This window comes from Zingiber officinale, chromosome 11A (assembly GCF_018446385.1).
Source record: "Zingiber officinale cultivar Zhangliang chromosome 11A, Zo_v1.1, whole genome shotgun sequence".
Lineage (NCBI taxonomy): Eukaryota > Viridiplantae > Streptophyta > Magnoliopsida > Zingiberales > Zingiberaceae > Zingiber > Zingiber officinale.
Genome location: NC_056006.1, coordinates 33,718,951 through 33,791,039, shown reverse-complemented (window position 1 = coordinate 33,791,039; position 72,089 = coordinate 33,718,951). Strand labels below are relative to the sequence as shown.

The window sequence follows — 72,089 nt, the reverse complement described above, 5'->3', positions numbered from 1 at the left end:
ACATGCTGGCGGCGAGAAGGTGGAGGCGAATTTGCGACGGCTGGGGCTGTTCTCTTGCCCTTGCGCGTAAGGCGCAGCTTCATAGTTGGTGGGAGAGAAGACACCGGCTCTGCGGAAGATGGCTCGACCGCAGGTTGATCAGCGATGCGGGGTAGGGCTGAGCCTGCGAGACAGAGAACTGGTGGCTCAATAAGCAGCGGGACGTCCTCCGCATCAGAAGTCCGGGGTTCCAAAAGCGGCGAACCGGAAGCGACGGCTGGATTAGAAGGTAGACCTTGCATCAGCTCCTGGTTCAGAGCTTGCAGAACGGCCACCGCGGGCATCTCTTTGCTAGCAAAGGAACGGAGGACGGCAGCCACTGCAAAAATAAGGAGAAAAAGCACCTCAGTTAGCGAAGAGCGGTATATAAGAAGATAACAACTTAACAAAAGGAGCTCCAATTTCTGTGGAGACAGGACTAAGACCAAAAACGTGCATAATGCCTTCCAGCATCAGCACGGACAGGCGAACAACAACACCTCTTAGCTTGTCCGCAGCCGCGGAGCAGGCAGGTTGGTGGACATGCGAAGGGAAGTCCGAAGCGAGGAAAGAACGCCATTGGGAAGGTCCAGCTAAGGGGGCAGGGGGCTTAAGGAAGAAAAAGCGAGACCTCCAGCCTTTGTTGGAAGAAGGAAGGTCATCAAAGAACTTAAGGCCCGGCTTGGCCTGGACGTTGAATACCCCCGCCTCAGCTCGCCGGAAGGAATAGAAGTGATGGAACAGTCTAGCAGTCAAGGGGATTCGATAAATGCGACACAAGATGATGGTTCCGCAGACTGCGCGGAATACATTGGGGGCAAACTGAGAGATACCAATCCTGCAATACTGACTCAACTCGGAGAGAAAAGGATGTAGTGGGAAGCGAAGACCGCCTAAGACTTGATCCTTAAAAACGGTGATAAACCCTTCGGGGGGAGAAGAAGGATGTTCGTCTGTCGAAGGAAGGCGAAACTCATATGCCGGGCCTACCCCCAGGTTGGATTGCAGTGCAAACAGGTCGTGGTGGTCTAAATCAGAAATGTAATGCGAATACCAGAGGGGGTCCTTACCATCCATGGCTGTGAGGAGCAAGCAGGTAAGGGGGATGAGGACAAGAAGGGTCACAGGTCAGGCGTAAGCAGGAAGACGAGGAGCTGCACTGCTAGAAACGGCCGCGAACGAAGGGAGGAGGAGGATGGTGAAGCGTCGGGGTAAAGAAGGCGGACTACCTTTAGGGTTTATAAAGCCCATTCATTCCTAGGAAACATCGAAAGTTGAGCCGCATATCCTTTTGGGGCAATGCGCCTCAACACCGTCGGATGAGAAATAAGCGCCGAAGGGTGCAAGAGGGGGTCAGCTGCTGGCGTCAGGAGGCGTGCGCAGTAAAGGCGCCAGACAGGTGTCATCACTAGAAGGAACGCATTAAATGTCGACAAGGCAAGGTAATCATGATGGGGCGTGGCCTCAAAGAAAGAAGCATTCTTCGTGAAAGGCTCGAAGTTAGGCGGGAAGTTTCATGAAGCTGCAGAAGCTAAGCAATTTAAAAGGGCCGTAGGTAAGACGGGGCAGCGGAAGCGACTGTCAGACCAGAGAAGTAGCAAGCAGGCCTGCGGGGGTGTTCCCCGTGCGGATGGGCTGAGCGAGTAGCTCTGTGTGGATAGCCCCGATCTGAGCAGCTAACCCGGCGCGTCACGAGGACTGCGGGGTCACTATAAGATGCAAGGGCACCGTGGCCCAGGGGTTGAGTAAGGGTTTTTTCGCTCCCTCTTCCATTCTTAACTCTATACTATGCGTAATGCAATTGCAGGAAGAAGCGCGACACAAATGAGTACGCCCAAAGCTAGTAATGGCGACCAGATTAACTAAAGTAATGAGGCCGGCGTGGCCGGCACGGATGGAGGCGAAAGAGAGTGATGCATCTAGGCCTTTGCCGTTTGGGGGTTATTACTGGTCTCGGACTAGCGTCATCGCCACCGGTCTCGGACCGGAGTATCATTACTGGTCTCGGACCAGCGTCATCGCCACCGGTCTCGGACCGGAGTATCATTACTGGTCTCGGACCAGCGCCATCGCCACCGGTCTCGGACCGGAGTATCATTACTGGTCTCGGACCAGCGCCATCGCCACCGGTCTCGGACCAGAGTATCATTACTGGTCTCGGACCAGCGCCATCGCCACCGGTCTCGGACCGGAGTATCCCAGACTCTCGCCTCAGTGCGAGTTATAAGTGAGCTCTGCTCTCACGCCCAACGACCTTTCAGGTCGGCTCCCATGCGAGAATTAAAAGTGAGCCCTGTGCTCACGCCCAACGACCTTTTAGGTCGGTAGTCCCAGACTCTCGCCTCAGTGCGAGTTATAAGTGAGCTCTGCTCTCACGCCCAACGACCTTTCAGGTCGGCTCCCATGCGAGAATTAAAAGTGAGCCCTGTGCTCACGCCCAACGACCTTTTAGGTCGGTAGTCCCAGACTCTCGCCTCAGTGCGAGTTATAAGTGAGCTCTGTTCTCACGCCCAACGACCTTTCAGGTCGGCTCCCATGCGAGAATTAAAAGTGAGCTCTGTGCTCACGCCCAACGACCTTTTAGGTCGGTAGTCCCGCACTCGCCTCGCTAGTTATAAGTGAGCTCGCTCACGCCCAACCACCTCTCGTGTCGGCTCCCATCAGAATTAAAAGTGAGCCCCTGCTCACGCCCAACGACCTTTAGGTCGGTAGTCCCAGACTCTCGCCCCAGTGCGAATAAGTGAGCTGAGCTCTCACGCCCAACGACCTTTCACGTCGGCTCCCATGCGAGAATTAAAAGTGAGCCCTGTGCTCACGCCCAATGACCTTTTAGGTCGGTAGTCCCAGACTCTCGCCCCAGTGCTAGTTATAAGTGAGCTCTGTTCTCACGCCCAACGACCTTTCAGGTCGGCTCCCATGCGAGAATTAAAAGTGAGCCTTGTGCTCACGCCCAACGACCTTTCAGGTCGGTAGCCCCAGACTCTCGCCTCAGTGTGAGTTATAAGTGAGTTCTGTTCTCACGCCCAACGACCTTTCAGGTCGGCTCCCATGCGAGAATCAAAAGTGAGCCATGTGCTCACGCCCAACGACCTTTCAGGTCGGTAGTCCTGCACTCTCGCCTCGGTCAAGGAGTTATAAGTGAGCTCGCCTCACGCCCAACGACCTTAAGGTTGGCTCCATGCGAGAATTAAAAGTGAGCCCTATGCTCACGCCCAACACCTTTAGGTCGGTAGTCCCAGCACTCGCCTCGGTCGAGTTATAATTGAGCTCGCCTCACGCCCAACGACCTTCGGTCGGCTCCATGAATTAAAGTGAGCCCTGCTCACGCCCAACGACCTTTAGGTCGGTAGTCCCAGACTCGCGCCAGTGCGAGTTATAAGTGAGCTCGCTCTCACACCAACGACCTTTTAGGTCGGCTCCCATGCGAGAATTAAAAGTGAGCCCTGTGCTCACGCCCAACGACCTTTTAGGTCGGTAGTCCCAGACTCTCGCCTCAGTGCGAGTTATAAGTGAGCTCTGCTCTCACGCCCAACGACCTTTTAGGTCGGCTCCCATGCGAGAATTAAAAGTGAGCCCTGTGCTCACGCCCAACGACCTTTTAGGTCGGTAGCCCCAGACTCTCGCCCCAGTGCGAGTTATAAGTGAGCTCTGCTCTCACGCCCAACGACCTTTCAGGTCGGCTCCCATGCGAGAATTAAAAGTGAGCCCTGTGCTCACGCCCAACGACCTTTTAGGTCGGTAGCCCCAAGCTCTCGCCCCAATGCAAGTCATAAGTCGGCCCCCCACGCCGGGATAAAAAAGCAACTCCTCTGCGAAAATCATAAGCGAGCTCGGTGCCTATACCTGACGACTTTTCTGAGGAATGTGTCTCACTTGGAGCGGAGCATTTTCTATAATCAGGTTAGCTACGTCTGGTTTTATGTTATGCAAATTGCAAATATGCAGCAAATACGCAGGGCAAAGGATGCGGAGTGTCGTCTACCCTACTCCTAGGATGGCAGTATTAACTACATAATCAGGTTCTGCATAATCATTACAATTTTAAGTCTTAAGCTCTATGTCGGTTTTGTTATCTCAAATTCACACGTGAAAAAGAATCATGAAGCAATTCTTAACTTTTACATATGAAACAGTTTCTAAAAATACTTGCTAGATGAAAATTGAGCAGGAGAAACTGGGCCAAAAGGGGACGGATGTACAAGCATTGCAGCACAATCCAATAAGAAGGTGATACAGCCAAGGCCACAAGCAGGAACGCCGTATGGCAAAGGAGCCACTGAGACAACTATTCCCCAGGCCAGCTTTGACTCGTGGAAGGAATTGGCCCTGGGGAGTGAACGCTTCCGCGTGAAGATCTGTCGGGAGATTCAGGGGCGTTCACAGCTCGAGCCAGCTCCGCGCGTAAAGAGCTGATGACCGCTTGCTGCTGAGTGATGGTGCGTTGCTTATCCTCAAGGCCCGAGCGAAGGAGGGATAGCTCCCGTTCATGCTCTCGACGCATCTATTCCTGGAGACCAAGTTGATGATGCAGGCTAGCCTGGCACTGCTCCTTCCTCATCTTCTCCACATCCACGCAGTACTTTGCAAGGCGATACTGGTCTTCCATGGAACGCAGAGCGGCTATCTGGCGATCTCGATCCTGAGACACCCTATTTAGCTCGCGCTCTCTCGAGACAAGTAGCGTGGTGAGTTCGTTCACCAGCGTTCGGGAGGGTGGTTGGTCAACTTCCTGAGAAGAGGGAGGGGAATGCATCATGTGGGGAAGCGGTTGGCGGAACGCGGGTAAGACAGCGTAAAGAAGAGGGGATAACATGGAGAAGCGACCTTAAGGCTCCTTATAAAGAGGAGTAGCAGCTAAGTCAAGGCAACTGCGTGGGCGCGGCGCCCCAAGCGGCTGGCGACGCAATAAAGGAGGCATGGTATCCCAGGCGACACGACACAAAGGTTGATGTGAAAGCTCAGGCGACGCGACACAAAAGTTGGTGCGTGACGCAGGAAGCAATAGCGCGCAGAGATATGCTGAGGTCATAGAGATGTGCTGAGGCAGGAGCACAGAGATATGCTGAGGTCTCAGAGATAGGCTGGTGTCATAGAGAGATACGAAGGTCTAGTCAGTCAGACTGTCGTCCTCCTTCGACTAGACTTGTGAGGGAGGCTTGTGATACGGTTGGTAATGGAGGGGCCCATGAGGAAAGGGTTGGAAAAGTCAAGGCTATGTGGCGGTCAAAAGTCAGGATGACGTGGTGGTCAATAGTCAAGGTGATGTGGCAGTCAATGGTTAGGCTGACGAGGCGGTTAAAGACGAGCAGGTGCGCTAGTCAGAAGTCAGGCAGGCTGATCGATCAAGGGGGCAAAAGCAGTCGGAAGGCGAGGCTGACGGGGCGGTTAAAGACGAGCAGGTGCAGTAGTCAGAAGTAAGGCAGGCTGATCAATCAAGGGGGCAAAGTAGTCGGAAGGCGAGGGAAGACGTCAGGCGGCACACAGGCCGACGGGTCGGGATCGGAAGAGCTAAGCAGAGGCAACTCGAGCTACAGGCCTACGGTGGAGGGCTAGGAAATACAAAGCGCAGGATGCAGGTCGGGATCGACAGAGCTAAGCAGAGGCAACTCGAGCTACAGGCCTGCGGTGGAGGGCCAGGAAATACAAAGCGCAGGATGCGGGTTGAAGATCAGCATAGCTGTGTCTAGACAGTTGGGGCTGCAGGTCTGCGAGTTGGAGGCCCGGAAATGCAAACCACGGGTGCAGGCCGGGGCAGGTCACAGTGGATCGGAGGAACTGCATAGCACGGGTGCGGAGAACCTCAACGGTCCGTCAAGGAGAATCATTACATATCAACGACGCGTGCAAAGGTGGAGGTTCTTAAGACGAAAAGATGCCCTCATAACCAGTAGAAGCCTGCCAGTTGTCCCCCACTACAGGACAAAATCATGTACGAAGGCGGAGGTTCCTAAACGGAAAGATGCTTGCGCGACAAATAGCAGCACGACAGGTGTCCAGAACTAGGCGACAAAGCCCAGCGGCTAACGTTTTTTCTGAGAGGATGGCAGGCTCCAGAAGGGGGGGCATAAAAGGCGAGAAATTCCTCGTATGCAGGTACGCGCACACACTCTCTCGTCACTTTTTTCCACAACTGTCTTTCCTTCTGCTTCTCTCTGTTCTTTTCTGGGGAAAAAGGACCTGACTTGAGCGTCGGAGGGCCTGATCCGGGGACTTTTTCCCTGGGTTTCGGTCTCTAACGTGAAGGGGGGAGATCGTCTGAGTGTGCGCAGGGTCCTGCAGCAGCGTCAGCCACCCCTGGGAGCCGAATCATCTTCTACGACCTTCCGTCAACCATCGGGACACCTCGACCGACCTCCGTCCAACTCAGCCTCCGGACGGGATCAATCCCCTTCCTAGCCGGCCGCAACGGTCCTACAAGTGGTATCAGAGCCGAGACGCATCAGAAGGACTAACCGCCGTCTGAAGCAACAAAACGATGGCCGGAGCTAGCGACTACCCACCAGCATTCGAGGGGGAGTTTGCCGTTTGGAAACAAAAATTGGAGGTATATTTAAATTTAGATTTAGGTATTTCTTTAATAATGAAATTTGGTTATGAAGAACCGAAGAACACTTACGGAGAAGAAATCGATAAACGTCTCTGGACCCACAAGCAACGTGAGGAGTTTATGGCAAAGGCGCGAGCTAAATTTCACATTCTAACTGTAATACCAAATGAAGATATCAATAGAGTCGGAGAATACAAAAGCGCAAAAGAACTTTGGGAGAAGTTCTTAAAGCTTTACGAAGAACCTTTAGAAGCCGACAACTCAATGGACATCAAGCCGCCGATAGAACAGTCCTAGAATGAAGAAACTGCCGAGACAGCCGAACTCCATACCGAAGCTACATAAAGCTCATCCCAGATGAGCACCGATAAAGGGGGAGAGACTTCAGAAGAAAGCAACTAGAAAGGGGGAGAATCAACTGCTGACAAGGTAAGTCAGGTATGGTCTCCACCTTTTGAACAAGTAATTAACTCATCAAAAGAATTCTTCGAATCGCAAAATGCTTTGATAAAAGATTCTTACGAATCATAAATTATTTTGTCAAAAGAATTTTACAAATCAGAAATATTGTCGAAAACTGTCTTCGAATATTTTTTCGAATTACAAATTACTTTCTCGAAAAAGTTTTGCGAATTAGAAATTGAGTCATCAAAAAAGTTTTTCGGATTAAGAAATCTGTTATTAATAGATTCCTGTAAATTAGAATTTTTATTAAAAAATTCTTGCAAATTACAAAATATTTCTTCAAACGAATTTTGCACATTGCCGAAAGAATTTTTACAAATTATATTGTCGAAAAATTTTATCAAGTTAGAATTTAAGTTATTGAAATATTTTTGTGAAGTATAAAATCAAAAAATAACAGAAAATGACATGTTACAAGATCAAATAAAATTTTTAGTATGTTTAATATTTGTTGCCTTAAATCTGAAAGATTGTGATTTAAGAAGTTATGATAAATTAAAATGGAAATTTAAAACTTTCTGATAAAATAATGAGAATTAAAAATTAAATAAATGCATAGAATTTTATTAAATTTTTATAATTATTCTCAAAAATTGTTTTAAATTTTTCTTGTATAAAGTTTTCAACTTAGAAAGTTTTTTCTTGAAAACGAATGCTTAGAAATTTTTCAAAAGTTATTTTTTTTTTACTTAGAAAATTTTCTTGACTTAGATATTTCCCAGAAAATCATTGAAATAAATTCTTATAAAATTTCTAAGTGTCAACCCTTAGATTTTTCTTGCAACCCCAATTTTTTATGTGATCAAAGGGGGAGAAAAAAGTATAAGTCTAGGGGGAGGTAGAAAATTGAAAATTATAAATTTTTGAAATTTAATGTTTCTATCTTTTGCACTAAATTGCAATTTAAGTTAGTTTTATTTTACGTCTATTTTGACCCTAGCTTAACTTGGGTTGATCACATCAAAAAGGGGGAGATTGTTGGTGTGATCAACAAGTTAAGTTAGGTCTTGTGTGTTTCTAACCTTGTGTCTAAGTGTGCAGGAGCTTAGGAATACAGGTGGTCGAGCGGAAGACGCAGCTAGCGAGAAGGACGACAATCCGAGGGACGAGGTGCTGCGAAAGAGTACCCCAGTGGACGAGAAGGAAGCGTGCGGTGGTTCCGAGGGACGAAAGCCGGAGCGGAAGATTGCTCGAGGAGCAAGAGACGCAGCTAGCGAGAAGGACGGCGCGCGGTGCGTCTGAGGGACGAAGACTGCGGATGAGTACGCAAGCGGATGAGAAGGAAACACGCAGTGATTCCGAGGGACGAGAAGCCGGAGGGAAGCCGACTTGAGAAGACCGGAAGTTGGGTTCGAGTGAGCCCTATTCCGAATGGCAGAGATCACCCAAGCAAGCGGATCTGGAGTAGAAGACCCGGACCAAGTCGAACCAAACTAGAGCAGTGGTCCCGGATGAAAAAGTCAACATGGGTTGACTTTACTGGTCCGGGGTGCCTGGACCAGCCCGAGGCGCCCGGAACAGTCCGCGGCGCTCAGAACTCTTCTGGGTGCCCAGACTAGCCTTTTGACCAGGATCGAGTTTTGACTCAATCTGATCGTTGGGGGATAAAGTTTATCCCCCCAGGGTGCCTGGAACCCCTCCAAGCGCCTCGACCAAGGCTATAAATATAGCCTTGGTCCATAAGCTTTTCAACGAACTCTAAGTAATCATTTCCAACGCTTGTATGCTTTAAAGTTGTAGTTAAGCTTCTGTTTCTGCGCTTCAACGTTGTAAAAGGCTTCTCCGCCTGAAGGAGATTAATATTGGGCTTAATCTTCCTTGGATTAACAACCACATCGGTTGTAACCATGTAAACCGCTTGTCTCTTACTTTATGTTTTTAATTTACTATTCTGCTTTATTTATGCAAGTGTTAACTTAAAGAGTTCGAGAAGGGTTGTTTGTTTTATTTTCTACAAAACTATCCAACAACCCCTTCCTAGCCGGCTGCAACGGTCCTACAATTTAATCACATTCCTAACCCTCATCACAGATGGATTTATATATTTTAAGACATCAACAACAATCAAATTGATTATATTGAACATATTATCACTTCAAAATAGTAGAATCCCAATTAATCATCTTTTTTCAAAAATTATTGATGGAAATATCATTTGAACTTGCATTATCAACTGTAATAGTGAAAATTTTATTAATTCCCCAGCCCTTTAAACAATTTTCAATGGCTAAGCTAATTGTCTCACCTTTATGACTTGTAATTGGATAAAAATTGAGAATTACTTTTTGTAAGTTCCAATTTGTATCGATAAAATGAGCTATTAAGCACATATAGTTGGTTATTTTAATCGACGTCCATTTTGTTGGGTTTTTCGGGCCGCAAAAACCACTTTTTGCATTGCAGAAACCCCGAATCCCATGCCACCGTATCCATACGAAGTTATAAAACAAAATTTTCTGCGTGTACGAGTTTCTCTAACCTAGATCTACACTAGATATACAAAGAAAAGGAGTTTACCCTTGATGCGATGCCCTTCGCAAATCCCGCTTGTCCAAGGTTCGCCGGATCTCAAGGTTGTCAAGTGTACAACCCTCTATGTGTATCCACACGAACAAATCAATGGAGAGAACCTCTAAAGATGTGCTAGCAACCTTAGAGGATCAGCAATGGTGGAGGAGAGGGAGAGAAGAAAGGTAGAGAGGAAGAAGAAGGAGGTTAGCAAAACCAAATGAAACTCACACTTGTGAATTAAGTGGTCGGCCACCTTTTGAGGCTTATAAACCTCCATGGGATTTCAAGAGTCACAACTCTTGATCTCCCTCATGAGGTGGCACACACATGTGCTAGCCTTGATGATGTGGCACATCATCATTAGTCCACTTAATGCCAACTCACAAATGAGGTGGCAATGGTAAGTCAAACTTGACCTTTCATCTTCCTCTCAAGTCAAGTCAAACTTGACCACTTCTCTCCCATGGTTGATCAAATCTAACCATTGGTTCAAGTCAATTTTTTAATTTAATGAATCTCTATTTATTGAATTAAATTGGCTCAATGAGTCTAAGTCCAAATTAGACTCATTTAACACATGAACTAAATTGAGTCCAACTCAATTAGTTTACTTTGGATTACTCTTAATCCAATTTGGTTCATCACATAAACCTAATCCTCTTGGTTCATCAAATGAACCTAATCTCCATCTAATTGCCCTTTGTGTGTGACCCTATAGGTTCTTGTAATGTTGGCAATGCTCCTAAACCCATTTAGAAGCATAAGTAATGAGCGGTGTCTAGCAACACATCATTACTACCCAAGTTACAAGAATGTTGAGATCCAACATCACCTTGTGACTACTAATTGTGACTATTCACAATATGTGACAATGTCCTTCTATCCTAGACATCTAGATTGATCAATGTGAGGCAAAGACCATGTCATCCTCTAATCAATCTAAATCTTGAACTCCAAGTAGACTCACTCAATCAAATGAGCTCAATATCTCAAATTGACACATTTGGGCATGGCCATGCACATAGTGGTCTCACTCTATCAAGAATAATGATGTCACTCCCATCATATAGGAGGGATAGATCCCATCTACATCACTCACATCCCTCCACATAATTTGTTACATACCCAGTAATCGCCTTTATAGTCCACCCAGTTATGGGTGACGTTTGACGAAGCCAAAGTATGTAACTCATTATATAGGGAACCATGGTAACTTCAGGTCCAAGGACTAATAGTCATACTAATAGCCACATGAGAAAGTATATGACACTCATATAATGATACATGATACTTTCTTATGGCGGATCATTCAGTATACATTCTCCAATGCATACCCATGTGCCAACTTCATATCTCTATATCCATGACATGTGAGATCAAGTCATCGAGTTGACCTACATGCTAGTCTTGTCGCATTAACATTGTCCCTGAATGTTAATACTTGACTAGGAATGATTAAGAGTAGTGTTCCCTATATCATCTCACTATCGATTCAACTAATCAATTGATATAGGTAAGAACATTCTACTCAAGGACGCTATTATACTTAGTTATTTGACACCAATATAATTAAGTATAATAATCATAAACAAATGCCTTTATATACATAAGAAATACGATACAATGAGTCCATACAACAATCATCAAATGATTGGCTCTAGGGCTCTAACTAACAATCTCCCACTAGCACTAGTGCCAATCAATGTAAGCTCTAAGGCCTAATGACCTAGTGTGACCATCATGCTTTCTCTGTGGCAAAGCTTTGGTCAAGGGATCTGCGATGTTAGCCTCTGTGGGTACTCTGCAAATCTTCACATCTCCTCTATCGATAATCTCTCAAATGAGATGGAAGCGTCATAGTATGTGTTTGGTCCGTTGGTGTGAGCGAGGTTCCTTAGCCTGTGCAATTGCTCCATTGTTGTCACAATAGAGCTCAATCGGATCAGCTATGCTAGGAACCACCCCAAGCTCAGTAATGAACTTGCGGATCCAAACTGCCTCCTTTGTTGCTTCTGATGCAGCAATATACTCGGCTTCTTTTGTAGAATCAGCAATAGTGTCCTGCTTCGAACTCTTCCAGCTCACGGCACCACCATTTATGCAAAACACGAACCCAGACTGCGATCGATAATCATCCTGATCAGTTTGGAAGCTAGCATCACTGTAACCCTTTACAGATAGCTCGTCATCGCCTCCATATATCAAGAAATATTCTTTAGTCCTTCTCAAGTACTTAAGAATATTCTTGACTGCTATCCAGTAACTTTCACCTGGATCTGACTGGTATCTGCTCATCATGCTCAAAGCATACGAGACATCAGGATGAGTACATAGCATGGCGTACATGATAGATCCTATGGCTGAAGCATAAGGGATCTGATCCATACAGTCTCTCTCCTCTCTAGAAAAAGCACTTTGAGTTTTCGAAAGACTCACACCATGTGACATCGGTAGAAATCCCTTCTTGGAGTTCTACATGGCAAACCGAAGTAATACCTTGTCAATGTATGTACTCTGACTTAGGCCAAGCAATCTCATAGATCTATCTCTATAGATCTGTATGCCTAGAATGCAGGATGCTTCACCTAAGTCCTTCATTGAGAAACAAGTCCCTAGCCAAGTCTTGACAGACTGCAACAAAGAGATGTCTTTCCCAATGAGTAGTATGTCATCCACATACAATATAAGAAAGATAACTGTGTTCCCTACAACCTTCTTGTAGACACAAGGTTCATCTTCATTCTTGATGAAACTAAACTATTTGATCGCATCATCAAATCGAAGATTCCAGCTCCAAGAAGCTTGGTTTAGTCCATAAATCGACCTATGCAGCTTGCATACTCTGCCAGTATGCTGTGGATCTACAAAACCCTCAGGTTGTGTCATGTACACATCCTCAAGCAGGTTTCCATTCAGAAACGCAGTTTTGATATCCATCTGCCAGATCTCATAATCGTGATACGTTGCAATAGCAAGCATGATCCAAATGGACTTAAACATCGCTACTGGAGAAAAGGTTTCATCATAGTCAATACCATGAATTTACTTGAATCCTTTAGCTACCAAGCGACCCTTATAAATAAGTCCATCCATGTCAATCTTTCTCTTAAAGACCCACTTACACCCAATGGGTTTGACCCCTTCAGGTGGATCAACCAAAGTCCATACTTGGTTAGTGTACATGGATTCCATCTCGGATCTCATGGCCTCTAGCCATTTCTCAGAATCTGGTCTCATCACAGCTTCCTGATAAGAGGTAGGCTCATCCTCAATGAGCACAACGTTATCATGGTCAGACAAGAGAAATGAGTATCTCTCAGGCTGACGACGTACCCTATCAAATCTACGAAGAGGTAGGTCTACTCGAACTGGTTGTGGTTCCTCAACTCCTTGTGGAACAACATCATCCACAACACTTTGTGGTTCCAGTTCAACTTCCATCGAGGCTTCAGTGTTATGGTCCACATCTTGAACTTCTTCAAGATCGAACGTACTCCCACTAGTCTTTCTAGAAACAAAATCTCTTTCTAGAAATATCCAGTCTTAGCCACAACTATCTTGTGTTGACTGGGAATGTAGAAGTAATATCCCTTCGTTTCCTTGGGATATCCAATAAAATAGCACTTATCGGATTTGGGTCCCAATTTGTCCGAGACTTGACGTCGAACGTAAGCCTCACAACCCCAAATCCTCATAAAAGACACCTGGGCATCTCTCCCCGACCATATCATATATGATGTATTTATCACAGCCTTGGATGGAACTCAGTTGAGTATGAAGGCTGCTGTGTCCAGAGCATAGCCCCAAAGAGATATAGGAAAATCTGTGTGACTCATCATACACCGTACTATATCTAATAAGATACGATTCCTCCTTTCGGATACACCATTCCACTATGGTGTTCCAGAAGGAGTGAGTTGAGATAGAATCCCACACTCATCTAGATAGTCACGAAACTCATGGCTAAGGTATTCACTACCTTGATCTGATCGAAGTATCTTAATACTCTTGCCAAGTTGGTTTTGTACTTTATTCTTGAATTCTTTGAACTTTTCAAAGGATTCTGACTTATGTGTCATCAGATACACATAACCATATCTACTGAAGTCATCAGTAAATGTAATGAAGTACCTATAACCACCTCTGGCAGCGACATTGAAAGGGTCACATACATCACTATGTATAAGTCCTAACAAGTCAGTCGCTCTCTCGCTGTGTCCACTAAAGGGAGTCTTGGTCATCTTGCCCAGTAGGCATGACTCGTATGTCTCATAAGATTCAAAATCAAATGAGTCCAGCAAACCATCTTTATGGAGCTGGGATAAGCGTTTGTCATTTATATGACCTAAGCGACAGTGCCAGATATAGGTTTGGTTCATATCATTTGACTTGAACCTCTTGGTACTTATGTTATAGATAGGGTTTTCAAGGTCTAGAATGTAGAGTCCGTTCATCAGAGGTACACTACAATAGAACATATCATTTAAATAAACTGAACAACATTTGTTCTTTATTATAAATGAAAAGCCTTTATTGTCTAAACAAGAAACTGATATAATGTTCTTAGTCAAAGCAGTCATATAACAACACTCATCCAATTCTAGTACAAGCCTAGAGAGCAAAGATAGAGAATAAGTTCCTACAGCAACAGCAGCAACCCATACTTCATTGCCTACTCGTAGGTCCACCTCGCCCTTCGTCAATGCCCTGCTATTTCTCAGCGCCTGCACATTAGTACAAATATGAGAAGCACATCCGGTATCTAATACCCATGATGAAAAAACAAAAAGGAAATAGAACCAAAAAGAGGCATAACCAAGGTTTGAACCTTGAACCTCTTGGTAAGTGATTTCAAGTGATAACCAGTAGCCCCAGCAGGGGTGTGCTGTTAGGAAAAGAAGGGAGATTGTAGTTAAGGTGAAGTCCCCTTCACTTAGAAGAAGAATTTTGAGTTTCCTTCTTCCTTCCCAATGAGAAGATGGTTTTGCCTTCTTCCTTCATTTTGGCATAAATAAGAGAAAGGAAGGGAAATTTTCATTTTGTCTTCTCTCTATTTCCTCCTCTCTTCTTCCACCGAAATTCCCAACCCTTTTCCTTCATTTGCCGAAACCAAGCTAAAGGGGATCTTCTTCTTAGGCAAACTTCTCAACCAAGGGTATTTTTCTTAGCGAAAGGATGTAAGTATTCCCTCACCTACAGTACAAGTAGCTCTCGTATGCTTTACGTTTAAAGGTTGTTTGAAAAACCTAGGAATTTGCCTTGCAAGTTTCGGCCAAGATAAGGATTTATGGTTACCTATGGTTGTTAAGTTTTCCATGCTACATGTTGTATTAAAAAGTTTAGAATCTTACCTTTAGGTTTTGGCCAAGATTGAATATAAGGCTTAGAGCAAAGTTTTGAAATCTAACCATGCTTGTTTATGCTTCTTCATGATGTATGATCTCTTATAGGTTGTTAGTTAAGTTTTCATGCTACATGTTGTATTAAAAAGTTTAGAACCTTACCTTTAGGTTTCGACCAAGATTGAATATAAGGCTTACAGCAAAGTTTTGAAATCTGTCCATGCTTGTTTATGCTTCTTCATGATGTATGATCTCTTATATGTTGTTAGTTTAAGTTTTCATGCTTCATGTTGTATTAAAAAGTTTAGAACCTTACCTTTAGGATTCGGCCAAGATTGAATATAAGGCTTAGAGCAAAGTTTTGAAATCTAACCATGCTTGTTTATGCTTCTTCATGAAGTATGATCTCTTATATGTTGTTAGTTTAAATTTTCATGCTTCATGTTGTATTAAAAAGTTTAGAACCTTAGCTTTAGGTTTCGGCCAAGATTGAATATAAGGCTTAGAGCAAAGTTTTGAAATCTAACCATGCTTGTTTATGCTTCTTCATGATGTATGATCTCTTATAGGTTGTTAGTTAAGTTTTCATGCTACATGTTGTATTAAAAAGTTTAGAACCTTACCTTTAGGTTTTGGCCAAGATTGAATATAAGGCTTAGAGCAAACTTTTGAAATCTAACCATGCTTGTTTATGCTTCTTCATGATGTATGATCTCTTATAGGTTGTTAGTTAAGTTTTCATGCTACATGTTGTATTAAAAAGTTTAGAACCTTAGCTTTAGGTTTCGGCCAAGATTGAATATAAGGCTTAGAGCAAAGTTTTGAAATCTAACCATGCTTGTTTATGCTTCTTCATGATGTATGATCTCTTAGATGTTGTTAGATTATGTTTTCATGCTACATGTTGTATTAAAAAGTTTACAACCCTACCCTTTAGGTTTCGGCCAAGAATCGATGAAAGGCTTAGGGAAAAGTTTTGAAACCTAACTATGCTTGTTTATGCTTTCTCATGATGTATGATCTTTGATATATGGTTAGTTTAAGTTTTCATGCTTCATGTTGTGTAAAAAAAACCTAGAACCCTACCCTTTAGGTTTCGGCCAAGAATGGATGAAAGGCTTAGGGAAAAGTTTTGAAACCTAACTATACTTGTTTATGCTTCCCCATGATGTATGATCTTTGATATATGGTTAGTTTAAGTTTTCATGCCTTATGTTGCATTTAAAATTTAGAATCATGCTTCTAGAGGTTTCGGCCAAGGGTTGAACATTAGGGTTAGAACCTCATTTATGCCTATTAGGAGTCTCTCTTGCTATACTAAGTATGGTATGAAAGTTTCATGCTTTAAGTTGATAGAAGAAAACTAGAATCATGCTTACAAGTTTCGGCCAAGTTATGATTTAGGGATTGTAGGAAGATCAAAACCCCCAACCATGCATGATAATGACTCCTTATAATGTGATATGGACTTTATGTCACCATGTTGTATGTTATGTGCACTTGTACCATCATGTTACATTTTCTCTATGATATGCTAAATGTTATGTGCAATTATGCCATCATGTATGTTTTCTCTATGATATGCTAAATGTTATGTGCACTTATGCCATCATGTATGTTTTCTCTATGATATGATATATGTTATATGTACTTTATGTCATTATGTTATGCAAGGCTTATGTATGATGAAAAGCCTAAGAGATGCTTCCCTTAAGTTGGGATTAAGAGCACTCTTCATGATATGACAAGAACATGATATAACATGATATGACAAGAACATGATATGCTATAATATGATAAGAAACATGATATGTTATTTTACTTTGTATGGCTTGTACCGGGGATGGACTCCTAAGTTGCCCCTAGGTCGATGGTCAAAGAAACGGGCCTAGTAAGGGATGGGCTTCTAAGTGCCCCTAGGTCGATGGTCAAGGAAATAGGCCTAGTTCCTAATAGGTTCAAGATTAGCTACCTCGGATCTATTTAGGATGCACGTAAATTTATGTATGTGGTACAAAGCCGGACCCTCATGATGAGATTATGTTTAAGTATTTATATGATATATATGTTTTCAAAGGACATCTTGCATATGCTCATTTCATGATACATATTTTCTAAAGGACATCTTGCATATACCTATTCATGCTAAATGTTTTCTTTATGTTTTAGTAAGATCTTTTTTTTTTGAAAAATATGTCTATGATGCCTAGATGATCATGCTACTATTTTATGTATGAGCTCTCCCATGCTATGTTATGATTTACTTACATGAGTATGACTCTACTTTAGGCTAGCATGCAGAAAAAAAATTTATATTTGAATATTGGTTAAATGAACATGTCATCACTTTATATTTAGATGCATGATTTATGTTTTGTGAGTAGGAAAGAAGCTTACTAAGCCTATGCGCTTATAGTTTAATTTCCCTTGTACTGCAGATAAAGGAAAAGAATGGTTGAACTAAAAGGGAGCAGCAGGAAGGGCAAGAATGTGTGTGGCAGTGGCATGGTGGAATAGATCTGCTTATTTTTTATATATTCTAAACTTTACGTATGATCTTATTTTGCTACATAATGTTGATGGTTGATACTTATTGGCGATTACCCACTATGAACTTATGTTTTCATGTTCCATGTTAGTATGCTTTATTCAAGTAACATCGTGCATCACGTAGTAAGTAGTAGATGTTAGATCAAGTTATGAATGCTAATACATGGTTCACATGATATGTTTGGATATATGCTCTATGATAATGGACATGCTTCTATGATAACATGATTATATGCTTTAGTTAGTCTAGTTTGTTTCCAAAAAAAAAGTACAAAAAGGTTTATATACTTCCACTGCCATATATTCATGTATGTATGTTTCAAGTAACCCTGTCCCCCCCCCCCCCCCCCCCCCCCACCCCCCCCTTTTCTAAGTGGTGGGGAGAGCGGGCGTTATACTTGGCAACCCCTCCTTTGGGTTTCAGTATCTTACCTTTACCCTTGGCTTGGGACTTTCTCTTACCTTTGGGCTTGCCCTTGCCCTTGTGTTTCTGAACCATCATAATAGAGTTGGGCTTAACCTTCTTAAGGTTGAGCTCAGTAGTTCTTAACATGCTAAGCAGCACAGGCAGTGGCTTATCAATTTCGTTCATGTTGTAATTTAGAACAAATTGACTATAGCTATCTGGCAAGGATTGCAAGATCAGGTCAGTGGCCAGCTCTTGGCCAAGTGGGAATCCCAACCTCTGTAGGCTTTCTATGTACCCAATCATCTTGAGTACATATGGGCCTACGGGAGTCCCGTCTTGCATCTTGCACTGAAACAGTGCCTTAGAGATCTCGAATCTCTCGTGCCTCGCTTGTCCTTGATATAGTTGATGAAGATGTTCAACCATATCATAAGCACCCATCAACTCATGTTGCTTCTGAAGCTCAGAGTTCATGGTCGCGAGCATTAGACATGACACATCTAATGCGTCATCTTGATGCTTCTTGTAAGCATCTCGATCAGCTCGCGTGGCAGTGGCAGGAGGTGCCTCGGGAATGGGCTGCTCCAGGACGTACAGTTTTCTTTCCTGAGTGAGAACTATTCTCAGGTTCCTGTACCAGTCCAGGAAGTTAGCTCCATTGAGCTTGTCCTTATCGAGGACAGAACGCAGGGAGAAGGAGTTCGTGTTTGACGACATGGTAATCTACAACAGAAAAATGTAGAAAATAAATATCATATTCCAATTAATCATCTAATTAGGCCTTTAATTAAATGATGCTCCCACTGAATTATAGAACTTTTGTAGAATCAAGTCATGGACGTGGTCAAACCACACCTACTAGATTCTAACCAACTATAATTCGTGTGGGACAAGATCCACATCATACTACGCCCTGAGTTAGCTTTGGCTAAATCTCCCAAGACTTAATATGATCGGTAGGTAACTAATTACCAAATACATCTCTATGAAACTCTTGTTTATAAGATCAAGATCCGCATATATATTAAAACTTGAGTTAGCTTTGGCTAAATCGCCCAAGAATTAATATAAATGTGATTTTGACATATCTACCAACCATTGGAAAATGCCTATAGTTAAACTCGATCCAATTGAGTTAACTAGTTACTCAATCTAATTGAGTTGTACTCACCCATGCGTTGATAGGCAGGACCAAGATTGTCCCTCCGCACCCTACCAAGATAATATGTGTTGCTCTGCTTTGGCAGATTCAACAGCAACATGTGATCGAGGTAGTGATGGGTATCACGGCATGGTAGGCATTTCGAGTTGACGCAATTGAGATCTAATCTAATCGATGATGTGTATCATATACGTGATTTAGATCTAATCTAATCGTGGAGGTGCATCATGTACGCGATTTAGATCTAATATAATCGTTAAGGCACTAATTAATTACTATTCTAGCATGCATCACATACACACACACAAGCAATTAATTAAATTTTGTGAATAGTCATAGCCCTACTACGATCTTCTCAAGCCAATGAGAAGATCGGATGGTCAACCTAGGGTCAACAGCTTCCTCAAGCTCCTCCCTTTGACTGTCATGTGTTGCTCGCACCCTCCTCGTAACTCCGTCTCGAGTGAACCTTCCACCGCTCTAATTTTGTACATTACAAAAGGTCAAACTCGAGTTACATTCGAGTCTAAAAACTATTTTACAACAGGAATATAAATAGAAGGGCATGACGCGCAGGTCACGAATCAAGTACAACACGCACAAACACACAAAATGGCGTGCAGGCCATATTATGAATTACAACACATATTTCCAATCAAATTGGGTTCTTTGGGCCATGACCATCACAAAATGATACATAATTCTAAATTATGTGATTTCCATAAATTTCTGTAATTTTCTAATAATTTTACGATTTTATGAGTCGCAACTTCCCGGCGGTCCCGATTAGCGATTTTCGGGCACGATCGCGGAACAAAGCCCCTTGTGGGGTTAGGGGCAGTACCCCTACTTGCGATATAACCATCATGAGAGTTCCTAAGCGATCCTACAGTACCTTAACCCACTGTCCCAAATCATTTTGGGCGAGTCCTTACCGATTCGGAAGGTATTTCTCGGTAGTCGAAGCCTACAAGTGTTCAAATACTTGTTGCTTCGCTTCTACGAGAAAAATACCCATAAAATACATATAAATCATAAATTTACAGAAAGTTACAGAACTGATATTTTTCATAAAAATACAAACGAAAATCATACGCGCTTCGCATGTGGCTCTGATACCATTGTTGGGTTTTTCGGACCACAAAAACCGCTTTTTGTGTTACGGAAACCCCGAATCCCATGCCACCGGATCCGTGCGAAGTTATAAAACAAAAATTTTCTACGTGTATGAGTTTCCCTAACCTAGATCTACACTAGATCTACAAAGAAAAGGAGTTTACCCTTGATGCGATGCCCTTCGCAAATCCCACTCGTCCAAGGTTCGCCGGATCTCAAGGTTGCCAAGTGTACAACCCTCTATGTGTATCCACACTAACAAATCGATGGAGAGAACCTCTAAAGATGTGCTAGCAACCTTAGAGGATCAGCAATGGTGGAGGATAGGGAGAGAAGAAAGGTAGAGAGGAAGAAGAAGGAGGTTAGCAAAACCAAATGAAACTCACACTTGTGAATTAAGCGGCCGGCCACCTTTTGAGGCTTATAAACCTCCATGGGATTTCAAGAGTCACAACTTTTGATCTCCCTCATGAGGTGGCAAACACATGTGCTAGCCTTGATGATGTGGCACATCATCATTAGTCCACTTAATGTCAACCCACAAATGAGGTGGCAATGGTCAAGTCAAACTTGACCTTTCATCTTCCTATCAAGTCAAGTCAAACTTGACCACTTCTCTCCCATGGTTGATCAAATCTAACCATTGGTTCAAGTCAATTTTTTAATTTAATGAATCTCTATTTATTGAATTAAATTGGCTCAATGAGTCTAAGTCCAAATTAGACTCATTTAACACATGAACCAAATTGAGTCCAACTCAATTAGTTTACTTTGGATTACTCTTAATCCAATTTGGTTCATCACATGAACCTAATCCTCTTGGTTCATCAAATGAACCTAATCTCCATCTAATTGTCCTTTGTGTATGACCCTATAGGTTCTTGTAATGTTGGCAATGCTCCTAAACCCATTTAGAAGCATAAGTAATGAGCGGTGTCTAGCAACACATCATTACTACCCAAGTTACAAGAATGTTGAGATCCAACATCACCTTGTGACTACTAATTGTGACTCTTCACAATATGTGACAATGTCCTTCTATCCTAGACATCTAGATTGATCAATGTGAGGCATAGACCGTGTCATCCTCTGACCAATCTAAATCTTGAACTCCGAGTAGACTCACTCAATCAAATGAGCTCAATATCTGATATTGACTCATTTGGGTATGGCCATACACTTCGTGGTCTCACTCTATCAAGAATATCGATGTCACTCCCGTCATATAGGAGGGATAGATCCCATCTACATCACTCACATCCCTCTGCATAATTTGTTATATACCCAGTAATCACCTTTATAGTCCACCCAGTTACGGGTGACGTTTGATGAAACTAAAGTACATAACTCCTTATGTAGGGATCCATGGTGACTTCAGGTCTAAGGACTAATAGTCATACTAATAGCCACATGAGAAAGTATATGACACTCATATAACGATCCATGATACTTTCTCATGGTGGATCATTCAGTATACATTCTCCAATGCATACCCATGTGCCAACTTGATATCTCTATATCCATGAGTTGTGAGATCAAGTCATCGAGTTGACCTACATACTAGTCTCGTCACATTAACATTGTCTCTGAATGTTAATACTTGACTAGGAATGATTAAGAATAGTGTTCCCTATATCATCTCACTATCGATTCAACCAATCAATTGATATAGGTAAGAACTTTTTACTCAAGGACGCTATTATACTTAGTTATTTGGCACCAATATAAGTAAGTATAATAACCATAAACAAATGTCTTTATATACATAAGAAATATGATACGATGAGTCCATACAACAATCATCAAATGATTGGCTCTAGGGCTCTAACTAACAATCTTCCACTAGCACTAGTGTCAATCAGTGTAAGCTCTAAGGCCTAATGACCTAGTGTGATCATCATGCTTTCTCTGTGCCAAAGCCTTGGTTAAGGGATCTGCGATGTTAGCCTCTGTGGGTACTCTGCAAATCTTCACATCTGTTCTATCGATAATCTCTCGAATGAGATGGAAGCGTGGTGGTCAAAGAAACTCTTTGTGTTGAATCATGCAACAAACTTTTCAATTTTTCCCTTTCAACTATATATAATTCAAAATAATCACATGCAATCGTCCATCTTGAAGGAATTTAAACCTTTGGACATACCATGACCATAAATTCTCTAAACCCTTCTCTTTCTACAAATAATCTATTATAATCATTCTAGTTAATGTTTTTCTAGATGCATATTAATCAAATTTCTAAGAAGTTAGACACACCTCAGTCTCTCTTGAACCTACTAGTAAATTTTTTTTACATGAGGTCATATAAGATCTCAAACTTGTTCCATTCTTGTATGAATAAAAAAAATCCTTATCACAATATTTGCATTAGCTTTAATCTCCTTATTAGCATTAGTAAACTTTATGAAATAATCTCATATCTCACTTCTTGATTTTATTTGTTTTCACTTGGTTACCTTTTCTTTATAATCTATAGTTGTTTTTATTCCCACTGAAGGACTAGATTGTAATATCGAACAACTATTATCAACAACTATATTTAATAAATCTCTTTGCATTAACATCTACTATAGATGATCTACTTATATATAAACATAATTTTATCAAAATATATACATAAAAGTGGATTAAATATTCATGAATCATGATTAATACCACCGATAAATCCAAATATTAAACATTCATTCATAATTTAAAATTTAAAACCACCCTAACATTTTCTTCATCGGTGGCGAGATTGTGAGGGGAGAATGTGCTGGTGCTACGAGAGATGATGGGAGATTAGTGTAGGACCGTTGGACCAGCTAGGAGAGGGTTGTTCGATAGTCCTGTAAACACAAAAAAGCAAACAACAACCTTCCTCGAACTCTTTAAGCTAACACTTGCATAAATAATAAACAGAAAGTAAATTAAACATTAAAAAGACGAGGAACCAGTATTTACTTGGTTACAACCGATGTGGTTGTTAATCCAAGGAAGATAAAGCCCACTATCAATCTCCTTCAGGCGGAGAAGCCTCGTACAGCAATGAAGCGCAGAAAATAGAAGCTTAACTCTAAACTAAAGTGCACAAGCGTTGGAAATGAATTACAGGAGTTCGTTGAAAAGCTTCTAAACCAAGGCTATATTTATAGTCTTGGTCGGGGCGCCCCGAAGGGGTTCCGGGCGCCCTGGGGGGATAAAACTTTATCCCCAACGTTCAGATCGAGTTTTGACTCGATCTGGTCAAATTCTAGGTATGGGCGCACTGAGCCATTCCGGGCGCCCCGGAGCAAAAAGTCAACAGTTGTTGACTTTTTGTCCGGAACCTCTTCTCTGGTTCTGTCTCGCCTCGGTCCGGGTCTTCTGCTCCGGATCCGCTCGCTTGGGTGATCTCTGCCATCCGGAAAAGGGCTCACCCGAACCCAACTTCCGGTCATCTCGAGCAGGCTTCCGCTCCAGCCCCTTGTCCCTCGGAGTCGTCGCATGATTCCTTCTCGTCCGCCAGCGTACTCGTCCGCAGTGTTCGTCCCTTGGTCGCACCGAGCCCGTCGGCTCTCTCTCGTGCTGACCTTCTCGCTAGCTGCGTCTCTTGCTCCCCGAGCAATCTTCCGCTCCGGCTTCTCATCCCTCGGAACCAGCGCACGCTTCCTTCTCGTCCACCGGGGTACTCTTCCGCGGCACCTCGTCCCTCGAACGCACCGAGCCCGTCGGCTCTCTCCCCGTGCCATCCTTCTCGCTAGCCGCTCTTCCGCTCAAGTACCTGTGCTCCTAAACTCCTGTACACTTAGACACAAGGTTAGAAATACACAGGACCTAACTTAACTTGTTGATCACACCAAAACAACCTTGAGGTTCCAACAATCTCCCCCTTTTTGATGTGATCAACGCAAATTAAGTTAGGGTCAAAAAAAATAGATATGAAAATTAAACAATTTTCAATTTTCAATTTTTCAATAACGTGCAACAAGATAGAAAGATTAAATTTCAAAAAAATTAAATTTCAATTTTTCTCCCCCTAGACTTATACTTTTTCTTCTCCCCCTTTGATCACATAAAAAATTGGGGTTGCAAGAAAAGTCTAAAGGTTGACACTTAGAAATTTATAAAAATCTATCTCAATGATTTTCAGAAAAAATATTTCCAAGTCAAGGAAAAATTTCTAAGTCAAAAATAACTTGTGAAAAAATTTCTTAGTTTTTGCTATCAAGAAAAAATCTTTCTGAGCCCAAAACTTTATGCAAGAAAAACTTTAACAAAATTGATAACATTTTAAAAAAATTTCCTATGCATTTATTTATTTTATTCTAATACTTTTATCATAAAATTTTAAATTTCCATTTTAATTTATCATAATTTCTTAACTTTGAAGCAAGAAAATTTGAACATGTAGAAATTTGTATAAATTGTAACATGTCATTTTATATTATATTTTGAATTCCTAATTTGCAAAGATATTTTGATAGTATAAATTCTAATTTAATAGAATTTTTCGACAATATAATTTGTAAAATTTCTTTCGGCGATGTCTTTACTTTACAAAATTCTTTCAGAAGAATATTTTATAATTCGCAGAAATATTTTGTCATAATTTCTAATTTGCAAAAATCTATCGACAAAAAATTTTGTAATTCACAAAAGTTTTTCGGCAAAATTTCTAACTTGCAAAATTCTTTTATCAAAAGATTTTCTAACTTGCAAAATTCTTTTATCAAAATATTTTGTAATTCGTAAGAATCTTTCAAGATAATTGGTAAACCGAAACACTCTTTCGATAATTCAATTTTTAAATCACAAAAATCTTGAGGTAACTTTTCTATTGAATTATTCGATAATTCAATTTTTAAATCACAATAATCTCGAGGTAACTTTTCTATTGAATTAACCAATTGTTCTGAGGGTAGAGGTCATACCTTACTTACCTCATCGGTCGTTGGTTCTCCCCCTGTTGAATTACTTTCTTCTGAAGACTCTCCCCCTTTCTCGATGCTCATCTCGGTTGAGCTTTCTTCATCTTTAGGTGGGTCTTCTGCTATGATTGCTATTTCGGCAATTTCTTTAGTCTCGGATTTGGCTTCTTCTGATTCTTCATGAATTTTCAAGAATTTTTCCCAAAGTTCTTTTGCGCTTTTGTACTCGCCAACTTTATTGAGATCTTCATTTGGTATTACGGTTAGAATGTGAAATTCTGCCCGACCGTTTGCCATTGACTCGTCACATTGCTTCTTGTTCCAGAGGCGTAGATCGAGTTCTTCTCCATTCGTTGTCTTTGGTGCTTCATAGCCAAATTTTAATATTAAAGAAATATCAAAATCAGAATTAAGATATACCTCCATTTTTTATTTCCAAACGGCAAACTCCCCCTCGAATGCTGGTGGGTAATCGCTAGCTCCGGCCATCGTTTTGTTGCTTCAGACGGCGGTTAGTCCTTTTGAGGCGTCTCGGCTCTGATACCACTTGTAGGACCGTTGGGCCGGCTAGGAGAGGGTTGTTCGATAGTCCTGTAAACACAAAAAAGCAAACAACAACCTTCCTCGAACTCTTTAAGCTAACACTTGCATAAATAATAAACAGAAAGTAAATTAAACATTAAAAAGACGAGGCACCAGTATTTACTTGGTTACAACCGATGTGGTTGTTAATCCAAGGAAGATAAAGCCCACTATCAATCTCCTTCAGGCGGAGAAGCCTCGTACAGCAATGAGGCACAGAAAACAGAAGCTTAACTCTAAACTAAAGCGCACAAACATTGGAAATGAATTACAGGAGTTCGTTGAAAAGCTTCTGGACCAAGGCTATATTTATTGTCTTGGTCGGGGTGCCCTGAAGGGGTTCCGAGTGCCCTGAAGGGGTTCCGGGCGCCCTGGGGGGATAAAACTTTATCCCCAACGTTCAGATCGAGTTTTGACTCGATCTGGTCAAATTCTAGGTCCGAGTGCACTAAGCCATTCCGAGCGCCCGTGACTGCTCCGGGCGCCCGAAATGGTTCCGGGCGCCCCGAGCAAAAAGTCAACAGTTGTTGACTTTTTGTCCGGGACCTCTTCTCTGGTTCAGTCCCGCAGTCCCGCCTCGGTCCGGGTCTTCTGCTCCGGATCCGCTCGCTTGGGTGATCTCTGCCATCCGGAAAAGGGCTCACCCGAACCCAACTTCCGGTCTTCTCGAGCAAGCTTCCGCTCCGGCTCCTTGTCCCTAAGAGTCGTCGCATGATTCCTTCTCGTCCGCCAGCGTACTCATCCGCAGTCTTCGTCCCTCGGTCGCACCGAGCCCGTCGACTCTCTCCCGTGCCGACCTTCTCGCTTGCTGCGTCTCTTGCTCCCCGAGCAATCTTCCGCTTCGGCTTCTCGTCCCTCGGAACCAGCGCACGCTTCCTTCTCGTCCACCGGGGTACTCTTCCGCGGTACCTCGTCCCTCGGATGCACCGAGCCCATCGGCTCTCTCCCCGTGCCGTCCTTCTCGCTAGCCGCTCTTCCGCTCAAGTACCTGTGCTCCTAAGCTCCTGTATATTTAGACACAATGTTAGAAATACATAGGACATAACTTAACTTGTTGATCACACCAAAACAATCTTAGGGTTCCAACAATTAGGAGTAGAGTAGGGAACCTCCAAGGCAAGCAGGCTCGTGAGTCATGGCAAAGGGGGTGATGGTGACAATGGGAGTTCGAGATGGGGTTGAGTGCTTGTGTTAGCTACTGCCGACGAGTCAAGGTGACGACAAGAGTCAAAGATAGGGAGCGACAAGTATCAAAGTTGCACGGAGAGCGTGAAAGGAGGTGGTTGAGAGCACCACCAGTGCTACTACACTAGTCGTTGTGACTTGCGTGAGGATGAGAAACTCAAGGAGGGCTGCATTAGCAACAATCAACGAGACTCGAGAGTTAGGAGGTTTGATCAACGACCTTAGCGGCGGTCAAAGTGATGAGAGGGCTAAGACGCTAAGTCGTTCAACTTCGAGTAGTCTAGAGGTGTGAGTGTTGACCATGAATCATAAATTAGATATTTTAAACTTTGATTTGAGCATAACAATCAATTATTATGTTGTTAGCAATATTCATTATGCTAATAACATAGTAGTCAAACTGATATTTTTTATTTAATTAATTTAACCGTATTTAAATTTTTAAAACAAACCAAACCGATTTAATTGAGATTTAAAAAAAAAACAGGTCAAATTAATCAAAACTAAACTTTTAAATTCAATCGATTGTTAATTCAATTTATCCTACCTTTTATTCTCCCCTAAGTAGATATGCCATTGCATCACAACGATCCTCGAGACCTTTTGAGGCATGATTTTTTTTTTTTTTTTTTGTAAATTGCTAAAAAGAATAATACAATTGACTAATTATTACATGAGTAAATACATACATGTTTAGCATTTCAAGAACAAAGTTGATGTCCTTGTGGATAAAGAAACCAAGTTCAAATTGCTTATAATACAAGCAGAAACCAATAAATTTAAACGTGAAAACAGTCTACTAAGAAACTGAAGTATCTCATCTGCAAGCTGTAAAGTGAAGCCAATTTCTCTAACTGCCAGCTGTCAAATACCATGTTCTCATATGTTTCTCTCATTTAATTAAGATACAAAGCTCCCCATGGATAAAAAAAATACATGCTCTTCCAAGAAAAGTAAACAAATTCATGTTGTAGTATTATACTTTACCCCTTCCATATACAAGAACTCGGAGGTAACTGAAAATCTTATGAACTAGAAAAAAAATGGACTGGAGCTAGTGTTCTTGGCTGGCATTAGTGGAACCTACTCCATCATAGGTGATCCTGTGCTTCCTCTGCACTTGCCATGTTGACACCACAAAAGAATAATAAATTGTAATAAGGTATGAACAAGATATCATGCCCTCCATCCGTTATCCTAATTTTCTCCTGCCTACATATTAAGAAATTACAAAGATCAATCCCAAGCATCAATCTAGAGGGAGCAGCCACTGTTAATCATCAACCAATTGTTATATGCAGCAATTTCCAACTCCATACTAGATTATGACATTGTTCATATAATCAACAACAGTGTAGTTGAAAATTAGAAATTGGAAACTATCACATATTTTAGAAATTTGACATAAACTTAATGAAATCATGCACGGGAATCTGAACCCAACTCACCTTTTCTCGGAAGATACGAGAACAAAAGCTCATTCCAAGTATCTGGCACGCCAGGAAGACACCAATGGCTGCAATCAAGAATCGTAGGAGGATAACTCCAGGCACCAACATGAGCATCACTTCTGTATGCTCCCATTGAAGTCACATTGAGTACAGTGACAGGAACTGACATATTTCCAATGACCTCAGATATTATATCTGCAAACTCACTTCTGTCATTTGCTTTGGCCTCGGATAAAGGTTGCTTTGTCACTTTGCAGACTTTTTGGTTTGAGCCACTGCTGCACCAGATAATCAAGTATTAAGTTGCAGGTTACCTATTGAGCAAATTCTACATTGTATATTGGCTTACTATGATAAGCATAGAAAGAATGGAGAGGCGCAGCAATCAAGAAATTCAAACAAAGAGAAGAATGAAATGTTTTTCAATCATCTCAGGATCCATAACCACCACAAATGTGGGATTTGGTGCAATCGTGCCTATGAATTGATTCAACTTTTATGTGGCAACTCTTTAGTTCGTGAAAATTCATAGCAACAGCTAGACCCACACACATTTTAGAACTGTCAATTCAACGGTTCATAAAATTTTGACCCTTAACGTTAACCTTCAAAGAACTTCGCCCATGACAAACCAGTGATGGTCGTTCCCAATCCCGGATAAAGGAGAGTTGCATTAGGTTACCAGCCAACGTTAAAGCTATGACAAATATTCAATAAATGGATCCATTAAATTATTATGTTAATGCTAGGCTGTTCCCGAAAGAAACGCGTTGTAGGATCCGACTGGAACGTATTGACAAGCACCGTTACATCTCCAGAGGAACTTGGGTGTAGTGTTAAATATATAAGAGTTCTCACACCATAGGTTGAATAAGAACAAATATAATAGGAAAACTAATAATCTAAAATTTGAAACATGAAATATAGGAACCCTCACTGGTAAACCAATAGAAGTAGTAGATAAGATGATTATGAGAAGAAATAGTATTTTGTATGTACAAGAGACAATAGGTAAGCAAGAAGGCAAGATGATAGAGAACTCAAGTTTTAAGTTACGGTATGCAGGAAAGAGTAAAACAAGAAATGAAATGGGTATTGTTGTAGATAGTTCGTTAAAGGATGAAGTTGTAATAGTTAGAAAATGAAATAGAATTATAACCCTTAAGATAATAGTGGTGAAAGAAACTATGAACAAAATTAATGTATATGCATCGCAAATATGATTAAATGAAGCTATCAAATCAAGGTTTTGGAATAACTTAGATGAAATATTACAAAATATTCCGCTTAATGAAATAATTTTAATAGAAGGTGATCTAAATGAGCATGTTAAAGTAAAAATTGAGGAATATGAGAAGGTACATGGGGGTTATAGGTTTGGAATGAGAAATGAGGAAGAGAAAACTATATTAAATTTTACGATAGCATATGACCTTATATTAGTTAATATATTCACGTTCAAAAGTGGAAATAATAAATTGCAAATAGACTTTCTTATGGTTAGGAAGAAAAAAAGATTTGTAAAGATTGCAAGGTTGAAAAAACTTAACTACACAACATAGGTTAGTAGTGTTGGATATACGCTTCAAACATAGTATCAATAGAAAGAAAATATATGATTTCTAAAATTAAGTGGTGAAAGTTAAAGAATGGGAAGCAAAATATATTTAAGGAGAAGGTAAAAGTACATGCATTAGATGAAATATACAGTGACTCTAATACAACATGGGATAAGATGGTATCAAAGTTGAAATTAATAGCTAAGAATGCACTCGGTGAGTTAAATAGACATGCACAACTAAGTAAGAAATCTTGGTTGTAGAATGAGAAAGTACAAGACAAAGTAAAGGAAAAAATGAATAGCTTATAAAGAATTATATATTTGTCAGAACGAGGAAAACTTTAAAAAAAATATACAATATCCAAGAAAGAAACTAAGAAAGTAGTGAATGAAATAAAGAATGAAACTTTTGAACATTTATATCAAAAATTAGATACAAAAGAAGGGGAAAGAGACATTTATAGAATAGGTAAAATGAGATAAAGGAGATAAAAGATCTTATCTAAATAAAATGTATTAAGGATGAATGTAATAAGATACTAGTAAACAATGGAGAAATAAAAGCGCGATGGAAGAGGTATTTTCATCAACTTTTTAATAAAAATTTAGATGACTAACTTAACTTAGATAATTTAAGTAAGTCAAATGTATATAGAAATTTAAATTTTTATTGTTGAATTCAAACTTCAAAAGTAGAACAAGCTTTAAATGAGATGTACAATGGAAAAGCCATTGAACCAGATAATATTCCGATAGAAATATGAAAGTGCTTAGGCAAACAATGTATTGAATAACTTACAAAATTATTTAATGTGATATTGAAAATGAAAGAAATGCTTGATTAATGAAGGATAAATACTCTAATTCCCTTATATAAGAATAAGGGAGATGTACAAAATTATACAAACTATAGGTGTATTAAACTAATGAGTCATACTATGAAACTTTGAGAAAAAGTAATATAAAAAAGATTAAGGAGACCTCGGTTACCAAAAATCAATTTGAGTTCATGGCTGAAAGGTCGATAATAGAAACTATACATCTTAGACAATTAATTAAAAAATATCAGTAGTAAAAAACAAGATTTATACATGATATTCATGGACTTATAAAAAACTTATAATAAAGTCTCAAGAGAAATTATATAGAGAATTATGAAAAAGAACGGTGTTAGCATAACATATATTGAACTAATTAAGGATATGTACGAGGATGTAATGATCAGAGTAAAAACTTCAGGCAGAGTAACTGAAGTGTTTTTAATAAAGATATGATTATATCAAAGTTCAGCTTTAAGTCTCTATTTTTTTACACTAATTATGAACGAACTACTGGTGCATGTTGTTTATTTTGGTAGATGAGACACGTGGAGTAAATGCTAAACTAGAATATGGGCAGGAAATACTAAAAGGGAAAAGTTTTAGACTTAGTAAAATAAAGACCGAATATATGAAATTTAAGTTTAGCAATATTAGACGTAATGAGATAATTGTTAAGATAGGAGATGACGAGTTGCCTAGAACTGAGAATTTTAAATATTTAGGATTATTTTTGTAAAAGAATAGAGGGATTGAGAGAGATGTCTTACATAGAATACAAGCAGGATGATTGAAATGGAGGAGAGTGTTGGGTGTTTTATGTGACCGTAAAGTACCTCTAAAATTTAAAGGAAAGTTCTACAAAACCACAGATAGACCTGCTATGTTATATAGAACTGAATGTTGGGCTATGATTCGGGCACATAAGTAGAAGATGAGAGTTGCAGAGATGAGAATGTTAAAATGGATGTGTGAATATACGAAGATGGACAGAATAAGCAATGAGAGCATTAAAGAGAAAGTCGGAGTTGCATCTATTGAGGGAAACTCCGAGAGATACGTTTGAAATGATACGGGCATGTAATTAGACGATCAATAAATGCTCCAGGACAATGTGAAACTATGACAAACACGCATATCTAACGAGGAAGACCAAAAAAGACTTGGTTAGCAACAATAAAACAAGATCAAATTTATTTAAGTATAGATGATGATAGTTGGAGATAGATCTCAATGGCATAAAAATATCTATATAGTCGACCCCATCTAGTGGGATAAGACTTGGTTGTTGTTGATTGTCGTTGTTATAACATTAACCTTCAAAGACAATTACAATTCACAGTTCGGAACTGTCAGTTTGTGGTTTGGTTCACAATTTGCGACAATTCAAAATTATTATTTATATTTTATTTTAAAAAATATTTAAAATTTACAAATGTGCAAAATAAAAAAATAAAAAGATCATGTATTTATTTAAGTTGTCTATCTATCCACTTAGGATATAAAGGAGTTAAAATCACGTAGTTCATTAGTCCCTTTTGTATTAAAATTTTCTACTTTGTCCTTTGAAAATTGCATTCCTTTTATTATTTTTGTAACTTTGGTTGTGTTTGACTTCCAAAAAGTCTAGAGTTAAAGTAGATCAAAAATAATATTATACTAAACCCTAAACCATCTTTGTTTTTTAATACCAAATGATTGTTTATCTAATACTAATATGATTATATTTTAGTGTGAGATATATTTCACATAAGTTATTCTTTTGATTAATTTTATATATTTGATGATAATCTTCACTATATATATATAATATTTTATTGTTGAATAAATTATATCACTTGACAAATTTATTATTAGATATTTCATATAAGTCAAATAGTCTATGATAAAAAGATAGAATAAGACCAATAAGTAAAGTTAAATTAATAAATTTAATAAATTAAAGGTATTATAGTCCCACATTAGAAGATTTAAGATGTAGGTTAAATTTTTGACTGAATAGAAATGTACAATAGTCACACATTGAAATTAAGCAAATGATTTAATTTATATTGAACTATACCATTAATATTATTAAAATATAATTCAATAATATATATATATATATATAACTGGTGGTTTGAATCGGTAGTTCAAACCGCCGATTCGTCGGTTTACTTGGGGCCTAACCCTTAATCGGCCCGTCTAGAGATGAGTTGGTTACAAGTTGGGCTTGTTGAACTGGGTTCACGGCCGACTCAACCCATGGGCAAGTCTAGCAGCAACATTGTCTAGAGGTAATTCAATTTCAGCAATTTCTCATAAACTTAACAAAACAATTGCATGTTTTAGTGAGCTTCAATTCTGATTGAAAGAGAGTCAAAGATAAAGAAATAACTTTTAGTCTCAAAGAAGGGTTGAAAATAATTTATTCAAAGAAATAACAATGTAAATACTACTGAGCAGATTTAGCAAACACTAATTTTTACAATGAGGTAAGTTCATTTAAGGAATATTCACCCCCATGCTTAAAATGATGATAAGCAATCCTATGTAGATGTATAGAATGAGTTTCAATAAAAGTCTTAGAAAGACATGTCACTATAACCATGAGGTCATTAAACGGATCCCAATAGAGAGATTCCTTTATACGAGAGTATTGATATACTGCCACAAATCCACAGTTAAAAATTGGACAGTCAAACATGTCTTCGTGAAAAAACAATGCATTACTTATGGTCATAAATGTGCCAACTCGTGCAATAGACTTCTCTTATAGTTTGAGTTAAAGGCAATTTGTGTGGTATATGTTATATAAAAAAGGATAGTCTAGTATACGAAGATTCCACTAGTGCAGATCCTAAGGAAGAGTTTATTATATATAGTCTTGCTTTGCAAGAGGCTGTTTTCAAAACTCAAACTCATGACCTCTAGGCCAAGTCATACGGTAATACTTTACCATTACACCAAGGCTCCCCTTCATGGTTTATGTTATATCTATAAAAAAAAGGTAAAAATTATTAAAGAAAGGATGTAGTTGTAATTTTTAAAACTTTTTGGATCTTTTTGCAAAAGTGCAATTAAAAAGCAACCGACTTACTTTTTTTCCTCCTTCCCGTGACTTCTTCCACATCAACCCCATCTCTTTTTATTCTCTCTAACCCTAACTCTACTCATAAATAACATCCAAATTTTATCCCACTAGGTAGGGTTGTCTATATGGATCTTTAGCTCTATCATCTACTATATCATCATCTATATTTAAATAAATTTTATTTTATTTAATTATTGCTAATCAAGTCTTTTTCTAATATTCCTCTTCCTTATTTGATATGTATATTTGTCATAGTTTTACATCGCTTAACCGGAACATTTATAAGTCATCAAGTATATTTTCGTACCATCTTAAATGTGTCTCTCGAAGTTTTCCTTAATAAATGCAACTCCGACTTTCTCACTAATGTTTTAATTTCTTATCTTGTCCATCTTCGTATGTCCACACATCCACCTTAACATCCTCATCTTTATAATTCTCATCTTCTACTCATGTACTAAACATAATACAACATTTAGCTCCATATAACATAACAAGTCTAACTATCATTTTATATAACTTTTCTTTAAGTTTTAGAAGTACTTTACTATTATATAAAATACCTGACACTCTCCTCTATTTTAATAATCCTGCTTGTATTCTATATAAAACATCTCTCTCAATCCCATCATCTTTTTACAAAAATAATCGTAAATACTTAAACCTCTTAGTTCCAAACAACTTGTCATTCCCTATTTTAACAATTATTCATTATGTCTAATATTACTAAACTTAAATTTCATATATTATATTTTTACTCTACTAAACCTAAAATCTTTCACTTCTAGTGTTTACCACCAAGATTTGAGTTTACCATTTACTCCTTCATGTATCTCATTTAACAAAACAATATCAAACAACATGCACGATGGTACCGTCTCTTGGATATATCCAGTAAGTTTGTTAATTAGTGTAAAAAAATATAGACTTAGAACTAATCCTTGATGTAACCCTATCTTTAGTTCCTTGATGTAACTCTATCTTTATGGAAAATATTTCAATTAATCCGCTTGAAGTCTTCTCTCTTGTCGTTATGTCCTCCTATATATCTTTAATTAGTTCAATATATGATATGATAACATATCTCTTTTCAAGAAATCTCCATATAATTTTTCTTGAGACTCTATTATAAACTTTTTCTAAGTCAACAAATATTATTTTATTCTCGATATTTTTCAATAAGTTGTCTGAGAAGATGTATAACTTCTATTGTCAACTTTCGAAACATGAATCCAAATTGATTTTCGGTCACCATATTCTCCTTAATCTTTTTTCAATTACTCTTTCCCAAAGTTTCATGATATGACTTATTATTTTAATACCCTTATAATTTGCACAATTTTGTACAACTCCTTTATTCTTATATAAGAGTACTAAAGTACTTATCCATATTAATCAAACATTTTTTTTTTCAATATCAATTTAAATAACTTTGCAAGTTATTCAATATCTTGTTTCTCTAGGCACTTCCATACCTTTATTGGAATATCTAGTCAACTACTTTTCTATTTTACATCTTATTTAAAACTTGTTCTACTTTGAATTTTACAATAAAAATTTAAATTTCTATAATCATTTTAGTTACTTAAATTATCTAAATTAAGTTGATCACCTAAACTTTCATTAAAACGATGATGAAAATACAACTTCCATCACTCTTTTATTTCCTCATCATTTACTAGTATCCTATTGCACTCATATTTAATACATCTTTTTTGGATAAGATTTCTTATCTTCCTCTCTCCCGCTTTAGCTATTCTGTAAATGTCTCTTTTGCCTTATCTTATATCTCATTTTCGATATAAGTGTTCAAAAGTTTTATTTTTACTTCATTCACTGCTTTCTTAACATTTTTCTGGGTTACTGTATATCTTTAAGTTTTTCTCATTTTTACAAATATATAATCCCTTATAAGTTGTTCGTTTTCCTTTCACTTTTTTCTGTACGATTTATTCTACCATCAAGATTTTTTATTTGGTAGTGTACGTCCTCACTAAATACGCTCTTGGCTACTATTTTCAACTTTGATATTATTTTATTTCATGTCATATTCAAATCGTCAAATATTTCTCTTAATACTTGTACTCCTACCCTCCTTAAATATGTTTTGTTTCTCATCTTTCAACTTCCACCACTTAATTTTAGGAGTCGTATATATTTCTTCTATTGATACTATGTTTGAGGCGCATATCCAACACTACTAATTTATGTTGGGTAGTTTAGTTTTCTCCAAAAACGGCCTTGCAATATTTACAAATATTTTTATACTTCTTCCTAACCATAAGAAAGTCAATTTGTGATTTATTATTCTCACTTTTAAGCATGACCAAGTGTTCTTCTCTTGTCTGAAAAAAATATATTAGCTAATATAAGATCATATGCTATCACAAAATTCAATATAATTTTTCCTTCATTTGTTATTCCAAACTCATTACTCTCATGCACCCTATAATATTCTTTATTTTTCACTCCGACATGCCCCTTTAAATTTCCTCCTATTAAAATCATTTTGTTTGATGGAATATTTTGTAATACTTCATCTACGTCATCCCAAAACTTAGATTTGGCGTCTTCATCTAATCCTACTTGAGATGCATATATCTAATTATGTTAATAGTTTCTTTCGTTACTACTATCTTGAGAGATATAATTCTATCTCCTTTTCTAATTAATTTGCAATTCCATCCTTTAACGAAGTATCTACAACAATACCTACTTTATTTCTTGTTTTACTTCTTCCAGTGAATCATAACTTAAAACTCCAATTCTCTATAATATTTGTCTTCTCTCCTACCCATTTGATCTCTTGTATACACAAAATACTAATTTTTCTTTTAATTATCATATCTACTACCTCTATTGTTTTATCAATGTGTTCTTTGTTCCGTGTTCTAAATATTAGACCATTAATTTTGCTATAATATTTATTCTTATCCAACCTATAATGTAAGAACTCTTGCATATTTAACACTATGCTCAAATTCTCATAGAGATGTAACAGTCCTTACTAATATGTTACAATCGAACCTCGTAATGAGAACTTTTGCATATTTAACACCACCTAAGTTTTCAAGATATACGGTCCTTGCCGAGATGTTACAATTGGACCTGCAACGCGTTCCTTTTAGGAAACAACCTAGCATTAGCACAATAGTTTAATGGATCCATTCATTGAATATTTGTCTAAATTCAACGCTGGCTTGCTACCTAATGCAATTCTCACCCTTTCACATCCGAGCTTGGGGCCAACCATGGCAGGGGCTTATCCGAACTCTCTTCATCATTAAAAAAACACTAAAATTCCCCTCATGTTGTCGTCCTTCCTCACACTTTGTCGTCGTTGGCAGCCAATCGTCGTCGCCATCTTTGACACAGTCATCATCGTCGTTAATGTTCCATAACAACGAGCACGATTAGACCCTTCAATTTTCCTTTCTAACTACCTTACACATGATTAAACATACAACATAAATAATATTAGGGAAAAAATAATTTACAATTATATAATTATGAAGTAGGAAGCAGATTAAAGTTCTACTCTATCTCCTTGATTGTTGTCATAAATTATTTTAGTGCTTGATGATAGGAAATAAATAAGAATTTCATTGAGAATTAAATTAGACCTTTATTAGGGGAATATTAGAGATAAATTCTTTAAGATTTATATTATGTCTCGTTAGAAAAAAAAAAAGAATAATTGTATACTTATATTTACCTCTATTTGCTTGGTCATGTTTTTTATATTTACTTGTCCTTTTCATAATCTAATTGTTGTTGCTCTGTTAAAATTTATTAGTGAAACTTACAATACATAAGTTGAAATCTAGAAATAACAAGGAAAGCTTAAAAGAATCCCTTTAAGAAAATATGAATCATAATGAAAAATAATAAGTGAACCGATAACAAATAATTATCTTGAAATAGTCCCCTACAACCAAGTAATAGGAAAAAAAGCTTCAACTCATCGCTCATAAGAAAGTATGTAACTTCTCAACTAAATTAATAAAGGAACGGGCCTAACCCTTGTGTCGTAGAATTTTGGTTCTACAATTTATAAAAGACGTGAGATTATTTACACCAAATTAGTAATAAAATAATTCTCTATAAATATAGAGTGTTTACGTTGTGCTTTAAAAAAAACTTTTGAGTCTTTCTGTGAGTTCATAGGCTTTGGCCAAATTAAGATGAGTTTTCCTCACTGAGTGAATTGCAAATTATTTACCTTATTCTCATGTGAGAAGCACTTCAGGTGAATTGCAGGTCATTCACCCTATATATGTATGCATATGTGCATATGCATGTATTTCGTATTGGGGGGTTGTGGGTCGTTCACCTCATGTATATATAATACATCCTTATCGAGTGGGGTGCGAGTTGCTCACTCTTATCTTATAATTTTATATGATGTATTTTCGTATCAGATAGCTTGTGGGTCATTCACCTTTATTGATAGGACACTTCCTTGATGGATGGATTGCAAGTTGTTCGCCCACTTAATAAATTATGTTGAGTTTTTGGATAAAGTAAGACCATAATGTGTGTAATGTTGAAATCAGAAATTAAAAAGAACTGAAGAAATTAATTAAGAAGAGAATAAAAGATGAATAACGAGAAAAGAGTAATAATCAAATGGTGTTTAAGGACATGAAAATATAAATTATAAATTATATTGTTGTCCTTTTTTATTATATTTTCATGCGTGTCTCTCCTTTCTCCACTTTGCATTATGTGTTCATTATTCTTTTCCTTTGACCTCTAGATTAACAAACTTGAGACGATCTTAGAGATTTAGTCAATATATGAAGGGTTGCTCGGAGATGCTCAGCAATAGTTTTGGAGACAGGTTTTGTAGAGTTGATTTAATTTATTTTTCTTTATTACATAGATTGTTATTTTATGCAATTTTGGTACTTTGGTGTCTTATTTCATTATCAGCATGAGGCTAGTTTATCAGTCATGTCATGGATATGGCAAAGTCATTGTTTTAAGACAACCAACTTATTAACATTTTCTACATCATTTAATGAATTGTTACATATTCATGTTTGTATAGTCTAGTGTACCCTGAGGGATTATTTATGATTTTTGATCCGAGAAGAGAGATTATCCCTCATATAGGGATGAATGCCTATGGGTTGTGATAATTTAAGAGTCGATTTCACTAAGTTGCTTGTAGACATTTAAGTACAAAATGAAGGTTCAAGCTATTAAAATTACCTTACAAGTTGTGGTAAGCAATACTTTATAAACTATATTAATTATTTTTAATTCCATCGCGAACTATTCAATTTAATTTATTTTTATTTTTGAATTTTTTTTATCATTAGACGATCACAACTCTTGATATAAATACATCTAATCCAATTGGTGATCTTAAGGGGCTACTTTCTACAAAAGAAGTAATTTTATGGAACTTTTTTCATCCAAAAAATAATTATACAAATTACGAGGAGTTAACTTCTCTAGTGCTCTACCTCCCCTATCCTTTTTCTTATTTGATATTTTAAATCAAAACATTCTTATTGTGATCAAAAATAAAGAGACCTAGGTCAAACTCTTGTTGCACTTGCAGTTGAATCAATACTAGTCAGTTAGAAAGTTAACATCAACCCCATATGAAAGGGATGCATCTTTATAATAGAATAGTGAGTCCCAGCTTGCCTCTGAATTCTATTTCTTTAAACTCTTCATTATTATGTTTTTATTATTATTTTTGATTAGGTGTATTATTTGATATCTTTTATCAAAATAGGTATTAGTTTTTCTTCAATTTTTGTGATGAAATTGATATTTATAAATGGTTCCAAGATTAACAAAAATGCCATAGAAAAAATTGTATGGGTTAATAGAAAAGAAATTCATAAGATAGTTACCCATGGATTATTCATTTTGAAACCATTCTTCTCTCCTTAAAGTACTTCTCCAAGAGTTCAACTCTCTACAATTTATATCTTTTAACATATTAATTTATTCTGAATCTAGTTTGCAGCTAGAATATTTCGATACTAAAATGAACAATAATAATTACAAAAAAGTAATTTCCCTAGCAAAATATAACAAAAGCATTATATATTAACAAGAAAAAAGGAAGATTCATTGGTTGAATTGTTATTCTTACATAACAATTGAAATATATTAAATATTTAATCTAACTGAATTACCCTAAAGATAATTTAACTTGTTCTTAGAAAAAACCCAAGGAATTAGTTTTACATAGCTGCATAATATTAAGTAGCATAGAAATACTAATCACAGGTAAGAAACTCGTGTACATTAACAGTGAAGGAACAGATATTATAGAAATGAATTTCTAAGGCTGAAGACAGAAGTTCAAACTTCCAAGCATTAGTTAACTGTTTGGAAAATTGCGGAATAGAGAATAAAATTCATTTACCAGTAAAAAGAAAATAACGCTGGCTAGGAGGGAATCCTTTCGAAGGAGACCACTAATTATATTTAATAAGTATGCATGATTACCTCCAATGAGAAGGCTCATAAGTTCTGAAAAAGACATGAGTTCTGTTTGTGTTGACCTTTGTCTTAACCCAAAAAGCCCAAGTGTTTAAAGCAATTCTAAATGCAGTTTTGATAGACATTCCAAGCTTCACTGCTCCTTCAGCCTGGAGATAGCAACCACTACAAAAGGAAATAATATCTCAAATTCATCACCCATTGCTAAAAAACTTACCGATAACTTAATTGAGCCATGCACTAGGAGGTTGATGAGTAATCTGCCCCTATACATCTTCAATTACAGACCAGACCCATTTTTCTTATATGCACTATACTCCTTAAATAATAAAAAGAGGGCAAACCATCTCATGTATATTGATGTTTAGACCACCTTATAAGAAATTGAGAGCAGCCATGGTCATTAGCATGTTTAATCCATCTTAATCTTTTTGTATTTTCTTATTAGTATTTTTGGTGTTTGAAGGGTGTTCCTTGTTGGGACCAGTGGTGAGATAAGAGGGGTGAATAGTAATTGTACAATTCTAAACTACTCTTGCTACAAGTTTAGCAATGTCACCAAAAGATTAGCAGCAGGAATAAAAACAAACATAAGAAAGCACATAGCAATAGCTAAAACAGAGGTTTACATGGTTCAAAACTCTCATTTCTACTCCACGCCCTATAACTCTTAGTGAGTCACTATTAGAAAGCCACTATCTTTTTCCTTCATGATGAACTATTGAATATGGATAAACCTCTTATGGCATGCAAAAGTTACAAGAGCTTAATGGAGGAACGCTTAAAGATTACAAGGAAGAAGCTCTAAATTTAACCAATCCAATTTTTGTCACCCTTAAAGCCTTCATCTTGCTCCATATTTTTAGGTTTCATTCCTCTTCAATCTTCACTTGTTGTTTAGCTAATCTTTTGTGGATTAGCAACCTAAGTTTGTCAACAACTACTTGAGTCAACTGAAATCCACTAAGCCACTATAACGCTTAGGTCATCTGATCATTGTAGTTCAACTATGTTAGATCAATGGCTCCTTCTGGCTATCATATTGTAGCATCAGTCGACTAACCCCAACTCATTCAATTGCCAAGTTGACTCAACCACAAAAAGAAATATTTTGTTCATTGAATGATCACCTGAGTCGACTCTTTAGTCAATTTCAATTGAAACCTGAATACGATCATCCTAATAATCGAGTCTCGGTCAAGTTGAAGACTACCCTTGCCTAGGAGTACAAGTCTCTCAACTCTCACAACTCACCACCATAACTTTGTTGGATTTTCTATGTGTGAATCTATGCGTGTATAAACATGTTTTCAAAAAACATACCGTGGAAGCGAAATAAATTTCTAAATTATTACAACACATATGACATGCATCCGCAGAAATACCCATGTACACATAACCATAAATTAAAACTTCATTTAGAAATTATACCTGTCGGATGACGTTTAGTGGAAACGACAACAACTAGAAACCTTGCAAAATTTCCCTCTATCGATATCCACACTGAGTTGTCTTTAAGACGGCTTCACAAGCCACAAGTTGTTTCTCTCCGTTTGGTACTAGTCAAACTAGGAGACGACATGAGAGAGGAGAAAAACCCACGGCTTGATTTGGTTCTCAACAGCAATTGAAACGGGGTGGCACCAAAAGGAGATTCGACAGTGCACCCTTGTAGATACGGTGATGCTCCAAGAATTCCGGCCACCTTTTGGCCCGAAGAAGGAAGGACAGGTAATGCGCGTAGATTATATATGTAATTTTACATTATTTGACACACATCTACTTATATTTCATGTCTATGATCTATGTACTTTTGCACCCTTTTCTATCATATTTCAACATAATTATTACTTTGCATCCGGAGATCTGCTCGGTATTTGTTTTCATTTTCAGGAGCAATTTCTAGCAGGAAATCTAGATTTAAGGATGCAAAAGAAGATCACTTGAAAAAGATCTCTTCCCCGTGGTGAGGAAAGCAAAAGAATGCAGTGCCCAAGTCAAGTTCCAGAAGGTAGCCATGCCCAATGGTGCGGCCAAGGAAGCAAATGAAGACAGGTCGTGCCAAATGGCACGGCCAGGAAGAAGAAACAGCGTAAGAAAAGGGGAGGTCGTGCCTAGAGGCACGGTCGTGCCTCTTGTTCCAACCAATTTTTGAAGGAGTCATACCAAAAGGCACGGCTAGGAGCTTGCCCATGCCTTTTTCCATAACCAGATTTGCTGAGGCCGTGCCTGGAGGCATGGCCATGCTTCCAGAAACGCAGATTTGAAGATTAGGCCATGCCAAATGGCACAACCCGAAAGGATTAAACAGAGAAGACTCTATTTTGGTCGTGCTATCAGGCACGACCAGAAGCCAGAGAAAGCTTTGGTCGTGCCAAATGGTATGGCCAGGTGACCAAAGCCAGAACCAGCTTGGCTCTGGTCGTGCCAAATAGCACGGCCAGTGAGCCAAAAGGCAGTTTGGTCGTGTCTCTAGACATGGTCACCCCGTGCCTTACCTCTATAAGAGGGGTACTTCATCTCCTCCACAAGGGAGGAAGTTTGGTGGACGGAAGGAGACCATCTAGGTTAAATCCTTACATCCGGAGGCATCGTCTTAAGCGATCTGAGGCCGCCCTGTTGCTCCGTCCTCGTCAGCACGCCAAGATCTACATCTAAAGGCTTAAGTCGACATCAAAGGATAAGATTTTCTCCTCTTGGATTTCTATTATTATGAGTGTTTGGATTGCATTTCTAGCTATTATGGAGTAGGTTTAAACTGTTCTAGAACGTAGGAAATAATTGTAATATGTGAATGTTGTAAACTCTATTGAACTGTCAATTCCCCTTGTTTGATGAAGCTTGTATGCATATGTTCTGTTCGATGAAATAATTGTAAGAAGACTTTCTTTAAGGACATGAATTTATCTACCTAGATTACATTTCTGTATGCGTAGATTTCATTTCTGTAATAGATACATTGCTGTGTGTATATAATCTGGGTCTGAGCATGAACCTGAATTTTCATTGAATAGCATAGTTTGTTGTCTCTTCTAAGTGTACACTCCGATATAGCTCGGCATGGCCTTAGGATACTTGTTTGAAGTTGAGTATCTAAGGTAATTATGGAACGTAACCTCCTAAGGGAGAATAATTCTATGTATAGACAAGTCTATCACTTGACGTAATGGGCTTCCCCTAATCATATGCCACGCAAGTGACCTACGTAATCTAGAGACGTAAACCCGGGAGAGACCTTGTGACAGGAGGTACTCTACTAAAAATCCGGACTCTCTAGATTACTTCTTCACTTGATAGCATACTTGGTTATTGGTAGGAGAAGTACTCTGATACACCATCACGGGATGGTATTCGGTAGTAATTTAGATTGCCCTGCAATCATATAAGTAGAGAACTAGGGAAGGACAAATTCACAACATTAATCATTACAATGAATCAACGGCCTAGAACATTCACAGAACTAAGGACTTCCTCAATTTACTTTCTTTTACTTTCACATTTTAGTCGAAAATCTCAAAACAAACACTTATCGATTTTGTCTATCTAAATTCAAAGTGCAAAACCAACTAGCATTTAATCTTCAGTCATCATGGGATCGACTTATAAATTTTATTATTTAACAACGATCGTGCGCTTGAGGTTTATCACATCAAGTTTTTGACGTCGTTGCTGGGAATTGAATGTTTGAATCTAGTTAGTTTACATTAGAATTTGTCTAGACAATTCCTTAATTCTTCAATTCTTTAATTCTTTAGCTCTTTAGCTCTTTAATTCTTTCATTCATTATAATCTAGTTAGTTTTCATCTTTGCATTATATTCCCTTTTTTGCATTTTATTTTCTTTCCTGCTTTAATTTTGTTACTTCATGTCTATCTGTTTCTAGCACATTCCCTTTCAGATAGACATGGACTCCTTGAAGGCGAAGTTGATTGCTCTAATTCATAGGTTCAACCAAAATGCAAACATGAATTCTTATATTATTTTTTTTATATTTGTTTTGCAATAGGTCATGTGAAAAGTACTTGTCCATCATTATTTGACCTGTCCTTATGCGGTTCCATCCCCAACTACAATCAGAGATCGGAGCAAGGTTATTGTGAGGCTTGTAAAGTAGCGAGTCATTCCATTGCAACTTGTTTACAGATAAATAATTTGGTGAAATCATTGGCAGAACTTGAAAGAAAGCTCAATAAAGTGGCCTATTCAAATTCACATTATCAAATATCCAACCAGAGAAACCCCCAAAATTTTTTTGAAAATAATCACAAGTAGGAAGGCAGAATTATTTTGGTCCGACAATGAAAGTTCAACCAACATCTCAAGAAGATAGATTGGAAAAAATGACGAAAATTTTGGCCAATCAAGCTCAAATGCTCGTGGATATGAAGCAAATGATTAAGAGCAACAATGTAGACTCATCTTACATTGAAACACCAACTCTACTCTCAACTTGGGAGGACCTCAGATGAGCATTATATGTGAATATGAGCTTGAGGAATAAGATAATAGAAGCTTCATCCCACACTTTGAAAGATAGATTATGGGAAATGTGGGAAAGCTTCAAAGTCTCTCAGATTCAATCAACTGAGATGAATAATGATAATGTAAATGAGCTTGGGACAAATGAAACAGAGAATCTAACAGAGGAGTGTATTACTCTAATTCCAATACCTCCTATTGTCAATAATCAAGAGGAGTCTTCCCTTTGGCCTGCTATTGATGAAGTTGTGGAAGGAAGTGTAGGGAGCTGTGTTAAGGAAGTAGCATCTCAAGAATCACCCCTTTGATCACATAACCAATTGATACTATGGAATTTGTAAGAATAAAATTGGTTGATGATATATGTATAGGGACCACCACCTTTAATTACAATACCACCTGAACCAGAGCTAGAACTATCAATTGATTCAGAAGAAGTCGCATCCACTTGTTTAGTACTTTCGGTACCTCTCAACAATGTAAGGTTAGTATTTCTAGTGATCTTGTAGAAAACTTCATAGAGGTACCTATGATTGATTTTGTTGAATGTATTCTATTTTTTATAACTGCTTAACTAAATTTGATATGGTTCTAGTTCTTACTTATTTAACATGTATGTGGGAGGTATGTTTTTCTTATGGGTGTGCAGGTTTTCAAGAGACCAAATATTGGATGCTCGCCCTAAACCATCTTCGACCGCTAGAATGGATTCTTAAGGAGATAAAAATAAAGACAACGGTGATACACTACATTGCTCTTATGATGATAGCTCTCTTCATAATAATATGGATCATTAAAAGAAAAGTCCGGAAGTTTCTCACTCCGGCAAGATCATGATTTCGATGAGCCTAATGAGGCGATCAAGCTAATGACCTTAAACAAGTGCTTCTTGGGAGGCAACCCAAGTTCAATCTTGTTTTCAATTTAATTTTAATTTATTTCTAGTAATAACTCAAATCCTCTACTTAATTTTTGTTGTCTATCTTCTTTTTATAGGTTTAAAGCTGTGGAGGAGTGTGAGCATTAGATAGAGGAGTGTCTTAAAGAACATGAATGTCAACCATTTGGAGTTCATCACTTGGTAGCTTCTCTAATTTCAAAAACCTCCTCCATATTTTATTTCTAGTTTTTATTGAGGACAATGAAAAGTTTAAGTATGGGGGATGCATACTTAGAAGCATATATGTTGGATTATAGTGTAGATTTTGATAATAAAATTTAGATTTTGGTCATAATAAAATTTTTGAGACATTTTGAGTTACACTATCCAAACTATTACCTGACTTATCCGAGAGTAAACTTCTAACACGATCATTATCTAGAGATCATGAGTTACACTTTTCAGTGCTAGTATATTTAGTGATTTATTTTTTCTGTCTCTAGTGAATCAAAATGAGTATAGCCTTTTTTTGATAACAAAATTTTTCGCACATTTTCATTTAGAATCATGTTGTTAGGTAATTAGTGCTAAAATGATTGGTGATCTACTTTTATCTATCTTCAATAGTAGGACATGAGCATGGTATTTCATTGAAAGGATCTAATTCTAATCTAGTTTAAGGATCTCTTTACACTCTACCTTATTTTGATGGTTGAAGATTCTTAAAATAGTCATGATTCATTAGACTTGATGAGTACTTGAACGCCCATTATAATTTCTTAACTATATCTTGGGCATTAGATTGATGCTCGAATCATTAAAGCTCATTTGGAAAAATAGAAATCCCACCAGTTGCATCGTTACAAATGTGCAATTGAAGAAAAAAAACCATATATTAAAATGAAAAAAAAAGTTAATGAAATAAGAGATTGAAAAATTTGTTGTCATAAGTGGAAACTAATTGTTTGCCCCTTTGAGACCAAGTTAGGTTAATGGGAAAACAAACATTAGATTTCTCTTGATATCGAGCACATTCTTTAGACTTTGGATAGATTTAGGAAAGATGAACTAAGCAGTGATTATTGCTGGGAATAACAGGAAAAGATGGTTCAATGACGACTTGACTAGGATTATGAATTGATACTTGAGAAATTTAGGTCACGATTTGCACTGAGTACGGAAACCTTATTCTTAGGCTAAGATAAATCCATTTATGATCATGCTCATTATTAAAATTGTTTGATAGAGTTAAATTGATTCACCAAGGATTATTACGCACTTACTCTTACACATGCTTCTAGATTGTAGAATTTTGTTTGATAACAATTAAATGCTTTCTTGTAGATCATTCTTGATTATGCTCATTAGTTTCACTAGTTTGATGAAACTGAATGGAATCACTAGGGATACACATTATTAGCTCATGAATCCAGATTGCAAAGTTTGCTTGAGGATAAGCAAAGGTTTAAGTCCGAGAGTATAATGCGCGTAGATTATATATGTAATTTTTCACTATTCGACGCAAATCTATTTATATTTCATTATTCATGTCTATGATCTATGTGTTTTTGCATCCTTTTCTATCATATTTCAGCGTAATTACTACTTTGCATTCAGAGATCTGCTCGATGTTTGTTTTCATTTGCAGGAGCAGTTTGGAGTAGGACAAGATTTAAGGATGCAAAATATCACTTCAAGAAGATCTCTTCCCCGTGGTGAGGAAAGTAAAAGAGTGGAGTACCCAAGTCAAGTTCCAAAAGGTAGTCATGCCCAATGGCATAGCCAAGGAAGCAAATGAAGACAGGTCGTGCCAGGAAGAAGAAACAGTGCAAGAAAAGGGGAGGTCGTGCCTAGAGGCACGACCATGTCTCTTGTTTCAGCCAATTTTTAAAGGGGTCGTGCCAAAAGGCACGGCCAGGAGGTTGCTCATGCCTTTTTCCAGAACCAGATTTGCTGAGGTCGTGCCTCCCAAAACGCAAATTTGAAGATTAGGTTGTCCCAAATGGCATGGCCCAGAAGGACTAAACAGAGAAGACTCTGTTTTGGCCATGCCGACCAGTAAGCCAGAAGGTGGTTTGGCCGTGTCTCTAGACACAGTCACCTCGTGCCTCACCTCTATAAGAGGAGCACTTCATCTCCTCCACAAGGGAAGAAGTTTGGTGGATGGGAGGAGACCATCTAGGTTAAATCTTTGCATCCGGATACGTCGTCTAGGCGATCCAAGGCCATCCTGCTGCTCCATCTTCGTCGGTACGCTAAGATCTGCATCCAAAAGCTTAACTCGACATCAAAGGATAAGATTTTCTCCTCCTCTTGGATTTCTGTTATTATGAGTCTTTGGGTTGCATTTCTAGCTATATTATGGAGTAGATTTAAACTGTTCTAGGACGTAGGAAGTAATTGTAATGTGTGGATGTTGTAAACTCTATTGAACTACCAATTCCCTTGTTTGGTGAAGCTTGTATGCATATGTTCTGTTCGATGAAATGCTTGTAAGAAGACTTTCTTTAAGGACATAAACTTATCTATCTAGATTGCATTTCTATATGTGTAGATCTCATTTCTGTAATAGATACATTGCTATGTGTCTATATCTGGTCTGAGCATAAACCTGAATTTTCATTGGATAGATGCATAGTTTGTTGTCTCTTCTGAGTGTACGCTCCGATATAGCTCGGCATGGCCTTAGGATACTTGTTTGGAGTTGAGTATCTAAGGTAATTATCCTTTTATATGGAACGTAATCTCCTAGGGGAGAATAATTCTATGTATAGACAAGTCTATCACTTGATCTAATGGGCTTCCCCTAATCATATGCCACGAAAATGAACTACGTAATTTAGAGACGTAAACCCGGGGGAGACCTTATGACAGGAGATATTCTACTGAAAATCCGAACTCTCTAGACTACTTCTTCACTTGATAGCATACTTGGTTACTAGCAGGGGAAGTACTCTGATATACCATCGTGGGGTGATATTTGATAGTAATTTAGATTGTTTTGCAATCATATAAGTAGAGAACTAGGAAAGGACAAATTCATAGCACAATATTCACCATTACAATGAAACCAACGACCTAGAACATTCACTGAACTAAGGACTTCCTCAATTTATTTTCTTTTACTTTCACATTTTAGTTGAAAATCTTAAAACAAACACTTATTGATTTTGTCTATCTAAATTCGAAGTGTAAAACTAACTAGCATTTAATCTTTAGTTTTCGTGGGATCGACTTATAAATTTTATTACTTGACGACGACCGTGCGCTTACGGTTTATCACATGAGCAGGTCAAACACACGCTAAGGGAAAATGGCAAAGAAAAAGTCCGGTCAACTTTTGGCCAGAGTCTTGCAAAGGGACGGCAGCAAGGGAGGGGGCGACACACCAAAAGCCAAGAGGAGACAAACCCTTAATAAAATTTTAACCCTCTTGTTTTATGAAGAGGTATTTATAAACCTCTTCATTAAGACTTAGGAAACAAGTCAGCCCAAGCCTAATCTTATGCCCACATTATATGTGTTAGCTTAATCCACCTACCAGAGGTATGATCCCAAACCAAAACATGTCTCATGAGTAGGTCCAATTTGCCTACAAGAGGCATGGCCCATTATCCCTTCCGTTGCAATAAATATTTTCTATATTTATCCTTTGTTTGGTCTAACCAAATATAATCTCTCTTTTTGAGAATCTTATTCTCAACTTACTCTTAGGTCTTTAAAAGATACTCGTAGTACATGTGACCTAATAGGTTCTCGGTTATATTAGTCATTTATAATTAATCATTAATTATGAATTGATCATGAGTGACACCTAGTAGTACATCGTTATGATCCCCAACTGACCGAAAAATCATAATTGATTTCAGAACATCTTCTGAATCTTTCAGCAGTTACAATTATTAGTGTGCCTATTTCTTTCACTCATCGTATACTCACTTGGTTCAGGACATTATCTATGTGTCAGTCCCCACTAGGCTAACTACATCACATCTAGTCCAAGTTGTAGTTCATTATCCTATAGTCCCCAGGGCGTAGCACAGATGGGGAGTGCATGGTTCTGTGGCTGAAAGGTCCAGGGGTCGATCCCCGGGGTGTCACTGCCTGGGGTTAACGTCTCCGCTATGCACTTTCCACCTGTGTACCTGCATTTACCTCCCTCCATATCCGTGGGACCGGCTCTAGGGGGGCCGCTGATGTGGCGGTTCCACATTTTTTTTTGTAGTTCATTATCCTATAGATTTGAATTACTCAAAAACACATGTACAAGAAGACTATCCTCTTGATATGTTTGCTTTGGTTATGACAATAGATCATAAGATATACGTCTCCTTATAAATAGTGGTGAATGTTATGTGGGTTATTCAAACACTTTCGGACATATTAACTTATACTCAATCATCCCAGATCTACACCTCTTAAGGGATGTGCTATTAAGATGTTATATGTCTGCATGACTAAAATGACTTGAATACTTCAAGTCTAAAGAAACTTACACTCGAGCTACAATGAGATCTTCATCGACATATAAAGAATCACATGACATCTCATAGCAGATCACATCCAATAAACTAGTTACTCATAACTAGCATTTACATGTTAATTCTCAACATCGGCTGCTTGGATAAACCAAGGAGTATAACATATATTAATCAGAATTAACGATGTCTAATCTCATCAATTCATTGACTAGGGAAGGTTGTAATAAGTACATAATTACACATGAAGAGATACTCACTAATTATAATTCAATTACAATTTCTCTCATACTATGCTTTGTATTGTGGAGTTTATTAATTGAGTTTAAGAATGTATACTCAAATAGTGAATTTTATTTATCAAGTAAATAACATAATGTTTAAAGACGATTATCTTTAGCACATCTCTCAAATATAACAAACTTACCTTCACAACTTGACTTTGCCACAATAATTGTCTCTTATGAGGTTACTTGTTCCTTTGATGCACTTGAGCCTTCGGCTCACTCCATATATCATCCTTTACGCTTCACCTACGTAATGTGTCTCCATCAATTGTCATCAACATTGATCTAGATTCTCCTTATCCTCCGGTCCCTTAAATATCCCATTCTAGCATTCTTCAATCTCTACTCACCTTGTGCCATCGAGATGTCAACTTGGTCGTGCTAAGTCATGCTCCAAAGTTACTCCAACACCACCTCAATGCTTCTATCTCGTGAACCCTTGGTTACCTCATGCAACCTTCTCTAATCTCCATAGACCTTTAAACCATTGAGAATATCACTTTTACCATGCAAGTCATTATCCATACATCACTCAACCTCGTCGAATCACAAGCTCTCCAGACTCCATGTGTCCCCTATAAATCCTTGAACAACTCAAATACATATATCAAATACGCATGTAAGACTTAACTTAAACCCTTTGCACAAATAGGGCGAGCTAAACCACTTGAGACACGATTACACCAATAATCTTCTTTTTTGTGTTTGGCAATTTGTTTTAGGGAAATTAATATAATTCATGCCATGGGACCTAAACATAGGTTCCCCCTTCACCAAATCTCCAAATTCATCATTAGAGGAGAATATCTTAACCTTTTCTTTCTTCTCCCTCTAATTCCAAATCGGCTTCTATTAATTCCAACATAGGAGAACGTCCTAGAGGAATAAGGTTTTTCACTTAAACCTTTTCTCTTTTCTCCCTAGCATATATAAAAAAGAACCAACAATTTCCTTATTATTGAACTTGTGCATTTATAATAATCTTTAACTTGTATTCATAATGCTCCAATGAATTCCAACATGAATACCAAGTTCTCTTGATCATTCCCCAAAGTTAAATATGTCAATTTCTATTTTCAACACTTTACTCATTCCATGATCCAACCAACTGAACACAAGCCTAGTTGACCCTATACCAGGTCTAGTCGACTCAAAAATAGTCCTAGTCATCTCTACATTTAAAACACTCATTCATGTCAATTTCTAAAATGTATTAGAAATTTCTCAAACCTCTGAAAAATCCAAAAATTTGCAAAGAGGTTTGTTTCACCTATATTTACTTGAAAAAATTGATTTAAAAAATATTCCTAATTTCGAAGTTAGACACTTTTGTGAAAATTAGATAAATTATTTGATGAGCCTTAATCTAAAATCCTATTTTTGATTCAAATCAACTGTATCTGTCAAATTCAAACTGAATTACACCCTTTGCATCAATTTATTTGACATTCCATACAATTGAAAAACATTTCACGCCTCTTGAATATATCTCATATGTTTTTATACATGAAACGTTACCCAATGTGCCAATTTCCTCGGATCAAGCTCCCTACTTATCCTCAAAACTATTGGCACATCGTAGAACCCTCTAGTAACTCACGCATCCCATCTTTTGGATCCAATAACTATGGGTCCTAATTGGGCTTATAAGGTTCTCACTAGAGCTCCCAACTCTAGCCAACCTTTTATGTCTAAATGCCTTCTTGACATTTATCACCCTATATGGTTCTCCCCTACAATAATTGAATGCTTACCTAGCATACACTAATGCATCAGCCCTTGGTGATGGTAATCAATATTCTAAACCAGTAGATTATATGTAGGTTTTTGACCTTCCAAACACCATCTACAGCCTTAGACCGATTTGTAAATTGTTCAAGGTCTTTTATAAATATTTAAGCTTTTATCCTCGAGGCTTGGTTGTCCAATTATAGTTTCCTTATTCTAGGTCGCCTTGGACATTCATAAGCCTAGATATATGTTTATCCTTCTTAGGTTGCTTTCATATTTACCTTCTACTTTCCTATCCCTAAGCAAAGAAGTTTGATGTGGCAAAAATTTGCCGCTTCGATGGACCTCATTGACGATGCTTCCTGTATAAATTAGCACGCGTCAAAGGGATCGCTAAGAGTCGGCGAGGTCCCTCTGATGCCTAAGTCATCATGGATAAAAAAAAGTAAAACAATAAAGAAGAAGTTTTGATCCGAGTTTTATACCTTTACGCCAACCTTTTATAGAGAAGCATGCTTTGAAACTAACGGATTATTGGATTTGTAAATTGGCAATTGCAGGTTGTGTGGAGGTCATGCCCAATTTTGATCTAGAGCGAGGCTCATGTGTTGGGTTTTACCAAAGTGAAGCCGACCACATAAGCTAAGCCTGCTATGCTGGAAGGAAGTTATTCCTCGATGTAACATAGTTCGATCATGAAATTTACTCCTGAAATTATCATGACTTACTTGAAATAAAAATTTAGCATAGGTAAATAAACATAAGAATTAACCCTATGCATAGAAGGCTTGAAATTTAAATTAAAATTAAAACTAGGTGGCAATGGCTTCTTCTTTATATTTGGAGCTCCTCTTGAATTGAGCCTCAAATCTTCTTCTATTCCTTTGGCTTCTTCTTCTTTATCACCTTCCTTAGGCATTGAGTGTTGTAATAGTCTCTCTCGGCATGTGAAGCAAATGATATGGTCTTTCATCTTCCTTGTTTCCTTCTTCCTACAACTTGGATTAGTAGATAAATTCAATTACATATACCTTCTTAGCCTTTCTTTTGACAAATGGACACATATTCTTGTAGTCTCCTCTTTGATTGTATCAAAAGCACACAATGTCTTCTTTGGTCTTTACCTTGAGTGGAAGCACTCAAGACTTTCACTTCTAAGATCACTTCTCCACTTGTCTTAGAATCATTCTCTTCTTGAAGAGGTGGGTGGTTCCCTATTCAACTAATCCAATCAAGTAGGTCTTATGTCCACCATAACTTCCTAAATGGTCTTGAAGAGGTGGATGGTTCCATATTCAACTCATCTAATGAAGAGGCCCTTATGTCCACCATGATTTCCTCAAGGGTTCCTCCTCTTCTTGTGGAGTTTTGGATTTTTCTTCTATATGGAACGTAACCTCCTATTCAATTAACTCATGGACTTGAGCTTCTTGTTTTTGAACTTCTTCCTCTTTCTTGGAATTTTCCAAAGATCTCTTGCATTCTCACATTCCTCAATGTCATCCTCAATCCTCTTACGCACAACTAAAATAAGTGACTTTATGATCTTATTTCCTTCATAAATTTCGGTATATAGTTTCATTTAATCCTTTCCTTGGATTCTTCTTCCTTCCCCATCTCTAGATTCTTCACACCCCCAATGTTGGGCAAAATTGCTTCCAAGGTTGATGTTGAACCAACATTCCACCTTCTCTTTCCAAAAACTAAATGTTCCTTGTACAATGGAATCTCAAAATCTATCTTAGTCATCATCTTTGATGCTCTCACATAGTCCAAACCACTTGATGGAGTGGCAATTGAAGGGTTTTTTCTGGCTAGTGCTCTATTGACGATTAGTCCAACTTGAACTTCCTAACTCTAATACCACTTATTACGATAGGTTGGTGAGATAGTCAAATACGCTAAAGGGGGTGAACAACAATTGTGCCTACAAATGACAATTCTGAACTAATCTTACTACAAGCTTTGCTAGGTCACACAAAGATTACCAATGGAAATAAAAACAAATACAAACAAGCACATACCAATTGCTATTATGAAGGTTTACATGGTTCAATGCCCTCATTTCTATTCCACAATCTATGACTCGTCGGTGAATTACTCTAAGAAAGTCATTATGTTTCTCCTCCTTTGTGGTGAATTACCAGAAGTGAAGAAACCTCTTATAACATACAAGAATTATAACAGCTCAGAGGAAGAAGACTTAAGATTACAATGGAGAAGCTCTAATAGGATTGAATCAATCCTATTTTTGTCAACCTTACAGCCCCCATCTTGCTCCATATTTTTAGTCTTCATCCTCTTCAATTCTAAGTTGTTATTCAGTTGTATCTATGGTCGATCAATCAATTGGATCCATCCATCAGTCAACTACCTTCTTTGTTTGCTTTAGCTTGAGTCTGCAAGCAACTAGTCAACTAGAATCCACCAATAGTCAACTCATCCACTAGTCTTTATGTCATATGTCATCCGACCATTCCAACGCAATTTTGTTAGATTAACGACTCCTTTTGGCTTTCCTACTGTAGCATCAATCAAGCACAATCAACTCAACCACGAACAAAAATATTCTATTCATTGGTTGATCACCCCAAGTTAACTAATTAGTCGACTTAGCTTTCCAATCAACAAGAATTTCTTCTAGCTTACTTGAACTTGACTAGACTATGATCATTATAATAATCAAGTTTGCCTAGGTTGAAAACTACCCTCACCTAGAAGTACAAGTCTCTCAACTCTCAAAGCTCACTGATAAGTGTGAAATATATAGGGTTTTTATCATATTGTTGCATTACATTTGACCCACTTTTACATGCATAATTTGATATAACTTAATTTTATGCTTCATTTTTATATTTATTGTTCCTAGATACTGCTCTTGTAAATTTTGAATGACAGGAATGAAAATTGGAGTGAAACGGGGAGTGAAAGACCAAGCCAGAAGCCCTGCCCTACCACGAGCGATCGTGGCTAGCGCCACGACCCATGGCAGGCTCTGCCGCCTTGCCACGGGTGGCTGTCAATAGCGCCACGGCCCATGGCAGGCTCTGCCGCCACGTCATGGCTTGCTCGTTGCCAGCACCACAAGCCGCGGCAAGTTCGACAGCCACGCCACACACTGTGGCTGCTAGATCTGAGCTTAATCGCCTACATGGTTGCCCGCCGTGTCACGCGACCAACCTTAGTGCCTATAAAAGGGGATTCGATCAGATTGGTTAGGAGACTTGGACCGAAGAACTTCATCCCCTCCTTGAGAGAGGGTTTCCCCTCTTGGGGAAGCCCTAAAGACATCATCTTCATCAACTCCGACCATCCGTCTACCTCCAACGCAAGGGAACTATACCAAAGACACCGGGAATCTTCACCCTAAGCATTTCTTATCTCTATTCTATTTTGATTTGTGTGAATGCTTTCATTAGTGTCTTTGGATTGTAATTCCTCTATTATGGAGTAGCTCTCATGATTCTAGGATATAGGAAGTAGCTCTTTTATTATGTGAGCATCTTTTTAGGTAATCTATATGTTTGAATGTTTCTTGTTCGATGAAATGTATGTTTATGGTCCAGATTTACTGTATTAACACGATCTCAATGCTAAAAACACGAGATTCGTATCCCATGAGGGATTGGGGATAAACCGAAAGGAGAACCCGACCCTCCGACCAGTAGAAAACAAAGACACGGAGAGTCGAATACGAAACTGCAACCCAATTTGCCGCGAGGAACCCTAGGCAATCATAGAACTTATGGATCATACCTAATACATTAAAACGATTAGGGTTAATAAGTCATTGTAGAAGAAAAAGTTCACATCGGATACCATAGAATGATCTACCTACATAAATACACATTGAGGATAAGAAACCAAACATAGATTAGGTGTTTACAATCATTTGGATGAAACCGAAGTCCTAGAATTGTCTTCACCACTACCTTCTCTCGGTGATCTCACTGCCATTTCCTGTGATAACCCTCTGCTCTCTCTCTCTCTCTATGATCACCACTATCATTACCCACTATCTTCTCATTGAGGTCCTAATGCCTTTCTATTGTGATCTCTCTGATCCCCTCTTCTCTGCCTCTCTACTCACAATCTTTCCCTCACTTCTCTCACTCTTTCCTTCTCTCTTTGCTCTCAATTTTTAGTTTTCAAACGCTCGTGAACCAACCTTCGATTGTCTAGATAATTCGATGTGCGAAGTTAATTAGTCCTTAATCAACCGTCCCTGTGCATTCGATCTTATTATTGCTTGATGACACTTCCGTGCACTTACAAATTTTCCACACATCAAGTTTTTGGCGTCATTATCGGGGACTATTTCGATTAACATTAGTTGATTAACATGAGTTACTCAAGATTTGTTAATAAATTTTTTATTTACTTGTTTGTGTTTATTTTTGCATTTTTATTTCTGGCAATTTAAATTCTGCATTTCAATTTTTCTAATAATTGTGTTTTTCTAAGATTTAATGAGCACTAACCTATCAAGCAAGCCTTTAGGAGAATTTTTCGTACCCATTTTTACTAGATTCAGACCTCCCATTGTGCAATCCCAAATTGAAGCGGATAACTTTCAACTTGACTTAGAATTAATTTTCATAATACAAGGTCATAAATTTTGAGGAGAAAATTCAAAAAACCCTTATGAACACCTGGAGATATTTCTTAGAAATTGTGATATGGTGAATTATGAGGGAGTCTCTGCTGATGCTGTTTGGTTGATTGTATTTCCTTTCAACATCAAAGATAGAGCAAAAACTTGGTTTTATTCTCTCCCTCCGCAAAGCATAACAAGTTGGGAACAATTAGAGTAGTGATTCCAGAATCATTTTTTCCCTCCAAGAATAACAGTATACATGAGGAATTACATCATAAATTTTACTTAGAAAGATGGAGAATCACTATTTGAAGTATGAAATAGATTTAAAAATTATTAAGACAGTGTCCTCACCATGGATTGAAAAGATGGTTCACAGTGCACATATTCTACATAGGGATTTTTTTTCGAATAAGAGATTTTTAAATTCAGCTGTAGGAGGTTCCTTGATGAACAAAAGTTTAGAAGAAGCTTATATATTAATTAATCTAGTGACAACGAACCTTCAGGGATGGTCAAGTGAAAACTTAATAACATCTCCCTCGAGAATTCCAAAAGTGCAAGCCATAAATGCAAGTGTATCGGTTGAACAAGATACAATACAACTTTCCAAGAGACTTGAAAATCACAAAACACGGAATGAGGAGTCGAAAGGAAAAGAGAAGTCCAGTACAAATTGTTATGCTTTCAAGTTGAGAAGTGGCAAGAATCTTAAAGAATTTCTGAAAGATTTGTATAGAAATGAGGGGGAGAACAAAGGGAAATGACAAAAACTCAATTTCAACACTCCATAAAATGTTTATAGGTCACAGGTACCCTTCCCTCAACGGTAGGCCACACCAACACTGGACAAGAAATTTGGATCTCCGCTACTTAGTAAAAAGATGACTACGGATAGGAATCATAAATCCACTCTAATGTTGCAACAAGATACTTTTGTACCACAAATCCCTTTCCCACAAAGTTTTTTAGGCAATTATAAGAGAAGACAAATTGAGCAGATTCTGTGATGATAATTTAGTTGCATGCAAATTGGTTGGATTAAATCAAGATGATGAATTTTCAGATGATGATGAATCAGCCAGTTGCAGCTTTATTGGACTATTTAATGATAAAGATTTTTTTGATGAGGATGATCAATTTGAAATTTCTTATGGAATTGTTGATTGGAGGTGATGAAATTGATCTAAGTGAATTATCTAACATTGTATGCGATGAAGTTAAGGTTTTGGAAAGAAGTGTAGGGAACTGTATTATCTCATAAATCACTTCCTATGTTCCCACAACCACTCGATATTATGGAAATTGCAGAAAATGATCAAGTTGTGTATATAAATATAGAGACTCATGTAGAGATGGAAGAGCCCCAAGAATCACCACTTTTAGTTGCACTACCACTTGAGTCAGAGCCAGAACCATCATTTGATCTAAAAGAAGCATCATCCACTTGTTTAGTACTTTCAGGTACTCCCAAAAAATGTAAGGTCAACATTTCTTGTGATCTTTTAGAAAACTTCATAGAGGTACCTATAATTGATCTTGTTGGATGTGACTCAATTTCTGATGCATACTTCTTCAAATTCAATATGATTCTAGTTCTATCTTATATAATATGCTTGTGGGGTATTTTTTTCCTATGGGTGTGCAGGTTTTCACAAGACCAGGATTTGGAAGCTCACATTAAACTGTCTCCGACCACCGAAAAGAATTCGCAAGGAGATGAAGATGGAGAGAGTGGTGCTACACTATAATGATCAGATGATGACAGTCAACCATTAGAAGGAAAGTCCGAAAGTATTCTACTTCGGCCATAACCCGATTTAGATGAACTAAATAAAGAGTCGAACTAATGACCTAAAACAAACGCTTCTTAGAAGACAGCCTAAGTTTTTTCTTATTCTCATTTCTCTTTACATAACTCAAACCCTCTACTTAGTTTTTCTTGTCTATTACAGAGGATTCAAAGATTGAGAGAAGTGTGACCACTAGAAGGAGGGGTTAATTACTTAGGTGTTTGGCACACATCACTTGGTAACCTCTCTAAACTTTCTTCCATAATACATTTTGCAATTATTGAAAACATTGAAAAGTTTAGGTCTAGGAGATTTGTAGATACTTTGGGTTGTTAGTTAGTTTTGTTATGTTTCACGTTGCATGATAAAATCTCCTTCTTGCTTGCATCATATCATGTTTAGCTCTTGTGGACGTTTCGGATTCGAATAGAAGCACTTATGCATGCTTTGTCCATTAGGCAATATTTTGACGTGTTTAGTATTAGTGCTAGCATGTGAATGCATTTTCTCATTTTTGGTAATTCATATTTTCCTATCTAATAGTAAAATTTTATAGAAGTGATGTTCAGTTGATTTTTGTTTCACCATATGTCTACTTGATAGTTTGACCATTACACTTCACTTTTGATTTGTTTTCGAAAGGTTGATTTAGTACAACAGTCATAATTTATTTTGTTGGACTAGTACCATAGTGAGCATAGGTGACCCTTTCACAATATTTTAGTTACTGGATCATGCTCAATTTTTTGAAAGCCCATTTGGAAAAAATCGAAATCCCAAGTGAAAAAAAGGAACGTTTGAGATACAATAAAAAATGACAAGGAAAAAAAATGAAAATGAAAGAAAATGAATAGTGGAAATAAAGGGATAAAAAAATAGTTGTTATGGGTGGAAATGATAAGATGCCCTTTAAGACCGAGTTAGGTTATTGGGGAAATATCTATCCATTTCTCTCAATAGACTTTGTGTTAGGAAGAGGGGACGAACCACACGTATGCCAAGTAAGTGTTTAACGCTGGAAACTATGGGAACACCATGGAATGATGACTTAACTTAGGGAGGAACTTCAAACCTTAGGAACAAATTATGCACTGTGCACCTAAGCTAGCTCGTTAGGTTTAGTGAAAGTAATTGAATACCTTCGTTTAAAGATGATACTAGTTGATAGGATTAGATGAACTTATTGAAATTTAGGAGATATGAACTCACATGCATTCTTGATATTGATGTTTACTTGAGGACAAACAAGTGTTCGGTATGGGGAAATTAAGTGTGAAGTATATAGGGTTGTCATCATGTTTTCGCACTACATTCGACCCACTTTTGTATGCATAATTTGATATAACTTGGTTTTATGCTACATTTTCATATTTTATTGTTCCTAGATATTGCTCTTGTGTATTTTGGATGACAGAAGCCAAAATTGGAGCGAAATGGGGAGCAAAAAGACCAAGCCAAAAGCCCTGCCCTACCACGGGCTATCGTGGCCAGCGCCACGACCCATGGAAAGCTCTGCCGCCATGCCACAGCTTGCCCGTGGCTAGCGCCACAAGTCGTGGCAGGCTCGACTGCCACACCATGGGTCATGGCTGCTAGATCTGAGCTTTCTCGCTCAACACGGCCGCTCATGCCCAACGGCATGGGCCGTGTCACTCAACCAACCTTAATGCCTATAAAAGGGGATTCGATCAGATCGGTTAGGGGGCTTGGACCTCTTCATCCCCCTCCTTCGGAGAGGGTTTCCTCTCTTGAGAAACCCTAGAGGCATCATTTTCATCCACTCCGATGATTCGTCCATCTCTAATGCAAGGGAATCTTCTCCCTAAGCATTTTTTATCTCTATTCTCTATTTTGATTTGTGTGAATGTTTTCATTGGTGTCTTTGGATTATAATTCTTTTGTTGTGGAGTAGCTCTCATGATTCTAAGATGTAGGGAGTAACTCTTTTGTTATGTGAACTTTTTTTCAGGTAATCTATATGTTTGTACGTTTCTTGTTCAATAAAATGTATGTTTATAGTCCAAATCTACTGTATTAACACAATCTCGATGTCAAAGCACAAGATTTGTATCTCGCGAGGGATTGGGGATGAACCGAAAGAAGAACTTGACCCTCCGACCCGTAGAAAACTGAGTCGAGGAGAGTCGGACACAAAAGTGCAACCCGATTTACCGCGAGAAACCCTAGGCGATCATAGAACTTAATGGATCATACCTAATATGTTAGACGATTAGGGTTGATACGCCGTTGTAGAAGTAAAAAATTCACATCGGATACCATAGGATGGTCTACCTACATAAATACACATTGAGGATAGGAAACCAAACATAGATTAGGTGTTTACAATCATTTAAATGAAACCGAAGTTCTAAAATTGCCTTCACCACTACCTTCTCTCGGTGATCTCACTGTCATTTCCTATGATAACCCTCTGCGCTCTCTCTCTCTCTGATCACCACTATCGTCACCCACTGCATTCTCACTGAGATCCTACTATCTTTCTATTATGATCTCTCTAATCCCCTCTTCTATGCCTCTCTACTCACACTCTTTCCCTCACTCCTCTCGCTCTTTCCTTCTCTCTCTGCTCTCAATTTCTAGTTTTCAAGGGCTTGTGAACCAACCTTCGATTGTATAGATAATTCACGAAGTTAACTAGTTCTTAATCAACAGTCCCTATAGATTCGATCTTATTATTACTTGACGACACTTCCATGCACTTGCGGATTTGCCACACATCACTCACGACCAAAGCGTACCTTCTTCGCCACCACAAACACCTCCTGTAAGTTACTCATCCCTCGCATGCACCTATACCATCAACTCGCTCTGTGTCATCATTCATACTTCACCTATGTAGTGAGCCTCCATGGGCTATTGTCAACGCTGACCTCAATACTTCTCGTCTTACAGTCCCTTGGATGTTTCATTTTATCCTTCTCAGATCTCTACTTTTCTCAAACCACCAAGTTGCCAACTTGGCCACGCCAAATCATGCTCTAAAGCTGCTCCAACACCATCTCAATGCTTTCATCCTATGGTCCCTAAGTTGCTTCATGCAACCTTCTCCGATATCCATGAATCTTCAAGCACTGAATGTGTCACCTAGGTCGCACTAAGTCATCATCTATACATCACTCAACACCATTGAGTGATAAGCTCTTCGAGCTATGTGTGTCCTACAAAACTCTATACAATTCAAATACACATGCAAGGTCTAACTTAAATACTTTGTACAAATATCAAAACTCAAGGTGGAGCATGACCACTTGGAGCAAGATCATACCAATATACATATTATGTGTTCCAAAATTTTTCTTTATTTCCTGAACAAATAAATAAATAATTTAAATTTAAAATTTAATTTTGGGGATCCATTTTAACATAATTCGAGTCAAAACCTCAAGGTTAAGGGTATAATTGGAGTTAATTGAAAGGAGATTAAATTCATAGCTTTTGAACTCAAATTGGGTTTGATTCATACCCAAAATGTTCATTTGTAGTGAAAGAGTTAAATTGTGTTTGGTTTAGTTGTGATCAATGGACTCCCTACATAAGAGAGTTGGATCCTCACCATTCTCTCCATATAAGCTTATTGATGACCTGATTTAATTGATAAGAACTGGAGTTTTGATAAGTTGTTGGAAATACTCTACCACTTAGGGCAGCATCGCACCAATATTCATGTTACGTGTTCCAACATTTTTCTTTATTTCCTAAACTAATAAATAACTAATTTGAATTTAAAATTTAATTTTGGAAATTTATTTTAAAAGAATTCAAGTTGAAACCTTAAGACTAGGGGGTAATTAGAGTTAATCAAGAGAAGATTACATTTTAAGTTGTTTCAACTCAAATTAGGTTTGATTCATAGCCAAATCGATCACTTTTGTGGTGAAAGAGTTAAAATGTGTTTGGTTTAGTTGTGACCAATGGATTCCTTATATAAGAGAGTTGGATCTGCCCCTTTCTCTCCTTATAGCCCTAGTCGACGTCGACTCCTCCCCCTCTCTCTATTTGGCATTGCACCCTATCTTCCTCTCTCTTAGTGTCCTCTTCCCTAAGCGATTCACCACCCTTCCTCGAGAAAGTTCTTAGTGCCCTTCCAATTAGCCATATTGGTTACAACATGTCCAAACCAAGCAAGTGCTGCCAAGGGCCACATCCTTACTCTCTCGAGCAAGTAGTGTAAAAGTTGTTGCCCTTCATTGTTGAGAAAACCATGTTGAGGCTACTACACCTTTATTAAGCTATCATGTGCAATGTCCAAAGATGTGAGATAACCCACTTCGTCTAGAGTGAGTCTTTGCATGAACTCATGATATTGATCCTAACTACATTGAATATATCAAGACCTAACAAGAGGAATTGTGAGAGTGTACCCCCACATGTTTATGGTTGAATCTTAATTCAACTATAAAGTCTATTCTCCTTTTAATAAGACTTTGTATTGGTTTAGAATTACAATTTTAGTTATTTTAGAGCATATGAGAGTTTATAAGCTTATTGATGATCTAATTTGATTGATAAAACTTGGAGTTTTGATCAATTGTTGGAAATATTCCTTCTTGATTGTTGGGGCATTAGTGAGTTAATTTAATAAGATACTTGGTTAAATTGTTTTATTACACATGTTGTGTGATTGAGTTAGTGATGCAATCTAGAGTTAACATCGAGGTGGACAAAATATTTATTTGGAGTGCGAGACATAAAATTTGAGGTTCTTCGAGGTGGGTACCTTCCTACTTGTTTCCTTTGAGATACCTTCTGTATATTATTATTAATGGAGAAGTTTTGAGAAATATATATTGATCATTGAGTTTGATGAACTAATGACTAAATGAAGTTTAATGAGCATATCTAATGTAAATTGAATATTTAGCTATGAGATACATGGCTTACACAATAAAAGGAACTATTGTGTTTTCTTATGAGTAGAAAAACATGTAAAGCTCTATTAGAATATTTTGATTTGCCATTTGTTGATTTTATGCTCTTTTTTTTTCTTTTTGATGAAGGTAAATATATATCATGCTTTAAAACTGATGCAGTAAGTCCTTTTGATTTGGCTGATTGTCTTTTGGCATTCAATAGAAGACCGATCTGTTCTTTTGATTTGGCATTAGTTTAATGATGGCATCAGTTTTATGCTAGCATCAGTTTTTTTTTAATGCCAAAAGACAATCAGCCAGTAAATAAACTGATGCAGTAAAACTAAAGGACTTACATCTCAAAGAGTTTGCTTGGAGTCCACCAATGCCCAGAGTTGAATATGAGTACATCTGAATCAACCCACTTCCCACTTACTTCATCCATCTTGTCCAGCTTAAGTGATGTTCGAACTCGTTTTGGACTATGTCTTGGCGGTGATCCTTGTTGTACAAGAAACACAGAACGGAAGAACTCTATGCTTAGATTGAAAGTTCGGAAATGAACACCTAAATAGGGGGTTGTCTTTGATATTTGGTTTCCATTGACTTCATAAACACTACTGGGATCCTGCACTCCAGTCAAAAGCATGCATACAAGTGACTCCCACTGTGTTCGGCTCATGGAATCCCCCACAAAGATGACCTTTTTCCCTCTAAGCATTTCAAGGGCATAATGGGCATTGAATTTGGGTACATCACATTGCCTTGGTTTCCACCTCCACTTTAGATAGTCCATATCCCTTCTCCCATTTGCCAAACAATTGAATCCCCTTTCAGCAAAGGGACACTCCGAGCTATTATACAGAGGATATGAGTTATCTGGAACCCAACTACCATCTAAGGCATCGCATGCATCAGTATCCCCAATATATCCAGCAATCAATCTCCCACTTCCCGAGTATCGGAATAGATAGAGATGCACAATGCAACCGAAAACCAAAACGAAGGAAGCAAGACAGAAGGCCGCCGCGAGATCAGCAAAGGAAGGTCTGCGTACCAGCCACAATTTTCGATGAACAGAAACCCTAGGATTGCGGAAAGTGGTAGGAGCTAATCGAGCCGCAACGCTCCTGCTGAACAGACCGCTCGCCATCTCATGCGCCAGTATACAGATCGAAGAATCCAACCATCCAACCAATAATCATCGTAAGACGAAGATAAAAAACGAAGCCTTCAGTCCACCCAAGATGAGAAGAATATCAACCAAATCGCTAGTTCCCGATATCAGACTTACAATAGGAGAAAAAACAACATTTTTATTTTCCAAAGGAAAGCTTTTACCAAGATCTCAGTCTAACAGAATTCCAAAATTCCGACCAAAATCCAGAATCCAACCTAAAATTTCAGTAGAAGAACGGGATCCAAATGGAAATGGGTATGAAATGAAAAATGATTCACCTTCCGATGTATGCTCACCAAGCTCGCACCTTTGATTAAATGAATAAACTCCAAATCCAACTTGAGATCTCGGTTCCGAGCGTGCTTCTGCAGGGAGAAATGAAGAGAAAAAAAGTGGAGGCTGGCATAAAGGTCCGCGATCGGTAGGTGGCTTGGTGGGGGTAGTTGGAGTTTGGAGAAGTGGCGAGAAAAATTAAATCGTTGCCGGCAGGGGGTATATTCATAATTTCGGATGTTCCAGTGGCGAGAAAATTAAATAGTTGCCGGCAGGGGTATATTCATAATTTAGGATCTTCAATGTTTTTTGTTTCTCCTTCTTTTATTTAAACATTTAACTATGACAATTAATATACGCAAAACTACACTTGGATAATATTTTTTCTTTAAAAAATAATTATAAATCCGTAATGTTAATAAAAAAAAAACTGGATGTCCATCAACCCTAACTCCCAGATTCGATTCAACATTAATATTTTTTGAAAAAAAAATCTAGTAAATTAAGTCATAGCAAAAGTCTGCTGACACAAATTTTATTATTATTATTATTATTATTATAATAAATTTACCGTTCACTAGTATTTTTTGATTTACTCTATTTATTAACTTTTTAAATTTATTCTAGTAGTTGTTAGTTGTTGGTAGAAAATTTTTATAACATCATATGAGTCATCTCTAGAATTAATTAATTCAAAAAAGATTATATATTTAGAAAAATAATAATAATAATAATAATAATATTATTATTATTATTATTATTATTATTATGCATGAATAAGCACATCAAAGACATGGTAGATTCACTTATTTTTATGTTATATCCCACCTAATTCAGACTCAAACTATGTTGCATAGGACTCTGAGCTCTAAATTAGTTGTCTAATATGGCTTTAAAAAAAATTGATTTTAGCATTTTACTCTCCATTCCACTAGGGATGTAATCGAGCCGAGCCGAGCCGAGCCGAGCCGAGTCGGACTCTTGAATGTTTGAGCTTGGCTCGTTTATAATCGAGTCGAGCTTGAGGTTTATTTAACGAATATATTCATGGCTCACGAGCTTATTCGAGCCTTTATCGAGCCTAAACGAGCTGAATAAGTATAAATTATAAATTTAAATATTCATTAAAAATTAAATTATATATTTAGATAAAATTATAATATTCTTATCAAAATTTATAATTTTATTCTAATAAATAAATTTAATATATTTGTCTATATTTTTCATAAATAAAATGTAAAATCTATAAATTTAATATCAAAACTATTATTTTTTTAATTTAAAAGTTGATTCATGAGCTTAACGAACGTGTTCACGAGATAACGAGCCGAATATTGCGAAGCTTGAGCTTGGTTTATTTATCTTAACGAGCCTCATTAAACGAGCTCAAACGAGCTTTTATCGAATCGAGTTTCGAATAGCTCACGAGCGACTTGGTTCATTTACATCCCTACATTCCACTGCCATTACTACTCAAATCGCTTTTATCAATTCACACATTATATTCCCATAATATCCAAACATAGTCCACGCATAAAGCATGTGTTCGTCTAAACCACTGAGTATTGAAATACAAGAAGGTTTTATATGGTTGCTTCTATTTTTTTCCCTTAATCGATCGTTAAGTCTACCCCACATGCTCAAACCTAAATTCTAAAACAATGTGATCATTGAGTCTACCCCACATGCTCAAACCTAAATTCTAAAACATCACAATGTGTAAGATCATGAGAATCAATGGAGGGGAATAAATATCGATCACGTCACTTTTTTTTTTTCATTCTTTCTTCAAAATTAATAGTAGTGGAATATAAAACAATAAAGCAACAATACAAAAGATATGAGAATTACTTAGTTCCTAACCCCCCTATGGTTAGTATATCAAGGCCTATGTACAGGAGGGGTTTGTCCATTAGCTATATCTCCTTTTCAAAACTTTTTCGAAGATTGAGAAACCCCTTATATGTTTTCCAACAATCACAATAATGATAAATATAAAACACAAATAGAAAGTACTACAAACAATGTTAGTGTTGAGTGTATAACATTTAACCCAAAGTTTTGATATATGATTAAGTTTAAAGTTAAGTTAATTGTGATCTAACCAGTTGTGTCAAGTTTGCAAGTGTAGGTTACTTAATGGATATTAAAACCTGGTTATAAATCAAGCAGTGATTAAGTTCTAGTAGAATTAGGCATCTAAAGTCTTAATTGGAAGTTAAACATAAGCTAAGTTTTGGTTGGATACCAAGCAACAAATTCATAATTGTAATTAAGGTTTAACAAACAAATATCTAACTAGAGTTAGATGAATCAAGTCCAAGTGATTAAGGCTTGGTAGACAAATTCCTAGATGGAGACTAGGTGAATCAAATCCAATTGATTAAGACTTGGCAAATAAATTCCGAACTAGAGGCTAGGTGAATCAAGTCCAAGTGATTAAAGTTTGACAAATAAAGTACTAGTTGGGTGCTAGATAGATCAAATCTAGGTGAAGTCAACTGTGAGCTAAAGCTTAGCAAATAAGTCCAAGTGGAAGCAGCTGGGAGCTATGGCTTAGTAACCAGTCTAAATAAGTTAGTTGGAAGCTGAACGTCTAGACCCAATGTAAGTATGAGTAACTTTACATTCTATATCCCACTCATTACTTGTAACCATTGCAGGGAAGCTTGTTCGACAATTCTAGGCAACCAGAAGGGAGTTTGAGGGTGACTAGTTGATGATAACTCTCGACGAAGGCATTTCAAGGGGTCCAAGCAACTATATTGGGTCCAGGCGATCGGAGGATATGGATGACTATAGCATCTTTCAGGCGACTAGGAGATGACGTTATTAGCAATCGGAGTGGGTCGGGTCAAGATAAGGTTTGACCCATATTCGGGCAACCACAGGGTGTCCAATCTATTGGAGAGCTTCGTTAACATTATCAAACAGATAAAAGTTATAGCCACTTCAGCACTAATATAGGTGACTAAAAAGGCTCTAAGCAACTGGAAGAGTCCTATATAAGGAGTTTTGAAACGGAGCTTGAAAATCACTCATATATACAGAATTCACTCTTATTATCATGCTCTAAGTGCTCCTTCACCTTCTATGCTACGGCATGCTACAACGCGAGCTTCATTTTTGATCGGCAACATCTTGAGTGCATTTTCATTTTTATTGTGTTATCTCATTTTATTATCGTGCTTAATTTTTATATTATTTTTTGTAAGATTTCTCCATCTAGGTGAAATTTAGAAATAAGAATCATATTATTATTATTGTTGCATGTGTCTACTTTTGATTTGATTGATCAACTACTTTGATGCTTAACTGTTAACTAAATTTATTACATGTTTATATTGCCTTATCTTATTTGATTGAATCAATCTAAGTAATCTTTATTATTTATCTTGCTACTCTAATTGATTCAACTGTTTTATTTACTATTTGCTTATTTTTAAATTCGTAACGCTATTCACCGCCACTCTAGCGTCGAATTCAATCATACAATTTGGTATCAAAGCAGGTTGAGCTGATATTATGCTATAAAATCCTGGTTAGGTGCATGTTTAGGCTGGGTAAGGAGTACCCTACCTAATGCATCTAGTCAAGTGGAACTAGAAGAAACTAACTCATCTTACTCTAAACTAATTAGATCAAAGCATTGTATTAAAGTTAATCTACCTCCAATTTCTTAAAAAGGTTTTATCTTAGGAAGTGGTCATTGTTATGATACTCAAGAAAACCTATGTGTCTCACCATAACATGGAAGCTAATTTCAAAAACTCTTGCTCAATTAGCCCAAAGTAAAACCTGAATCTAACAAAAGGAAAACTTTGTACTTTAAGTCAAGAATAAATAATTAAATTGATTAATAATCGAAACCTAGTTCAAACCCTAATTATAACCATACTAAATCCAAACCAAACTCATGTCCTGTCCTAGACCTTAATACAACTTAAATAAATATTTTCTTTAAGAAATGTCTTTGTCGAAAGGATTTAGTACAATCCACCTTCCTCTTTTCAATGACAAAAGTTTTTCCAATTAAAGGAGAAAGATGGAAGACTTTCTTAAAGCTAACTTAAAATGTTGGGAAAGTATCTAAAATGGAACTAACTTGCAAAGAGACAAAATGTGACCTATGTAGGTTCGAACTATAAACAAGCAACATGAAGCAAGTAGTTCAATCAAATGCAAAAGTTACTACCATCATTCTTTATGGTCTAACTCCAGCCCAACTTGAAAAAGTCAACTCATTTAAAGATGTAAATGAGCTTTGGGAAAAGCTAAGTGTAGAAAATAAAGAAGCTAAATCAGAACAAATAAATTGCACAACTCATATGAATGAATCAAATTTCTAGGACTCAACCAATGCAACTCAACCCGAGTTAATATCTGAACCCGAACCAGAACTCAAGCCAAAAGTCAGAATCGGGACAAGGTAAGTTAAAGGTAATTAAGTCAGGTATCATCCCTTTAAATTTGAATTTATTTATTGAGAAAAATTTGTATGTTGAAAATAAAATGTATTTTAACTGAGTACATTGAAGAACCAAACTTGTCCATTTTAGGAGTTGAGAAAAATAACATATACATACTTATGATGTTGATTAAGTGTGTAGGTAGTACAACTATAAAGTATGTTAGTAATTCGAGCAGTAAAAATCGCTTTTTGCGTTGCGGAAACCCCAAAGCTAGCCACGGATTCATGCAAAGATATATTTAAAATTAAATCATGTACATGTTTCTACACTAGATCTACCTTAGATCTACATGAAAAGAGATTATACCTTTGTTGCGAAGCCCTTCGCTTATCCCGCTCGTCCAAGAGTTGTCGGATCTCGTAGGGTGTCAAGTGTACACCCCTCTAAAAGTATCCACACAAACAAAAGGTAGAGAAGAACCACTTAGAGTGTGCTAGCACTCTTGGGTGGCTCGGCAATGGAGGAGAGGGAGAGAACAAGAGAATGAGAGGAGGAAGAAGATGACCTCTTGAATGAGTACACAAAATGTAACTCACATCACTCATGTGGCCGCCCACATTTAGAGATTCTTATACCTCCATGTAATACCAAGAATCATGACTCTTGGTCTCCCTCATGAGGTGGCACACAATGATGTGGCCTTGATGATGTGGAACACCATCATTGGTCGGCCCTATGCCAAGTCACAATGAGGTGGCAATTGGTCAAGTCAAACTTGACCCTTCATCTTCCCTCTCAAGTCAAGTCAAACTTGACCCATTTATCTCCCATGATTGATCAAATCTAACCATTAATTCAAGTCAATTTGATTTAGTGAATCTCTATCCATTAAATTAAATTGATTCAATGAGTCATAATCTAAATTAGACTCATTGGACACATGAATCAAATTGAGTCCAACTCAATTAGTCTAATTTGGATTACTCTTAATCCAATTTGGTTCATCACATGAACCTAATCTTCTTGGTTCATCATATGAACATATTCTCTATCTAATTACCCTTTGTGTGTGACCCTATAGGTTCTTGTAACGTTGACAATGCTCCTAAATTCATTTAGAAGCATAAGTAATGAGCGGTATCTAGCAACACATCATTACTACTCAAGTTACAAGAATGTTGAGATCCAACATCACCTTTGTGACTACTAATTGTGACTCTCACAATATATGATAATGTCCTTCTATCCTTGACATCTAGATTAATTAAATTGAGGCATAGACCATGTCATCCTCTAATTAATCTATATCTTGAACTCCAAGTAGACTCACTCTAAATAAATGAGCTCAATATCTCATATTGACTCATTTGGGCATGACCATGCACCTAGTGGTCTCACTCTATAAAAAATCATGATGTCACTTCTGTCATATAGGAGGGATAGATCCCATCTACATCACACACATCCCTCCGCATAATTTGTTACATACCCAGTAATCGCCTTTATAGTTCACCCAGTTATGGGTGACGTTTGACGAAGCCAAAGTATGCAACTCCTTATATAGGGAACCATGGTGACTTCAAGTCCAAGGACTGATAGTCATACTAATAGTCACATGAGAAAGTATATGACACTCATATAACGATCCATGATACTTTCTCATGGCGGGTCATTCAGTATACATTCTTCAATGCATATCCATATGTCAACTTGATATCTCTATATCCATGACTTGTGAGATCAAGTCATCGAGTTGACCTACATGCTAGTCTCATCGCATTTTAACATTGTCCCTGAATGTTAATACTTGACTAGGAATGATTAAGAGTAGTGTTCTCTATATCATCTCACTATCAATTCAACCAATCGATTGATATAGATAAGAACCTTCTACTCAAGGACGCTATTATACTTAGTTATTTGGCACCAATACAAGTAAGTATAATAACCATAAAAAAAATATCTTTATAAATATATATAGGAATATGATACATCGAGTCCATACAACGATTATCATATGATTGGCTCTAGGACTCTAACTAATAAAGTCCTAGTGATATTAGGCAAGGAAAAAGTCCTAGTGGATACTAGGCAAAAGAAAAGCTCTAGTAGGTCAACTAGACCAGATACTAAGTAGAAGACTTAGTAGATCAAGTGCACTAGGTAGATAGTCTAGATGAGTTTGGAGGACCCGATGCTTAGTAGGTCGATGGGTCTTGAGGACTGGACATCGAGAGGAAGCCATAAGGGTCAGTGGATTGGATGCTGAATAGAAGTCTAAATAGGTCTGGAGGACCAAATGTTTTGCAAGTCAAGTAACTTCTCCTAAGAGGACTAGGTGAGCACGTATTTCTTTTAAGGGAATAGTATGGGTCGGTCTAACCTAAGGTTTCATGGAAAATCCAAAAATCAAGATCGGACAGCCCCAAAACTATCAAATTGTTTTATATTTGCTTTGACACTTGTTTTGTTAACTCTATAATGTAGAAATATAAAGTTAGAAGCTGGCCAAAAAAGGCCTCCAGTCATCCAGAGTGGATCAAGATGTTGTCAAAACCATAAGTGCACAAATAAGTAATTAAGTAATAGATTATTAAATTCATAAGGATTATTGATTAAGCATTAGCCAAGTTCACAAAGCAAGTTATCTAGATGATCAAAAGTTATATTGGTCACGAACATAAGAGAGAGAGAAAGAGAAAGAGAAAGAGAGAGAGAGAGAGAGAGAGAGAGAGAGTGAGCAAGAGAGAGAGAGAGAGAGCGAGTGAGCAAAGAGAGGGAGAGAGAGCGAGTGAGGAAAAAAGTTGACTTTGGGGGAGATTCTAGGGGTTCAGTTTCATTATGATACTAGTTAATATCCCAATGCATTATTCATCTTCTTACCTCTATGCTTATATTCTTATAGGAATCCTAAACAAATTACTGGCATAGATCCATTAAGGTTATACCAGAGTGTT

General features: G+C 37.7%; 1 protein-coding gene and 1 non-coding gene across 5 annotated transcripts; both read right to left on the bottom strand.

Moving 5' to 3' along the window:
* Positions 1-27,554: 27,554 nt before the first annotated feature.
* LOC122032004 (protein trichome berefringence-like 7) lies at positions 27,555-64,897 on the bottom strand. 4 transcript variants are annotated; one of them, XM_042591245.1, is made up of 5 exons: positions 64,726-64,897; positions 63,624-64,556; positions 40,157-40,315; positions 28,225-28,505; positions 27,555-27,988 (listed from the first exon to the last, which is right to left on the bottom strand). In XM_042591245.1, exons 2-5 carry the CDS (start codon positions 64,418-64,420, stop codon positions 27,969-27,971), a joined length of 1,257 nt encoding a protein of 418 aa, XP_042447179.1. In that variant the 5' UTR covers positions 64,421-64,556; positions 64,726-64,897; the 3' UTR covers positions 27,555-27,968. The 4 variants fall into 4 exon arrangements, with proteins under 4 accessions (XP_042447179.1, XP_042447178.1, XP_042447180.1 ...); XM_042591244.1 differs by having other exon boundaries at positions 63,624-64,897; XM_042591246.1 differs by having other exon boundaries at positions 28,225-28,502; positions 63,624-64,897.
* Positions 56,859-56,965, bottom strand: LOC122033210. The gene has a single exon (XR_006126450.1). It is a non-coding gene; the product is annotated as a small nucleolar RNA R71 (small nucleolar RNA).
* Positions 64,898-72,089: the final 7,192 nt, after the last annotated feature.

Excerpts from the sequence above, each read along its gene's own strand:
- LOC122032004 (XM_042591244.1), bottom strand. The coding sequence starts at position 64,420 with ATGGCGAGCGGTCTGTTCAGCAGGAGCGTTGCGGCTCGATTAGCTCCT. Across the intron at positions 40,316-63,623 it reads CCAAGCAAACTCTTTGAGAT|TGGTTGCTATCTCCAGGCTG; the intron begins GTAAGTCCTTTA and ends TTCCTTTTGTAG. Across the intron at positions 27,989-28,224 it reads CTCGTATCTTCCGAGAAAAG|GCAGGAGAAAATTAGGATAA; the intron begins GTGAGTTGGGTT and ends CTTAATATGTAG.